Consider the following 72,089-nt stretch of genomic DNA (forward strand, 5'->3'; position numbering starts at 1 on the left):
GAAGGCTTTCAAAAGAGTTCACTGGCCCTTCTGGGAGCATGTCCTGATAAACTTCGTGCTGGGCAAGAAATTCAGGAAAAGATCTTAAATTGCTACAATAGTTCCATATGGAGCCTTTGGCACAGAGGGTCTGGGATGATCCCGAGATCACCAGAAAGACTTTTGGGGGAGAACGCCACACCATCAGTCTTCATGTCAATGACATATTGGCAACATTGGATAGGCCAGCCACAGCATTGCCGGTCTTTTTGAGAGAGCTTGAGGCCTTCTTAGCAGCATCAAGCTATAGGGTAAACGTGGAGAAATCGCAGGCACTCAACCTCTCCATGCCTCCCCGCCTAGTGACCCAACTGGCACAGCAATACCCCATTCAATGGGAGACAGAGGCCATCCCCTTCCTCTGGATTAAACTTTCACCCTCAACTGCCTCTATCAACTGCAGACTATGTCATGTAGTGATTTGGCCCCTGGAAACACCATCAGATTTCATGGTTAGGAAGAATAACCGCCATCAAGATGTCAGTCCTTCCCAAAATACTGTATAACTTTAAGACACTCTCACTCCTGCCACCAGGGAGCATGATCCCTAGACTACGAACAGCTACTACAGACATCAGGCAAGGAACGAGGCCCCATATGAGGAGAGAGCTGGGCTTCCTTCCCTATAGAGAGGGAGGCTTGTGCATCCCTGACCTTCAACCATATTACCAGCAGCTTGGCGGAATGGAATTGTACGGAGTCTGAGAAACATTGGCTGTTTCAAGACAAAGCTCTGTCAGGCACATCCCTCAGGAAAGTTCCCTTCCTAAAGAAATGCATAGACCACAAAAACTGTACCTGTCCCCTGTTATGCATACCACAATGGTAACATGGGACCAGACCAGTTTTTGGTGTGGACTGACATACTTTACCTAACCCATGACTGTGCTTTTAGATAACCCTCAATTTACCCCAGGTGTGGGACAAGGGACATTTGCAAGATGGTGGCAATTTGAGTGCCGCTCAATGGGTCACATGTTTGATGAATAGGGAGTGATCCCCTTTACTCAAACGCACATGGATTATGGACTCCCAGAGACTGAACGCCTTTGCTATATGCAACTGAAGCACTGCATGCTAGACAAGCACAACAAACCCAACGTACAACGATGCCTCACCCAATACAAAAAATGATCACCAAAACGTCCGATAGAAAACTCATCTCGGAAATGTATGTCCTCATGAATCAACACAATAAACAAATGCACAACACCACTCAGGCTTGGTGGGAACGAGAGCTGGGAAGATCACTGGGTTGGAAGGACTGGGAACAAATCTATCACAGAGCCAGAAATACAGCTACAAACATAGCGCTTATAAAATTCTACGCCGGCCTAATTTATTACCATACTCCTTAAAATCTAGACGAGGGAAACAGATTGGTCTAGCAATAGGGGCAGCCGTGCAGAATATTCTCTCACACTGGAGCACCACACAGAACCTTACCCACATAGGGTCATAAGGTGGCTTCATAAGTTATGGCACATTATAGGCATGGAAAAGATCTTGCTTACATTGGCTAACCAGGGCGCTTCCTTTGGGGAACAGAGGAGGCCATACCTATCACTGCTTTCACAAGACTTCCAAGAATTAACCAGCTCAAAATACCTTTGCCTTCTCTGTTTGCCGGCGACAGACGCACAACCATGGTTGAACCACCTAGTAATCAACGTTGTTGTATTCCCTACTGTTTGTTACCCGACCGGCAGTGAACGTGGGTAGGGGAGAGTGATAAGAGAGCAGTGGTTCCTTATGGTCGATCTGTCATCTATATGTAAGTGCCCTCACAAGTCCCATGAGGTCAGCACTGCTAATGTTGGCTTGTTGTTTTTTTTTCCTTTATAAAATATTAATAAAAGATTAAAACCATAAAAACATCTTCACAAAATAAAAATGACATTAGAAGATTTTACTTCTTTCATGAACTCTACCTCGTGCCACTTTGCATAGTACTACATCATCACCCCAGTAAATCTATCACTGGTACCTAAACAATCGAATGGACCATATATGGCATCCTTTTCCCTTACTCGTTCAGAGAATGCATTGGGACTTATGGGCATATCCTGCAACATGTGTGACTTGTCACTACATGTACATTGTGTACAATCATGGACACATCTTTATATCCATGCCTGGCCACCAGAAATCAACATAGGATTTTTGCTTCATAGCTGACATGCCACCATGACTCTCATGTAACAAAAGTATTAATCCCTGATGGAAATTGCTTGGTACAACTGACCTAACACTTCTCGTCACAATTCCATTCAGGCCTTCTAACCATTTTCATATGATAATGACCATCAACATTACCAACTCCACATCTTCCAACATTGCATGCCTCCATTCTTCCACAGAAAAGACACCTCTGCACACCTCAGCAATTTCTGCCACTGCTCACTCATCATTCTCGATACCAGAATCACAGTTCAAGGGGAACCCTGATAAACAATCGGCATAGATATTCTTTGTACCCAGCATGTACTTGATAAAAAGCAAATCCTTGAAGACCATACAACCACTTAGAAATATGTGGAGTGGGTCTACTAGCACGAGTTGTGCAAAACATCTCTACCAATGGTTTGTATTTGTTTAGCAATTCAAATTTCATTCCCCACCCACTGGTCCTAAAATGTTGTAAACCCCATCAGCAAGCTGGAGCGTCCTTTTGTACGGGCTCTAAACACCCTTAAGTGTGCGAGATGCAAATGCCACTACCCTCTCACGGTCTTCATGCATCTGCATGAACACTGACCTCACTCCATAATTACTAGCACCAGCTATAATGATGGTTTTGTCATTGGGATTGAATGGTTTTAAAGCCACAACTTTGACAATCAAGGTCCAGATGTAGTAATTCTGATTTACCTACTCTTAAATACCGAATCGGTATTTAAGAGTAGGTAAATTGGAAGGAGGCAGATGTAGGTAATTTTAATTTTACAATTACCGAATCTGTAAGAGTCGGTATTTACCGATTCTGTAAATACCGAATCAGTATTTCCCATTGATTCCTATGGGCCTTGAAGCCCATAGGAATCAATGGGAAATACCGATTCGGCATACACAAAATCCCGAATACCGAATCCTGGCAGGGGGAACGGGGTGTCACTTTGACACCCTGTAGCACCCCAAATGCAGGCTTGTCTGCCATGTGGCACACAGACATGCCCTAAGGGCTTGTCTGTGTGTGACATGGCATAGGTGTACATGCACAGATGTGCATGTATACTGGAATTCGGTATTTTACCACCCAATAGGATTGGGTGGTAAAATAAAAAATCCTAAGGGCCTGTGGCACTGCAAACTGTGCCACCTACATATGGATTTACAGAATCGGAAAAATACCGAAGTGGTAAATTTACCCAATCGGTAAATATACCGATTCTGTAAAATCCGACCCACCTACATGTCAAAAGCCAAATACCGGTCGGTAACGGCTGAAATCGGCCGTTACCGACCGGTATTTGGCTACCTACATCTGGCCCCTAGTCCTTTACAGTTTCAAAATGCCTTTTGACAAGATGACTTCCATTGAAACCTTACTCCCTTCTTCATCAAGACATGTAACACATGAATCTTTTCAGAAAAGCGATCAACAAACTTTGAGTATTTACTCTGGCAGACTCAAAAATTAACGCAATTGCTCCTTATCTTGATGAAAGGGTGCCTTCTATATAGCCTCTACTAAGCTAAACTTTGGTCTTGACACCTTGATACATCATAGTATGGCTCAAATAGTCTACCTCTTCATCCTAAATTGGCATTTGTCCAATCTGATCAGTATTTTGACTGACTGATGGTGAGACCTTCCCATTTCAATCTTCCCAACACTTCGATCAAAACACTATGGACCGAATTCACAAAGGTAAACTGAGACGAAAGACTAACTTTACGACTTTCGGAATACTTAAAGGGCATTTATGAGTAGTAAAGTTAGACTTTTGTCTCAGTTAAACTTAAGTTTTGGTTTTAAGTTTAACTAAGTCAAATGTCTAACTTTACTACTCGTAAATACCTTTTGTGAATACTGAAAGTTGTAAAGTTAGTCTGTTGTCTCAGTTTACCTTTGTGAATCATGGCCTATGACACTGTTCCTTATTTATTCCCCAAACCAAAACATAGTCCTGAAAAACAACACATTAGACAGCACTTTCAATATGCCTTTTATAACTCTCTGGAAGACTTCAGATGCAGAGGCAAATCCAAAAGGCATGCAAATAACTGGTTCGCCCCCTCAGGAGTTACAAAGGATGTAGGATATCTGGACTCTGGGTGTTACCGAACCTAATAACAGGCACTCAATAGATCCAGAGTAGTGAAACTTCATGCAGCTCTCACATACATCAACACCTCATTTAAGCGGGGAAGTGGATACTGATCTACCCATATGCTCTCATTTAGATCCCTGTGATCCACACACATGCATATTTTTCAATTAATTTTCATGGATAACACCATGGGGCTCAACCATTTGGAAGCTTCACCTGGCTCAATCACACCATTATCGTACAACCGTTTTAATTCTTGCCTTAACGGCTCACACTGTTGTATGGCGTTTTAGATTCCGAATGAATTTTCCCGGTTCATGCCTTATATAGGTACAATCCCCGTTGCGCTTATATAGGCATAGAAATCAAGCCCTTATTTAGGCATAGCCCATGCTACCCAGATACAGGCATGGCTACTTCTATCCGTTCATCTACGTCACAACGATTTCTTAGAAAATCAGACTCTTAACCTGAAGGGACGTTCCCTGGCCTGGATATTGATTTCTCCAAGAAACTCCTAATTATGCATGAACAACTATTCCTTAGGGGTTCATCCATGTCATTTATATGCCCGACTTTACGTCAAAGCTGGCATTCCTAAAAACCTTCAAGGTATAAATATACCTTCACTTGCTGTAGCAAAGCATGGTGTGGTTCGGTGCAGTTCGACTACCTACTTGCCCAACGCAGCTCGCTACAGCAAGTGCTGAAGGAAGCCGACTATCCAGCTGACGCACTGACAAGAAGCTGTCCTCCTCTGCAGAGAATCCACCTCCAGTGTTTCTGACTCCCCTTGTGGGGTGTTGGGAAATCGAGTTCCGAGACAGAGATAACAATCTCCTTCATTATAAGGTATGGAGTTGATTAGAACCTAGAGAAACCCTTGGCAGTTCTTGGCAGAACTCAGCTTATGCTAAAAGACCATACTTCCCCGGAACAAGACCTAGGTTAGGTACATTGGGGTAGGTGTATTTTAGAAGCACCAGTTGAGTATTTTAGTCTATGTTATTTATGATGTATTTTTTATGTCCGAACACTAGACAATTGTAGCAGTTCACCTCTCTTGCATGAGAAAGAAGACTGTTCAATAAACCATTTATTGAAACGCCCGTCTCACTATTTCTCTGCAACTCTGTAGAAACGAAGCATGCACAATTGACTGAGTGATCTAGTTATCTATTGTTTCCACGACTCTGAAGATATTTGTTCCCGTCCTAGGGAAACAAAGTTGTCATGTTTATGTGGCTGTCAGAAACTAATCCCTTCTTGTGTATTCGAGAACATTTCTAGTAACCTCTGAGCTAGCTGGCACTCACAATTAAGATTAGTAGAGATAGAGACATACTGACCTCAGTCCTATGTCACATCTATAGGATATATTATTCCAATGCGGAGAGCCTATTGGGAATATAGGAACTACACTACATGGCGCCCAACATTCGGTAAGGCACTAATTTAATGCTAGATACTAAAGTAACACTGTTGTGCTTTTTTTAGAGCCCCTTTTTCCCGTAAATACTCCAATAGACGTCTGGAGTGGGTAAAAGGGATAATACCGGCCATAGCTGAGTAGGACAAAAATCCTATGTATTAGCTTTTTTGGTTTGTTCAACGTTGAAGGATACATTGTTCCAAAATATTGTGCACCTTATCTTTGTTTCCTTGAAACTTGCTCTGCAAATTTTCATTAAACAATGTTGAATAACGGCAACAACACCGAGAACGGTGGAGCTGCCGCTGATCCAGCAGCTTTTAACACAACAGTCCTTAATGAAACCAACGAGGATGCTACATGCATTCCTATGACTTTAAGGTAAGCCATCACTATAAAACGTATAAAAAATGACCTGACATCGAGAAGTGGTAGGATAGTTTTTGTGATAGAGGCACATGAATATCACCAGACAGAGGTTTTTCTATTCATGGATAATGTTCCTCGAAGCAAATCCAGTAACACAGATTTTTCACTTCTGCAAAGAAGATGAACCACCGGATGAGTATATTCCTTTCGAGGATATAGAAATTCCACTCACATACCAGGAGCATGAGCTGTGGTTTAATGGCACCCTAAAACATTTAAATCACATTACCAGGCTTGATCCACTAGGTAGACAAGGAGCAACATAGTCGGCCATAGCCGGCTACACCCCTGACCCTGACATTGAAGCAATGTCAGATGATGAATTACTTAGTAATATACAAAGATTAATAGATTTATACAGTTAAAAGACAACTGTCTGAAAGTCCTGAAAAGGTCTTTACTAAAAACACTCCTACTCCTCTTAAAAAGAAGTGGGAAAACACTAAACAAACTCCTAAAGAGAAGCGTTCTCATTCCAGAGGTAGGCCTCCTCAAAAGGAGCCCTCTGAAAGTAGGTATAACCTCAGGAATAGGTATAATTTGAGAAAACCTGATAGATATCAAGACATGGATACACCTTCCTCTCGTACATTTCAAACTTCGTCACAGAAATCCGAAAGAAGAGGACGGTCAGAAAACAAGGAAGAACGCATGAAGTCCAAAGATGATCAACACGTTCAGAAAAACAAGAAAACTCAATGTACCAAAAAGAAGGTAGCAGGTCTAAAAATCAGACATGCCAAGGATCTTAAGGACATAACTCAAGAACGGAGAATGGGCTCAGACAATGTTGGACATCACAGCAGAAGTCACCATAGCTCGCAAGAACTCGTAGGATCATCTGGAGACAGTGGACTTGAATGAATTCATTCAAGTTGAAACTGCAGATACCAGGGTTAGTTCTCCACATAAGTTATATAAAATAACACTATGGATGGAGGGAGACATACCAAGAATGATAAGAGCACTCTTTTGGGAGCGACTCTCTAAGGGTTATGACATTCTTCCAGCTGAACAAGACTGGCCACCTACATTTGTCAGGGAGTGCCCACATGGCAAAAACATCATTATGCCAGCCTTCTCCAACCACATTCCAATTCATTTAAAATATACCTATGCCAGGAAATGGGCAGTAGCCCTGGCTCCAGCATTATATAAAAATCAAGTAGGATGGGATGAGGACTCTCCTCACCATAAAATCCAACACAAAAATCAACCAACTGCACAAAGGCAGTACCCAGTTAAGCAAGAAGCTAAAAAACAGCTCAGGGAGATCTTAGATCAACTTAAATACCAGGGGGTGTTGAAACATGCACCTCGTCAATGAACAATCCTTTGTTTCCTGTCTCTAAACCGGACAATACATATCGTCTAGTCTTGGATTACAGACATTTAAACTCTTGTTGCAAAACATTTGCAGTACAAAATGCACAGAGTGCAGCATTAATGAATAATATTGTGCGTAAAAAATATAAAACCACATTAGATATTTCTAATGGTTTCTTCTGTCAAAACATTGCACCAGAAAGTAGGTATTTGACCGCTTTCTCAATTATGGGGACACAACATCACTTCTGGCGTCTCCCACAGGGATTCAAGAAAAGTCCTGGGTTATTCTCAGCGAAGGTAACAGAGTTACTACAAACTTATGATGATGAAGCATTGTCATATGTCGATGACATCTATCGAACAGATGATGACTTGGATATGCACTTGAATAGGGTGAACACAATTATATTGGGATCCGCCTCTGAAGGGTCCAAATTCAATTTCCAAACATCTAGAATTGCCCATTTAAACGTCCTGTTCTTAGGATACAAATTATCAAGTGAAGGCAAAAACCTGGCAGTCAACATTCTAGAGAAATGTGCGCTGCTCCAACCTCCAAAAACATTGAAAAACTTACAGTCGATTCTAGGTTTCCTAAATTTCAGATGAACATACATTCTAAATTAAGCAGAAATGGTAAAACCTCTCTATAAATTAATTAAACCTGATTTCAAAACAGTTAATTGGACACAAAAACACACAGAAATGTTGCCTTCACTCCAAACAGACATGTTAGCAACTAAACATTTGCAAACATGCGTAAACGTACCCAACTTAGTGATCCGAATCATTCCAGGACAATGTGGATTCACGTACCTAACTTTTAACGAAGTTGAAAAAGTACCACTAGCTTAGAAATCACACTTTTACACACAAGCAGAAATGAAATTCACTTCAACAGAAACAATTCTGACAGCGGTTCAAACTACAGTAGCAAAAGAGAGAGCCCTCGCACAGGGTAAACGCATTATGGTAGTTACACCTGTACCTGCCTTAGAGGCAGTGGCGAAAGCGAGCATTCCGAATGCTAAAGCTTTACATCTGAAATGGATACAATGGGTTAATTCTCTTGCTGCAACAATACGTTTTTGATCCTTATTTTATATTATTTATATTTCTACAATACGAACAAGAATGTCCTCCGCCTACTGAGATTCTGCCTCTTGACCAGTATAAATTATACTGATGTATCAGTTCAACCCGCTACGGGGGGGGGGTAAACAAGCCTATAGTACAGCGTGCGCGATCGTTAAAGGTCACTGGCGCGATGGCAAATTCCGACCAATGGTCGCTAAAACTCAATCTCTAGCAGATTGTACAGCTCAGCGAGCTGAACTACAAGTATTCAAAATGACACTTGAAAATACGGATTGCGAATTCCCCACACACATAGTGTGCGATTCGTATTATTGTGTTCAATCTTGCAATGAATACTTGCAAAACTGGATTCAAAACGGTGACAAAGATGCAAAAGGTGGCACAATGAAGCATAAACTGCTTTAGGAACAAGTAGTTCAGTTACGACAAGGACTACAAAACACTCATGTGATACATACTCTGAGTCATCAACGTGATGGCGTTGACGTTGAAGGGAGTTCATTGGCTGATGAAGCCACGAAGATAGCTGTGCAAACAGCTTCCATAGCTGCAATCACTCGTTCAAAAACGGAAATAGACAGTGAAATAATACCAGCTGTCAATGCATCAAGCAAAGACAGTGCTAAAACATTACCGAAAGGGTTTCCACTCAAATACTCGTATATAATTGATGCGAACAATGTTCTGTTTGCTTGAATCCCTGGAGTGGGGGATAGGGTAATGCCAAACATGGAACATAAATTAGGACTAATCTTAGCAGCACATGAAGGCCTTGCCTCTGCACATGCAGGTGTTTCTGCCACAGTGTCATTATTATAACAGCGATACTTGTGGCCGCACATGAGGAAACGAGCCAGAAACTATGTTTTGGAATGTGAAATATGCCAAAAGATGAAAGTCTCTACAGTGAAACGTCCTGCGCAGACGTCCCTGTTAATTTCAGATAAACCATTAGCTTGCATTTTCCTGGATAACTGTGGTCCCTTACAGAGGGATGGTAATTATAAATATATCATGGTCGCAGTGGATTTGTGTACAAGGTTCATTTGGATGTGGCCTTAGCGCTCGGCTAACGCTCGAACTGTTATAAAAGATTTGCGAGTCTTTATCAGCACATACGCAGTCGGCACGCTACATTCTGACCAGGGTCCTGCATTTAGCTCTCGAGCTTACAAGGAGGCCGCGGCAAAATTGGGTGTTGCATTGCGGTACTCTAGTCCATTCCATCCTGAGGGAAATTCGGTTGAGGAGAGAAAAACCCGGGACATAATAACAGCTAGGGTATTAGGCTCAGGCGACGGGTGGGTCAAACATCTAATAAGTGTCCAACGTAATCTGCCAAGTTCTCTAGGGGGAATCACTCCATATGAAGTCCTTTTTGGGACCAGAATGTCGTAGCGGACCTTGATTGTCAGACTTCAGTGGTAGATCAAAAAACATTTGACATAAAAGTGGCTGTTTTACAAGACTTAAATGAAATAAGAAGGAAACAAAGTAACGTGTTCCTAAGGCCAACCACCACTAAAGAGAAACTGACTGTCCCAGAAAGGCCTGTCTGGATTCCTAAGCTTGGGGATCTACTCATAGACAAGATCGCGGACAAGAAGGAATTTGGGCCTTCTTACAGACAACCAGTACCTGTTCTAGCAATCCACGGATCAAGAACAGTATTACTGCCGCCCCTTGCTGGTAAAAAGGAGAACAGGTTTGTGTCAATCAACCTGATCAAACCACATCATGTAGCCGTGACTAAGCAGTAGGTCAAGTGGACTCCGACCAAGTAGCAGATGCCCTAATCTGGCTACTATCCAAGAGGTTCAAACTGAGGGACTCATCACCTTTGAGGAATCTGCTGTGCGAAATGAAGGACTATGCAACAAAGCCATGGAACTTGTACCTCTTGAAACCCAAATAACAGTTCGTCAAGAAACACCTGTCTACAACGAAGTAACAATTGATCAAGTGGTTCCAGCTATTTCAACGAATCTTGATGCAATCCCGACAATTGACAGAACTGCCTCTGGCTATTTCATTAACTTTGATACGTTTTCTGAGGATCCCAGCAAGCCTGAAACAACGCCAGCAAAAATAATTTTTAAAGAACAAGCAACAGTTCTTTTTCAACTCCTGGAAAAGACTTATCTGGTTTCACCATGGATTGAATTTTGGATTGTGTTGCATGTGCTTTTTCTTCTACTTTGGTTGACTCTGGTAGTAACTTTTGGGAAAGCTGATAAATGGAATAAATGTCAATATGCACACAGCAAGTAAAAACATCCACTTACTCCTCAAGCCACACAAATCGTCCCATCGTGAACAAAGAGACTTGTCAACAGTGAACATCACAGCCATTCCTATATCTGAGGGTATAGTTTGAAACAGAACTGAATATGACATGTTTGGCCCGTCTGAGCTTTTAAAGATTCCACAATTATTCAAGATTTCATTAAGTGACTTTGTTTCATCTAGTACCTTTTCTGATGATTAGGACTTCGAAACTATTAATAATATGATGTCAGACTTAGAAATGTCTGCAGTATTCACTAATCATGAATATTAAGAAGGTTCATCAGACTAAGAACAAATGTATTGTTATAATCACTATGGTCATCATTTCTTGCACAAATTTGGAAATCGTAGAAATGTATTAATGTATAACCAATGGGAACATTGGCCAATGCTGTCAAAGGGTAGCTCAAACACATTTGCAAGAAAATGTCCATACTTTTCAGGGTTTAATGTATCCAATGCTGAATAATTTTACTTTAGAAATGTAAACAAAACAGGCAGCAAAAAGTATGTTAACAAATAGCAAACAAATTTATTCTGCAGCCTTTTATGCTCAAATGTCTAAACTAGGTTTTGACTTTTGGAAAGGCAACGTAGAGATGAAAACTGTGTGGGGCACAAAGAATTGGCAGGTGCAGGGGATAGAAGCTATGTTTAGAGCCTGTATCATCCATGAGTAAATTATGTTTTTGAATGACAATGTCCAACAGATGTCTTGTCTTGGGTTAGCCAAGATAAAAGACCTGGACAATCCGTCCATACCTACACCTACACCTGATAGGAATAACAGTTCAGAGGGGGAGGTCGACGTACATACTATTATGGTGCATCACAACAGAACAGATCCAGATTGAAAAAATGGTTAATCTGGCCCACAGACACAAACAACAGTCAAGATAGATTCCTGAACAAAACACAGGGTTTCACATTCACTAGGCCAGACCCAAGATATGTTCAAACAGAGCATCCAGGAATAGTAACAACTTACAGTGTAGGGAAACTGTGCCTTGAATGGTTACATAGATCTTTACTCAAGGATGTAAAGCAACACTTATCTTTACTTAAAGATGGCGCTGAACTTTGGAAATTCTTGCTAATACCAAGAACACCACGCCATAAACTTTTTATATATGCCAGTATCTATGCTGCTTATAATGAAGCATGGAAGATTACACAAGCAGAGACTGCAGAAAGAATACGAGAAATCGATCGTATTCATTTAGTAAAAACTCTCTCTGTGGTTGACAATGGGTTAACGACTCTCTCATCCAGGATATATTCATTGGACAGCATAGTGTCTTCTGCCATAGACATCATGGAACAGGACTTGGTCATGTTGCAACATGCTCAGTCGCAATTACGTGCTATCATGCAATTAGGCTGGAAGTTACAAAACCTACCTTCAGGCTATGTGCCTAAGCGTTTAATCAATACTACTTCACTGTTTTCATACTTCAATCTCACTGATAAACAGATCAAATTGGCATAAAGGGGAGCAGACTATACGGTCAGAGCATTGAAAAACTGGAAAGATTGCCATTTACAGTCGCTGAAAAACCAGCCACTGAATGGATTATACATGGAACAATCACTCTGCATGTTACAATTTTCCATTTTCAGTATTGCCTAAAACATATACCGATTCAGAAAAGGGGGTGGTGATGAACAGAGTGTCTGAATTAAGCAGACCACTCTTACCCAGTCCAAAGATCAGGGCTTGATCCATCACCGTTATTTAGCTCACTGCCCCATCCCAGCTCAGAACCTGGCTATATGCAAATTAGTCTGTCCCTGGCCCAGTGCATCATGGGAACAGGGCAGACCAAACTACCAAGCCAATTCTTCACCAGAAAGGAGACAAGCTTCCGGGGACCGGTTTCTGCCATTTCAGGCGTCGTCGGCCCGGCTTGCTTGAATCCTGATGGAGCAGTGAGCAAGGGACTCATGTCTGAGTATACCCTTCCACGCTTATGGTGGACAAAATGATTCAGAAAAGGGGGTGGTGATGAACAGAGTGTCTGAATTAAGCAGACCACTCTTACCCAGTCCAAATATCAGGGCTTGATCCATCACCGTTATTTAGCTCACTGCCCCATCCCAGCTCAGAACCTGGCTATATGCAAATTAGTCTGTCCCTGGCCCAGTGCATCATGGGAACAGGGCAGACCAAACTACCAAGCCAATTCTTCACCAGAAAGGAGACAAGCTTCCGGGGACCGGTTTCTGCCATTTCAGGCGTCGTCGGCCCGGCTTGCTTGAATCCTGATGGAGCAGTGAGCAAGGGACTCATGTCTGAGTATACCCTTCCACGCTTATGGTGGACAAAATGATTCAGAAAAGGGGGTGGTGATGAACAGAGTGTCTGAATTAAGCAGACCACTCTTACCCAGTCCAAAGATCAGGGCTTGATCCATCACCGTTATTTAGCTCACTGCCCCATCCCAGCTCAGAACCTGGCTATATGCAAATTAGTCTGTCCCTGGCCCAGTGCATCATGGGAACAGGGCAGACCAAACTACCAAGCCAATTCTTCACCAGAAAGGAGACAAACTTCCGGGGACCGGTTTCTGCCATTTCAGGCATCGTCGGCCTGGCTTGCTTGAATCCTGATGGAGCAGTGAGCAAGGGACTCATGTCTGAGTATACCATTCCACGCTTATGGTGGACAAAATGATTCAGAAAAGGGGGTGGTGATGAACAGAGTGTCTGAATTAAGCAGACCACTCTTACCCAGTCCAAATATCAGGGCTTGATCCATCACCGTTATTTAGCTCACTGCCCCATCCCAGCTCAGAACCTGGCTATATGCAAATTAGTCTGTCCCTGGCCCAGTGCATCATGGGAACAGGGCAGACCAAACTACCAAGCCAATTCTTCACCAGAAAGGAGACAAGCTTCCGGGGACCGGTTTCTGCCATTTCAGGCATCGTCGGCCCGGCTTGCTTGAATCCTGATGGAGCAGTGAGCAAGGGACTCATGTCTGAGTATACCCTTCCACGCTTATGGTGGACAAAATGATTCAGAAAAGGGGGTGGTGATGAACAGAGTGTCTGAATTAAGCAGACCACTCTTACCCAGTCCAAAGATCAGGGCTTGATCCATCACCGTTATTTAGCTCACTGCCCCATCCCAGCTCAGAACCTGGCTATATGCAAATTAGTCTGTCCCTGGCCCAGTGCATCATGGGAACAGGGCAGACCAAACTACCAAGCCAATTCTTCACCAGAAAGGAGACAAGCTTCCGGGGACCGGTTTCTGCCATTTCAGGCGTCGTCGGCCCGGCTTGCTTGAATCCTGATGGAGCAGTGAGCAAGGGACTCACGTCTGAGTATACCCTTCCACGCTTATGGTGGACAAAATGATTCAGAAAAGGGGGTGGTGATGAACAGAGTGTCTGAATTAAGCAGACCACTCTTACCCAGTCCAAATATCAGGGCTTGATCCATCACCGTTATTTAGCTCACTGCCCCATCCCAGCTCAGAACCTGGCTATATGCAAATTAGTCTGTCCCTGGCCCAGTGCATCATGGGAACAGGGCAGACCAAACTACCAAGCCAATTCTTCACCAGAAAGGAGACAAGCTTCCGGGGACCGGTTTCTGCCATTTCAGGCGTCGTCGGCCCGGCTTGCTTGAATCCTGATGGAGCAGTGAGCAAGGGACTCATGTCTGAGTATACCCTTCCACGCTTATGGTGGACAAAATGATTCAGAAAAGGGGGTGGTGATGAACAGAGTGTCTGAATTAAGCAGACCACTCTTACCCAGTCCAAAGATCAGGGCTTGATCCATCACCGTTATTTAGCTCACTGCCCCATCCCAGCTCAGAACCTGGCTATATGCAAATTAGTCTGTCCCTGGCCCAGTGCATCATGGGAACAGGGCAGACCAAACTACCAAGCCAATTCTTCACCAGAAAGGAGACAAGCTTCCGGGGACCGGTTTCTGCCATTTCAGGTGTCGTCGGCCCGGCTTGCTTGAATCCTGATGGAGCAGTGAGCAAGGGACTCATGTCTGAGTATACCCTTCCACGCTTATGGTGGACAAAATGATTCAGAAAAGGGGGTGGTGATGAACAGAGTGTCTGAATTAAGCAGACCACTCTTACCCAGTCCAAATATCAGGGCTTGATCCATCACCGTTATTTAGCTCACTGCCCCATCCCAGCTCAGAACCTGGCTATATGCAAATTAGTCTGTCCCTGGCCCAGTGCATCATGGGAACAGGGCAGACCAAACTACCAAGCCGATTCTTCACCAGAAAGGAGACAAGCTTCCGGGGACCGGTTTCTGCCATTTCAGGCGTCGTCGGCCCGGCTTGCTTGAATCCTGATGGAGCAGTGAGCAAGGGACTCATGTCTGAGTATACCCTTCCACGCTTATGGTGGACAAAATGATTCAGAAAAGGGGGTGGTGATGAACAGAGTGTCTGAATTAAGCAGACCACTCTTACCCAGTCCAAAGATCAGGGCTTGATCCATCACCGTTATTTAGCTCACTGCCCCATCCCAGCTCAGAACCTGGCTATATGCAAATTAGTCTGTCCCTGGCCCAGTGCATCATGGGAACAGGGCAGACCAAACTACCAAGCCAATTCTTCACCAGAAAGGAGACAAGCTTCCGGGGACCGGTTTCTGCCATTTCAGGCGTCGTCGGCCCGGCTTGCTTGAATCCTGATGGAGCAGTGAGCAAGGGACTCATGTCTGAGTATACCCTTCCACGCTTATGGTGGACAAAATGATTCAGAAAAGGAGGTGGTGATGAACAGAGTGTCTGAATTAAGCAGACCACTCTTACCCAGTCCAAAGATCAGGGCTTGATCCATCACCGTTATTTAGCTCACTGCCCCATCCCAGCTCAGAACCTGGCTATATGCAAATTAGTCTGTCCCTGGCCCAGTGCATCATGGGAACAGGACAGACCAAACTACCAAGCCAATTCTTCACCAGAAAGGAGACAAGCTTCCGGGGACCGGTTTCTGCCATTTCAGGCGTCGTCGGCCCGGCTTGCTTGAATCCTGATGGAGCAGTGAGCAAGGGACTCATGTCTGAGTATACCCTTCCACGCTTATGGTGGACAAAATGATTCAGAAAAGGGGGTGGTGATGAACAGAGTGTCTGAATTAAGCAGACCACTCTTACCCAGTCCAAAGATCAGGGCTTGATCCATCACCGTTATTTAGCTCACTGCCCCATCCCAGCTCAGAACCTGGCTATATGCAAATTAGTCTGTCCCTGGCCCAGTGCATCATGGGAACAGGACAGACCAAACTACCAAGCCAATTCTTCACCAGAAAGGAGACAAGCTTCCGGGGACCGGTTTCTGCCATTTCAGGCGTCGTCGGCCCGGCTTGCTTGAATCCTGATGGAGCAGTGAGCAAGGGACTCATGTCTGAGTATACCCTTCCACGCTTATGGTGGACAAAATGATTCAGAAAAGGGGGTGGTGAACATATACCAGCAGGCAATATGACATATCCTGGGAATTACCGTACACACACAGATGTTGGGTTGGGGTAGAGAAGTGTTTCTTAGTGGTAAAAATTGTGAAAACGCACTAAGCGGTTCTCTCCTTTGTCAGGGTACTAATTTACACGGGGCCTGCGATGGTTCCTCTACCAACTTATCCTGCCACCTGCAAGGTTCACCAGCTGCAGTGATTGATCCAATTTTTTGACAACTTTCCAATAGAAGTTACCAAATGTTGAACGATCACAGCTGCTGTGGCATGTTGCCAGGTTTACCCTATCTAGTAACTGTGTCAGCCAGGGTCACTTGCTGTATGCAAGTATTGTTTCAGACACGTCAGACAGGGAGTCGCCGTTATGGCCTTCACTGAACATCTCTTCCATACGAATTTTAAGCAGAATGTAAGCCATTCTTTTGCAAAAAAAGGTGCCACTGACCTCGGCCAATGATCTGCAACCGCAAGGACTTCTGCCATGATACATGCCCAATTAACTACAAACTGTCCTGTACATTTCTCAGAAATGTTATTTCATATCTTAAACATGTCTGATACGAGTGGTATTGTATATGTATTTAAGACCATAATTTCTGGACTGTTAGCACCTTTTGAAGCAGTCCTAGGAATATTTCCAAACTTCATGCACGCAGTGTTTGGCGGACTGCCTCTCATTTTGGGACTCGCTGCAGGGATACTATTTTTGCTCCTACTGCTGCAATATGGCAAGCCAATTCACCAGCGACACCCAGTTCTCCATGGAGACAACTCTACTGGCGATGAAGTGTCGTGAGAGCATCGTCCATATTTTGGGACTACCTCGTCTACGAGAATTAAATACCACATGGTTTCTGTCATTCAGACCAATCTGGCAAGATTGCATCTAACCTGTTCTACGCTGCCTGCTACGCAGAGAAGAATGAGTGTTAGACTTATGTCTCACACTCCCATCAGTCATGCCAACAGATGTTGATATTTTGCTTGAACCAGTCACAGCCCATGCACTGTGTTGTCCCCAGCCGCTACCAATTCGGATGATAGCATTCATTGAGATTTCACAGATGCAAGTTGCTGACGGTGAGGTACGAGAGGAAACAGGCACATAGGTATCATCCATTATGAACATTGTTAATGTGACCAATGCTGACGGCGATGCTTCACATCTATGTATGGGTAATCTTCTAAACCCGGTAATCCAACTTTCACTTACAAGGGTAGACAAATTTTTTACAGACTTAGAAGATTTTATGTTTTCTCCAAACAATAACACTGACTTTTGATTTGGCACACAGAGTTCTGAGAGACTTTAAATGCGACCTTCATTTTTGAAAACAAAGTTATAACTTTGGGACTCTTTTTCCTATGATCAATTCTTTTTTCCAAATTTGTATTTTTCATTTTTTGGCACAAGTAATCTGCTTAAAGTAGAACTATTCATGGAGAACCAGAATTCTACGAAAAACTTCAAGAAGACAATATTTCACCTTGTCCACTCACAAAAACAAGTTTAATGTAATCTGACATGAAATGGTTTCAGCCTTTTTTCTTCTGTATTTATGAGCTATTTCATAAATGTATATTTTCATGATTCATTCATTTAGCATCCAAATGTCAACATATATGCTGAGAATAAAACATTGCTTCAAGCGTACATCACCAATGCATCTTTTATGTGTACATCCAGTTCAAATGCATTTTTATGTGTTTTGGGTGGGTTTTAACACTTCATGTTTAGATATGTTTAACGTGTTTAGAACTTAGTAATGTCATTCATAGGAAAGTGGAGTGGGTGTTGTATGGCGTTTTAGATTCAGATTCCGAATGAATTTTGCCGATTCATGCCCTTATATAGGTACAATCCACATTGCCCTTATAGAGGCATAGAAATCAAGCCCTTATTTAGGCATAACCCATGCTACGCAAATACAGGCAGGGCTACTTCCATCCGTTCATCTACGTCACAACGATTTCTTGGAAAACCAGACTCTTAAGCTGAAGGGACTTTCCCTAGCCTGGATATTGATTTCTCCAAGAAACTCATTATTATGCATGAACAACTATTCCTTTGGGGTTAATCCATGACGTTCATATGCCCGACTTTACATCAAATCTGTAATTCTTAAACACCTTCAACGTATAAATATACCTTCACTTGCTATAGCAAAGCACGGTGTGGTTCGGAGCAGTTCTACAACCTACTTGCCCGACGCAGCTCGCTACAGCAAGTGCCGAAGGAAGCCGACTCTCCAGCTGACACACTTTCAAGAAGCTGTCCTTCTCTGCCGAGAATCCAGCTCCAGTGTTTCTGACTCCCCTTGCGGGGTGTTGGGAAATTGTGTTCCGAGACAGACTTCATTCTAAGGTATGGAGCTGATTAGAACCTAGAGAAACCTTTGGCAAGAAGAAGAAGACGGTTCAATGAACCTTTTATTGAAAACGCGTCTCACTATTTCTCTGCAACTCTGTAGAAACGAAGCATGCACGATTGACTGAGTGAACTAGTTATCTATTGTTTTCACGACTCTGAAGATATTTGTTCCAGTCCTAGGGAAACAAAGTTGTCATGTTTATGTGGTTGTCAGAAACTAATCCCTTCTTGTGTATTCGAGAAAGTTTCTAGTGACCTCTGAGCTAGCTGGCACTCACAATTAAGTTTAGTATATTCGATAGAGACATACTGACCTCAGTCCTATGTCACATCTATAGGATATATTATTCCAATGCGCAGAGCCTATTGGGAGTATAGGAACTACACTACAACACAAAGCAAGCAGAATGTTTCAAACGTTATGTATCTTAGGCAACACATCACCTTTTAGTATTATTGTATGTTTGAAATTCTTTAATCAACCCAGTTTTCAGCAAACAAATATGAAGCACTACGTCTGCTCACATCATTCTGCAACGTAAGCAAAACCTGGTCAGGATGGGTGGAATTTAATTGCTGCTGGGATACTGCTTAGAAATACAACTATGCCTAAGAACCCAGAAGATCAGTATGTAGGAAATGAGTCACCATACCACATTGGTACCTACTGGCCCAAATCCAGACGAGCTCATGGTACCTTATTTGCTCTCTTAATCTGTCCAAGAAAAAAGTAAATTGCACCCCAGGTCACAAAACTAGACAATTTCACGGATTGCGATAGTAGGCCATTACCTTTCGTTCTCTCTCTCATATGTCGCCACAATAAACTGAAAAGAGACAAAGAATTATTACAATATTTATTGAAACTATTGTGCTCTATTTTGCAATAACTGAGCTTTCATTAAAAGACATATACAGGTCAAAATATATGATTATCATAATCAACAGACTGTGCAGCATAAAAAATCCTGTCATATTGAAAGACAGATCTGCCTAAGACTACCCTCACTATAAAAAAAACAGTTTTATATTACAGATCTCTGGGGTTAGTGGGGGCTCCATAACTGGCATACAGAGGTAGTTGCACAAACTATTTGAACAAAATTCTTTACCTGTATAATTCAAAGTGTGCTATACGTCGCAGATAAGCGAACACCCAAAAAGCTGGCCAATGGACAAAGGAATGCCACAGTCAAAGATTCAAAACATATCAAAATGTATTAATTATCAATTCATATTATAATGTTTTAAATAGGTGATAACAAAAGAGACAGAAGACATTTCACATCACACTCACTCAGCCATTCATATCAACAGACTCATAGCCATGCATACTCATACGTTCTAAAACTCAGGAATCCAGCCATACTAACAGCAACAAGGCAGTACAATAATTAGGTGGACCACAATATCCAGGTAATAGCATTAATAGTGATGTTTTTAGTAGAGATAATCCTTTTTAGGATGAAAGCTTATATACCATCAGCATTCACATTCAGTTTGAGCAATTGGCGAAGGCAAAAACATAGATCATAGGTTTAACATGGTTCACGAGAGTATTGTAACGCCAACTCGCGTTTCGGTGTACGACCTCTCGTGGGTCTCACCTTCCTCAGGGCTTGTATATCAGAGGTAGTGGCAGTGGGATGTGTCTTGACTTATGACCAGACGGGCTGGTCACAGCTGATAGGCCGACTTTCCACAAGGTGGAAAGAAAGGGTCCAGAGAAAGTCAAGGTTATCAGACAAAGATCAATACGCGTAAATAGAACCAGGCAAGGTTGGTTCAGAGCAACGAGACAAGGACCACAGATATGGTGCAGATAATTGTTCCTCCATGCATCTCCAAGGGGTACAATAGAGTCTATGAGATATGAAGGATAGGTCGCCTGCATAAAGGGCCGGTCGAATTCCGGGTAATAAAAATCACCGTGAGGCCGTAAAGAGATAACAGCGGAAGCTCAGAGGGGTCGAGCGGTGACTTCTCCATCTGTGGGAGTGGCAGGTTTGCCTGCCGCTGGTAAGTTAGCAGAGGTAGTTGGTCTATAGCTCAGACATCGGAGTTCTCCATTGTCTTGGGGCATTTGCTGCAAATATATGCCCTCCCTGTTTTCCAAATGACAAATCACAGCTTATTTGATTAGAATTGCATTCAAAACAGCAGCTGGATTTTTCTTTAATGTCTAGGTGTTAGTGTGCGGCCACAGAGAAAACAGAGCACAGAGTTTTTCAACCTTATATGAAATGTTCTGTCTGAATCCCAGCAGAAGAACAAACAACAAAACGTGTGCAGCCCATTTGAAAACAAAATGTGTAACACACAAAACAAGCATGTTCTTTTGTAACGTGTGCAAAGCAAAGTGCAGTCAGGCTAACATAAGGGAGAAAAAAGTTTCTGGATACTGCTTCCCTGTACTTTTTATTTACACCAGTCCCGAAGTGCTTTGCTACATGTTAAAAAGACTTAATCAATATCTTTAAGTAGATGTAAATAACACATTTATTGGGATTAGCTCATTTAAAATGTCAGGCAATTCTGTTCCTTCAAACACCTAAATAATGACAGTCTTTGGATTGGACAGAAACAAGTTTGTGCCTATAATTAATTCTTTTTTTTAAAGAGAAACATTCATTTCAGCTTAAAGAACATGCCAACTTAAAATGCCTCAACCTTGAACTACTGTACCTTATAAAGTTTGTTGATCTACACAAGAAACATTTGTTCAAAAGATTGATATTCTATAAAGTAGCAGCTCATATGACCTCAATAAGCGGTTAGCTCAATATTTTGAAATTGAGTTCAAAAATCTGTTTGCCTGTGTAAATCTGATTTACAGACAAAAATAACGGGATTATTTCAGAATGGATACATTGCACTTATAAAGCCTGTTAGTAGTTTGCAGTATAGCAATTGCTTAATATCGTGCATGAGTATATTTCACTCACAGCGTGTTGAGGTTGTGTTCGAGATCAGAGTTTCCCTGGTAAGTCTGGGAACATCATAAGTCACCATCAAACTCTTCTCTGACCCTTTCCCGTGATGAAATAGAGATGCAATTCTGTTTTTTTCACTGTGGGAAGACAATGAGAAAGAGAATAGGAAGGGAAAGCTCCCAAAAATGTTGAGTTCCAGAGTAAATGTTCTCTACATAGGTTAAAACATTTCAACAAAAGTGATGCAATATGACAGTGTTTAACTCCAGACCAACTTCAGGAAGGTTTTCGGATTGCAAAATGTCATCAACCTCGAACCATGTGAAGGGGAAGGCTGTGAGTGGAGATTGAAAACATATTTCAAGAAGTGGGCCTATGCCATGTTATGATACCTATCAATTCGGTAGTACTACATTTATGTTTATCTAGGGTTGATCAAACCCACAGAAAAAAATAGCTTCTGCTGTTCAAATATGTTTAATTTTCTGGTATTGATGTTTTAACATATTAATGCTTAATGAAACATAGCCTTATAGCCCGCAGCCGAGGGATATATTGGTTGTTAAAGGCCTCAACCCAAGCTATAGGCCTGAGCTGCAGTCGAGGGCCAATAACGAGGGAGAGGACTTTGAACAACTGCTGTGGCCTGAGGCTGAAGGGCTATAAGGCTATTCGTACATTTAACCCACTGAGGGTAGAAGGTTCAAAATCCCCCAGGCTGCATTCCGTCCTCTGGAGCTTTACATGCCGCACCCTGGTGAACAGCAGTGGGCTGCTGTTTCTCGACTCAACACTAACATTGAAAATTGTTTAAATAAACAGGCAAACATTTATTTACAGCTTAACTGAAGTTAAATAAAGGAAGTAACTAAGGAATCCTGTACCAGTTAACTTTAGAAATACATTCAGTTTTTAAGACATCTTGCAACAAACATGTCTAAATATGATAAAGTCTCTTCACAATTTAAAATGCTCGTTTCATTAACATGCAGAAGCATTTTACCTTTGTACATCTGATTGTCAGTGAATGCAGAAGTATTTGGTTTTAAAAGTGACAGTGTGCAAATTTGAATTTAGAAACATTCAAGCTTCCCCCCTACCCTGGCACCAATGCAAATAGTGAACTAAGAGGCATGTCAGTTGTTATGTTCACCCTCTGAATGGCCTGGGTTGCTATTATGCATGGGCAACATCATAGTTTATAAAAAAAAAAACGACAAGAGAAGGTTTTGTACAGTGCGCATGCCGGCGTCATGTATTTTTTGGTCCTCTGATATGTGATTATGAAGAAAAGAAGGCAAAGCAAAATGAATAAAATTGCCTAAGACCACACAATTTGATCAAGTGAAACAGGCGGGATCAATCCCAGGTTTTATTGCTTAACAATGTGCAATTCAGCCTTTTTATGTCCTTTTCTCTAATCCCCAAAGACCACCTTACATCAATCCCAGCACCTGCCAAGTTGCTGGCATCAATGTAACCCTCGATCACACGAGAGACCAAGCTTATTGCCTCCCTGGAAAATGTTTGCAGGTACCAGTGTTCTAAATTAAAATAATTATAAACATGAAGATAAACATTGGAATGTTTGGAGCTTCTGGCTTATACCAGCTGTTATAAGCCTGAAGGTACTCCATAAAAGACAATGGAGCTCACAACATTTCAATGATTATCTTCATATTTATCATTTTTTAATTTAAACTGCTGTAGCCGGCTACACAGGCCATTAAAAGCCCTGCTTCAGCATTAAAGGCCTGAGTAGAAAGCGAGGGCCTTTAACAACGGAGTGGGCCTTTAATATCTGGTATAGCCCAGCTATAGCAAGCAATAAAGCAATTGTTATAACATTTCGCCCCATCAGGGCAGAATGCTCTAATTAGAAAAGCAAAGGCCTCTTGGAGCCCGCGGGGGTTGAAATTCCACTTTGCTCCGAAGCCTCTGCTCACAGCTCTTGCTATGAATGTTCTAAAGTTAACAGCTGCACGCAGGACCATGTATGTTAGCTGTTCACAGCCCCTGGTTCTCCCTGACTTGGCTGAACTGCTTTTTGTAGTTCAGCCAAGCCTAGACTCAAGGGATGAGCAGCATTCAAACCTCCCTCCTTCCGAAGCCCTAGTGACACTGAAATACAGGAGGAGGGAATGATGAAGGCTGCGTTTTTTCCTCCTGCATGGCCTCTGCCTTTCGCTTTCCTCTGCCTAATTAATATATTTTCTAGAAGCAGGGGATAGAGAAAGGCAGAGACTGTGTATTAGGACAATGAAATGTTGAGAGCAGCGGGCCTATACCTGTTCATATTGGCCGCTGTTGCTCTATTATCTTCGATGGAGGTCTCAACATTCAGTGCTCTCCTCCTGCATGGCCTCTGCCTTTCGCTTTCCTCTGCCTAATTAATACATTTTCTAGAAGCAGGGGATAGAGAAAGGCAGAGACTGTGTATTAGGACATTGAAATGTTGAGAGCAGCGGGCCTATACCTGTTCATATTGGCCGCTGTTGCTCTATTATCTTCGATGGAGGTCTCAACATTCAGTGCTCTAATTCGTGCTAGTGAATGCCATAGTGTAATTTTCAGAATTGTTGTGAATTGAATTGGTTAACTCAGCCAAAAGAATGAAACAGAGCAGGCTGTAGATGTTCAAGTGTGACATATTTTCCAATCATGAATCTAGTGTGCATAAACTATGCATGTCCATGAATGTTCAATAACTGACTTATACACAGATAAAGTCAACATGATTTGCACTTTCCTCAGTGTGCATGCTACATGCAGTCCACGATTTGCGTTCCCCTCAGTGTAGATGTACATGATGCAAAGGAGCAAATCTTTCTGGGATATGATGTAGTGTCTGGCCACACCCTTTTCTCTGCCCAATCTGATTTTCATGATCTCCTCTACCATTTATCACACATTCCCAATGTTCCTTTTAATTAAAAATTGTATTGCGGCCCATTGATTACACTCAATCCGGCCCAGGTACGGGGAGTACGGCCCGACTGCATATGTAAAAATACAACTCTTAAATGACCTCTGTGAATACCAAAAGTCATAAAATTAACCTTTTGTCTCAGATTGCCTTTTTGATTCGGGACCAATATGAATGTTTGCTGCTAAATCTATTTAAATATTTTATTGTATATTTGGTTTTCCGGCAATAGTTTCTGAACATAAATGTATATTTTCTAAAATCTCGATAAATGTTATTGAGCAAATATGATACTGGTAGCTTCAGATGAGGTTTTAACATTGTTTTAGGACTTTTAATTTGTAAGTTTTGTCATATTTGTTGGAAATTGTGTTTTACTGCTATATATTCTCAGCCTTTTGGCATACTGTACTCTGGTTTCGTGTCTTTCATTTGCTATGAACAGTAATACATGAAATCTATAAACTGGAAATTTAAAATGCCCTTTTGCAATGTGTTTTACATATACATTTGTTTTTGGGGATATCTGTAAAAAACACCTATGACCTTAGTAACTGAGTAATCAAATGACTAAAGATCACAAAACAGTTCTTGCAATGCTGAATAACATCATAGCTGAAGATTGTTGAGACTTGGTACAGGTGTGGATGTGCGTGGATATCTCCACTGCTCTTTTATAATTTGAAAGGGCCAGCAGATTTACATTTTCAGTGCTTGCGCTGAAAGAAATGTACGCCTGTGTTCTTTTCAATGTTTGTACTGTCCCAGCAGATAGCTCAACAGAGCACTTTGTACAGAGTATATCCCATGCTATCAACATAGCATAGATATGTCATTAAAATGGATATTGTGATATCCACCATTACGTAAACTCAATCAGTACTTGGGGGCCGATTATGATGGCGGATTTCCCGCATCCACCGGGCCGGCGGAAGCCACCGCCGGCCCGGAGGATGCGGGAAATCCGCCGGGGAGCCCTGCAAGACCCACCGCCATATTAGGATGGCTGGTGGGTCTTCCTATCTGTCCGCCGCCTTTCCGCCGCGGGCGGATTGCGCCCGCGGCGGAAAAGCATTAACATGGCTGGCGGTGTCTATCAGACACCGCCAGCCATATTAGGATGACAGCGGAAAGATGCCTTTACACGGCGGCATTTCCGCCGTGTAAAGGCATACGGATTTGTGTTTGGGGGCCCGTTGCGGGCCCCCAGGGGTGAAGGGGGGTGGGGGGTGCACATGGGGGGTACCTATGGTACCCCCCTGCATTTGCCTGCACAAAGCGGCAGGCACCGCGAGGTGCCTGCCGCTTTGTGCATGCAAATGCACAACTTACTTTTTTAACATTGCGGCGGGTGCTGCTTCAAGCAGCACCCGTCGCAATGATAAAAATACAGGATGTGACCGCCAGGGTGGCGGTCACATCCTAATTAGCACGGAGGGACCGCCGCTGCCCCTGCGGAGGGTCCCTCCTCCTCTAGGGTGGCAGACGGACGCAAGTCCGTCCGCCATCCTAATGAGCCCCTTAGTTTTTCAAGTGCAGGTGCCAACAATGTTGCTTCCATGACTAATGCCACCCACTTTTTACACTGGCACTACCAACTTCGATCACTGGCACACCTGCTGCCTGCCTCCATGTGCAATGTCCAAATTCAAATTGTAGTGAGTCAGCCAATCGAGCAAGTCTACCTTCCTCAAGGGCCATTCAGAGAAGTTGTCCCAAAAGAAAATTATTTTTTTGCCAAATACTGCATTTTACATCCCAATGTTACCATAGGAATCTGAAAAAAGGCATAGGCTTTGAAAAGGTAGATATGAAACATTCCCCTACTTTCATAGTCTGGTTTCATGGGGAGAGCAGAGAGAGGGGTCTGTGAAGGGATGCTTTGTGCCACTAGTTCAAATAAAAGAAATGAAAAATTAAGTTTAACTATATATTATGATGCAAATAAACCAAAATGTTGTAATACACACTTTGACCAATTACATTAAACAAAATTAGGTAACACACTTTGAGTAAATACTCGCCAATGGAGAAGTAGCTTCACTAATGACAATCTGAGTAGCCCCGCTCAGCAATACATTTTAGAAAAACATTTAAAATGGATGTTGTAGAGGCAAGATGGCGGCTGTGTGAGCGGCCCATCGGATGTCGCTCCCTCACCTTGTCCGAACCCGCAGCTCGGATCAACGGTGGCGGATTTATGGCGTTCCGACGGAGCCAAGCTTCTCTAGCTCCTAATGCTATCCCAGCAAGTGTTTTGCGGTGATCAGTTTGCAGAGCCTGTCATCGGGTGTCATAGCGGGGAAAGCAAGATTGATGCTGCCCATGCGGCGTGGGTCCTCTGGCTGTGAGCAGTTTGTGGTGCAGTCAGCTTCAGAGTTCTTCAAAATGAAAACAACAACATCTATGATGGCCGACCACAAAGTCACCAGGAAGGACCCCCCTCCCGTAAGTACTGTACAACAACAACTCCAAGAGATACAACACTCAATTGCTGAGGAAACTTAGAATCCGGATTTACCTCGGGAAGGACAGTCAAAGGTGGGGGATCAGAGAGACGGTACCTCCTTACTCAACACTGGGAGAACTGTGAGTACTGAGGTTACCCCTCATATTGGCAAGAAGCAGTTAACTCGGGTGAGAAAATAGAGAAAGGTAAACTAGAGGGGCAATTTTAAATGTCTGCAACATAATCCCCCCTAGCCAATCTATGTCAATGCATGAAAGTAACTCTGGGGTTCGGGCTGATGCGGATATAGAGGAACACTTTTTTTCCCTCTCTGACCACTCTGATGGAAATGAGGAAGACTTGGAGTCACTTGGTGAGGGTTCTGGCAGAAGGGATTCTGAGGACTCTCAGGAGAGTGAGATTAGCAATGAAAGCTCACCACTAAATAAAAGCACACAACAGGGGGGACACACCAACGGTGAGAAACAAAGTACCTCACATGTTACAGTGGGACTAAACAGATACTCCAGGCTTAGGAGGAGGCAACTCACCTGAGAAGGACCCAGGGAGGCTAGGATATATAGAAGTTCCACAACTGCATGCAATTTACCAGAGCATTTTGGAGCGGGCCTGGAGAGCCGGAAAACTCAGGCATGAGGGGGATTCAATAAGAATTTAGCACTCAGATATTTAAAAGCACCAGCTATTGGTATTGTGAGCAGAGCTTTGGGCACGGGCACTCAATTATTTTTTTCTTTCTAAATTAAGACCTGCGTACAATGCATAGGCATTTTTTTGAAATTCAGCAACAGAAAAAAAGCATGGCATTGAAGCTGCATTTCCAAATGAATTTCTAAACCAAGAGGTAATGCCTTGCTCACAATGAAATCTTTTTAATTCAAAATCATAAATGCAAATAAAAAGAATGTCTTAAAAAAGTTTTACAACCCAGGCCAAAAACTGAGGTACTGGCTATACATGGTCCCATAGTACAATATAATACAAATAAAATTAATACAGCATAAACAAAGTGAAAAGTAAACATAGGAGAAACAATTAATATGCAATACAAAACAGACAAAACTATGTTGCAAAAAATAAAATAAATAGAAATTTCATTATATATATTCACTGAAAAATCAAAGTTTAAAATGACTTTATAGTAGATATAGAAAAAAGACATTTACTTACATTACCAAACCCTTATAAATTCACTTAAGAAATAAAGGGTAAGGGGACGCAATAGCTAGATGACAATGACAGTCATAGTGTTACATTTTAAACCAAACTAACCACTGAATTTCACCAGCTATAGTTCAGTGAGCTAACTATAACTTTAAAGCCACTATGCATTGCTTATAACCTCACAATCATTCATTGATGGCATATGTATAATTTTTAGAGGGGTCACTCTCCAAACCCACCTACTTTTTTCTAGTTTATGGGTGTATCCCCCAAACTCCTGCCTTTAATGTAATCCCTCCTTACCCCCTTTATGTCTACCCACCCCTTAACCCTACCTTTACCTCTACCTACCTATTGAACATAAACTCACCATTACCTTACTTTACCTCTAACCACCCCTAAATCATGATCACCCTTGCCTCCCTTTTTATCGTCCTCCCCATAACATCTCCCTTACATTCATTATCTCTACTCACTTCTTAACCCTATAATCTCCCTACCCCACCCCCTTATCTCCATGCATACATTTACCTTTTTCCTAAAACTCAGAAAAAGAGTAGTGGGGCTGTTGAAGAAAAAAGGCACCAAATAATAGTGAGCTCACCACAGCAGCATGTTATTCCTACCGAATGGAACACAGGTAACAGTCTGCTCTGAGAAAAGTAGGCTCATTGCTAGCAAGAGCCATTGAGCTCAAAGAAATGGAGGAAACAAAATGCACTAACATGCAGACTGGCAAATTTCCATTTGAACTAATGCACCACATGTTTAAAAGATGTATTCTTCCCAAATGTTGGACAAATATCAAGAATAGCATTTGCAACAAAACTGTCCACAGTTGAATTATAAAGACATAACATTGGTAGTGTTATCTCTCACAAAGTCACTTTCTTTAATGCTCATAAATTCAATGCAATAAAATTGTCCTGAGAAGAAGCTGAGTCAAGTGTAAAGTCATAAGATGTTAACAGATTGAGCTGGATGCTGAGACTGTCTTGTTGGCCATATTTGCTGTGAGGTCTAACAACTATATTCCTATCTCTTTTAGCTAGAAGAGCTGTCATCGGGGCTGGTCTACACCGACTTAACCTTCAGGGAGGGGGGTGTAGTCTTTAGTCTCTAATCTCTTGACAATTGGTTCTCTTTTGGTGGACTAGAGTACCATGATGTCATACCGTTAAGACATTTTCTTCTTTCCCTTCTTTTCTCCACCACCTTTTGTTTTGTTTATTTTGATCTTTCATTTCTTCCTCCTCCTCCTTGCACCTACATGTGTGTAGACTTTCTCTTTATCTGTGTACAATGGTTAATGTGTTTGCTGTGCTCTGTGAGGGAGAGGGGTTTGAATTGGGGTCCGGTCTTATCTATGAGCCGCAATAATTGATAAACACTAGGTGTGGGGATATCAGCCCTTCATTTTTAATGGCATAGTTCAGGTGGGGTTTGCCATCTTAGGAACCAGGGTTGTGGGGTTGAGGGGTGGGGGTTTTGGTGATCATAATGACAGTTTTATGTGCAGGTTACAGGGGGCAAAAAATAGAAAATGTATTCTTGAGAAAATTCTGTGGTATAATAATGCTGCTTTTCAGTGCTTGGCAATTTAAGTACAAGATGTGTTGGTAGCAAATTGTAGGGCTGAGTGGTGGGTCATCGTTTCAAATTTATGATGACAATGGCTAGCAATAGTGGATGTCATGGGTAGTGACTGCATATTGTGTCATGTAATATTAATGGGGTTAAGTCACCCAAGCGTAAATTGGTACAAGAGGAGTTGAGCACCCTCAAGCCTCTAATCAAGAGACGCATCATTGCAGGAACAGAGGTCTCTTTTAAAGCATCTTAGATTGTCCAATGCTTGTTTTACCTTGGCACAGAGGGGCATTGCATTTTTGGCTCAGGGTAGCAAATGGGGTTGTTCATCAGAGAGTGGACTTGGGGGGGTGGGGTCGCTGGCTTCTTGCGACGGTTCAGAAGAATATCATCTGTATTGTTATTTGTATAGCCTACAAACAAAAACACTGATGATTCTAGGATTCTGGATTTTCTGATGACTGAATTGCATCTATGGTCACCATCTTTTATGGTTTGTGTGGCAATTTCTATGCGACATTATGTCCCCAACAGAGAGTCTACGTCTTAAACTTGGGCCCCAGACCTCCTCCAAGTAAGTGTGGGTTTTGGGAGTAAGCGTGAACTCTGGGGGGGGCTTTGCAACAGCTTATCTCTTTATATGCCCCGTTTGACCGTTGGTATTTCAAGCGACCTAATGAACCATGCTTCATGTTTTATTCTGCACCCCACGAATCTATGCCATGTTTAGACATGTTTTTAGTCAGTCAGATGTTATTTTCATCTTCGAAGTTGGCTCATTATCCAAGGGTTATATCTGATAATAACTCTTTATCAGTGTTCATTGTACCAGTGGGCCTATTCAGACATCAGGGCCCTTGGTCTGGACTTTTGAATGCAAATTGCTGTATGATGAAGGTTTTTTCTGCTCAGTAAACTCTCATTTAATTGAGTTTCTGGAGTTTAATAGGGGCTTAGCATGACTTACTGTTGTTTAGGATGCAGGTAAGGCCTTGTGACACAGACAAATGCTTCAGTTTGTGGCCCACCAAATGATGGAGGTAATAGGGGAAGAGATCGAGGCCCTACAGAATCTCAGTATTCTAGAGTCCAACTTGGGATATAGTATCATCGCCATGGATAGACCGCGTACGGAGGCTTTTTTGGAACAGATAATCGCTGTTAGGGCATTGCTCCGATAACAAATCTGGGAGCAGGCAGTTAAAAATGGTTGAGCTAGGTAAATGTCCAGCTTTGAAAATAGTGAGGAAAAGGGCAGGATTATTTCCATTCGAATAGGGGATAAATCTTGCTCCAAAACTTTCCAGTATATTAGAGGTGAGAATGGTGAGTTGGTAGTCAATCCATCCAACATCCGAACCTTCTTCCAGCAATTCCACCAAAATATCTACCAAGTGGACTGCTCTTCCTCTGCTAAAGAAATTCATCACTTTTTAAGGCAATATCCTCAACATAAGCTGAGTAATAGCCAGCAATTCAAAGTAGTAGCGCCTAGAAGTCTTTCGGAGGTAGAAAGCACTATAGGTTCCTTGGGTAAAGGCAAGGCTTCTAGTCCAGACCAGATTCCGTTGGGATTTTATGTCACATATTTTGTCCCCAATTCTTATGGATCTGTTTAACTGTTTTGATTCCTCTGATCAGGTCCCTGAAACCTGGAATGAGACCAACATTGCTATTTTTCTGAACAAAGGGAATGATTCGACAAACTGATGGTCATACAGACCAATTTCTCTAATCAACATAGATTCAAAGATGTATACACTAATTCTCGCTACTCGATTGTCTGTAGTCATCTCGGGGCTGGTTGACCCAAACCAGCTTGGTTTTATTCCGGGGCATGTCAATACAGCAATACTGACTTTGGAGATGGCCTCTCTTGGCAGGGACCCGTTGGCATGATTCTCTTAGACGCCAAGAAGGCATTTGACCAGGTCTTCTGGCCCTTCATTTGGGAAGTCATGAAGACCACATATTTAGGGTCCCGCTTTGTATTCAAAATGTGTCATCTCTACACAGTCCTGTAAAACAAGGATTCACTGTTTGGGGTCCCTCTCAGATCCTATCACCATCTCTCATGGTACTAGACGGGGATGTCCCCTCTCCCCTCAGTTATTTGCATTATATATAGATCCTTTCATTCAATCCCACAAATCATCGGAGGCGATTCAGCCCCTGAGCGTACACCGGTTTGAGGTTAAGGTAACGTTCTGCATTGTAGCTGTAGCCTCTAACATTCGTATATTAAAACATTTTCAACATAACGTAATAGTAAATTATCTCTCCCTTCACCTCACTAAACCATTCATGTGCATATGATGAATTTATGTTCCGTCATAGTTTTCAAGCAGGAATACATTTGAGTAAGTCCAGTTATTAGTACTTATTGAGATTTTTTACTGACAGAATACCTCATTCTGACTTAATGATGTATATACCAGAATGAAAATTATCACCTCATAAATTAGGGAAATTCGTTCTAAATAACTTTGCATTCTTATATCCATTGGGGAATTATTTTACCCTGTGGATAAACTACTTTTTGCGCTTGTTTCCTCCTATTCCTTCTCTGGAAAGGGATTTACTCTTTCCCTTATCAGGACTACAGTTGTGTCCGTTTCTTAGGCCCAGGCCAGAACGGACCATGAAGAAGGGTGTTCACACTTTTTTAACCCTCACTAAGAAACTCCACACGAACATTTAATCGTTCAAGTTTTGGGCACTATAGCATGTTATCGTCTAAGAAGTTTGCAGAAATGCCCCACATCAACTCTTGCCCTATGACATGTACTTGTGACTCTTATATTCTATAAAATATATCCTTGGCACCGCCCCAGGACATAGGAAGCAGCATCCTCCGTTAGATTTCAGCAAAAAACTATTTATAATTGCTGGAAAGTACAGGAATGCAGGTCATGAATCACATCCAAGAGATGTTTAAGAGACATGGTAATATGTTCCATATTTCTAGGGTGGCAGTAATTCTGAAGTTTCAAGTAGACATGTGGCAAGCATTTTTCAAGCGAACAAAAAACATAATTTGTGGTTAGACTGAAAGATATTTATCCTCTTCTTTGAAAGATAGCAACACAAACAAATATATAGTTTGTGTACATAGGGCAGCAAATTGAACGTGTTAGAGATTACAGGTTTAAACGAGTATTTGAAGAAATACCATCTGTATTACTGCGATTGAAAATATTCCCTACAAATTAACTAAAACTTTTAAATGCGTGTTTCTGAGTAAACATCAAAGACGACTTGCCGAATTTTTGACTATAGAGATACCATTAACTATTCGTGTTAAATTGTTTGCACGTTTTTATGGTGTAATATGCTGTTCTTGTTATGCACAATAATTCATTTTTAACTGAACCCCGATGCACCTAAGTTATGCTTAGACCACAGACGGTACATTCACTAAAATGCCTGGGGGAGGGGAAGTGATATCACCTGCCTTTGAGGACACCCAATTACATCACAGAAAGTGAGATCATATGCCCCGATGTCTTCACAGGAACTTTTTAAGTCATCAGACCTGTCGACATGTCACAAATCACTTCAGTAAACTTTACAATAAAGGAAAAGTTACTGGAGAACCCACTCCTGCAGCTGCAGGGTCCTAAAAAAACAGTATTTTGTAATAGTCCTACACCTCACAAACCGAAATGTATCTATTTGCGAATAAAAAATAATAATTCTGTAGTGCTAGACATACTCATGGGTACTCACAAACTTTCTCTCGGGGGCCAAATTTACAGTGTGGTTTGTGTCCGAGGGCCGCACAGGTGGGGGCGGGGTCAGTTGAGTAGGGGGCGGGGCTAGAACAACAAAAGAAAATGTGACCATGAGGTTGAACACAGGTCCCTGCAGCGGACGCCTTCATCCACTGAGCCACCAGACCCGGCATACACACATCTCTCTCTCTCCCTCTATCTCCCTCTATCTCCCTCTCTCAACCTCTCTCTCAACCTCTCTCTCCCTCTCTACCTCTCTCTCTCTCTCTCTCCCTCTCTCTCTCCCTATTTCTCCCTCTGTCTCCCTCTCTCTCTCCCTGACTCCCTCTGTCTCACTCACTCTGACTGTCTCACTCCCTCTCTCCCTCTCTGTCTCCCTCTCTCTCCTTCCCTCTCCCTCTCTGTCTCCCTCTCTCTCCTTCCCGTTCTGTCTCCCTCTCTCTCTTTCCCTCTCCCTCTCTGTCTCCCTCTCTCTCCTTCCCTCTCCCACTCTGTCGCCCTCCTCACTCTGTCGCCCTCCTCACTCTGTCGCCCTCCTCACTCTGTCGCCCTCCTCCCTCCCTCTGTCTGTTACCCTCCCTCTCCCTCCTCCCTCCCTCTGTCACCCTCCTCCTTCCCTCTGTCTGTCGCCCTCCTTCCTCCCTCTATCTGTCACCCTCCTCCCTCCCTCTGTCACCCTCGTCCCTCCTTCCTCCCTCCCTCCTCCCTCCCTCTGTCTGTCACCCTCCTCCCTTCATCCTCCCTCCCTCTGTCTGTCACCCTCCTCCCTTCCTCCTCCCTCTGTCTGTCACCCTCCTCCCTTCCTCCTCCATCCTCCCTCTGTCACCCTCCTTCCTCCCTCCCTCCTCCCTCTGTCTGTCACCCTCCTTCCTCCCTCTCCCTCTCTCTGTCTCCCTCTGCCTCCCTCCTCCCTCTGTCTGTCGCCCTCTCTCTGTCTCCATCTGTCTGTCTCCATCTGTCTGTCTCCCTCCCTCTGTTTGTCTCCCTCTGTCTGTCACCCTCCTTCCTTCCTCCTCCCTCCTCCCTCTGTCACCCTCCTTCCTCCCTCCCTCCTCCCTCTGTCACCCTCCTTCCTCCCTCCCTCCTCCCTCTGTCTGTCACCCTCCTTCCTCCCTCTCCCTCTCTTTGTCTCCCTCTGCCTCCCTCCTCCCTCTGTCTGTCACCCTCTCTCTGTCTCCATCTGTCTGTCTCCCTCCCTCTGTTTGTCTCCCTCTGTCTGTCACCCTCCCTCTGTCTGTCTCCCTCCCTCTGTCTTTCTCCGTCTGTCTTTGTCTGTCTCCCTCCCTCTCCCTTTCTCTGTCTGCCTCCCTTTCTCTCCCTCCCTCGCTCTCCCTCTCTCTGCCTCCCTTTCCCTCCCTCCCTCGCTCTCCCTCTGTCTGTGTCCCTTTCCCTCCCTCCCTCGCTCTCCCTCTCTGTCTCCCTTTCCCTCCCTCCCTCTCTCTGCCTCCCTTTCCCTCCCTCGCTCTCCCTCGCTCTCCCTCCTTTTCCCTCCCTCCCTCGCTCTCCTCTGTCTGCCTCCCTTTCCCTCCCTCCCTCGCTCTCCCTCTCTCTGCCTCACTGTCCCTCCCTCCCTCGCTCTCCCTCTGTCTGTCTCCCTTTCCCTCCCTCCCTCCCTCCCTCCCTCTCCCTCTCTTTGCCTCCCTTTCCCTCCCTCCCTCACTCTCCCTCCCTCTCCCTCCTTTTCCCTCCCTCCCTCTCTCTCCCTCAAGCTGCCTCCCTATTTCTCCCTCTGCCTCCCTCCTCCCACTGTCTGTCGCCCTCTCTCTGTCTCCATCTGTCTGTCTCCCTCCCTCTGTTTGTCTCCCACTGTCTGTCACCCTCCCTCTGTCTGTCTCCCTCCGTCTGTCTCCCTCCCTCTGTCTGTCTCCCTCCCTCTGTCTGTCTCCGTCTGTCTCCATCTGTCTCCCTCCCTCTCCCGTTCTCTGTCTGCCTCCCTTTCTCTCCCTCCCTCGCTCTCCCTCTCTCTGCCTCCCTTTCCCTTCCTCCCTCGCTCTCCCTCTGTCTGCGTCCCTTTCCCTCCCTCCCTCGCTCTCCCTCTCTGTCTCCCTTTCCCTCCCTCCCTCGCTCTCCCTCTGTCTGCCTCCCTTTCCCTCCCTCCCTCGCTCTCCCTCTGTCTGCGTCGCTTTCCCTCCCTCCCTCGCTGTCCCTCTGTCTGTCTCACTTTCCCTCCCTCCCTCGCTCTCCCTCTCTCTGCCTCCCTTTCCCTCCCTCCCTCGCTGTCCCTCCCTCTCCCTCCTGTTCCCTCCCTCGCTCTGCCTCTCTCTGTCTCCCTTTCCCTCCCTCGCTCTCCCTCTCTGCCTCCCTTTTCCTCCCTCCTTTCCTTCCTTCCCTCGCTCTCCCTGTCTGCGTCCCTTTCCCTCCCTCCCTCGCTCTCCCTCTCTCTGCCTCCCTTTCCCTCCCTCCCTCGCTATCCCTCTGTCTGTCTCCCTTTCCCTCCCTTGCTCTCCCTCCCTCTCACTCCTTTTCCCTCCCTCCCTCGCTCTCCCTCTGTCTCCCTCCCTTTCTCTCACTCTCTCTGTCTTCCACGCTCTACCTCCCTCTGACACCCTCTTCATTCTCCCTGCCTGTCTGTGCCTGGGCTGAGACAGCTTCAGGGCAAACACACACACACATCCGCACCCCAACACTTCACAGGTCTTTAAAAGACCATTTGTATGTTAATGAAGCTTTTGACTTTCCCCTCTTAGCGCCCCTGCCCCTGCAGCTCCACTCTGACTATCACGGAATGCCCGGGCCCCTACAGAGCAGCAGAGTCTCGGCCCCCAGTGTTTGCAGACACTGTAATTTCTTTTTTTTTAACAAGGGTAAATTGTCTTCAAGGTCCGCGGGCCGCCAGGGAAGGCTTGCCGGGCCGCTGACGGCCCGCGCGCCGTACTATGAGTACCCATGCTCTAACCTAACGAAATGGATTCTTACCTATTTACTTCTGTGACCCCCAATTAATCCTTACTAGAACCCCGGGGAATCTTACTGAATCATTATTGGAATGTGGGGACTGTAACCGAGTCATTACTGGAAGCTGGGGATTAGGGATTAAGCATTTTTGGTGATTTGAACCACAAAACAAAACACAATAAATATAGAAACAAACATTCATCAAACAAATACACAAATGATGAAATATTTGTATAAAATTCACAAACAAATATAAAACAAAATCAACATCTTAATTTTAATGGGAAGGTTTGTTCTTTTCAATTCAGTTGATTTCACGCATTGTCCATACTATATTCTGTTTGACGCCAAGCACTGCTCTCATGAATCAATCTAAGGATACTAACTTTTTAGCCTCTGATTTCAAATTACTTCAAATTTTCAGAACACTTTAAAAATTTCAAATTTACATTTTGCTCTTTTATAGACACTTTAATAATATATTAATATTATTTCATTTTTTATGTAATACCAAACCCCCGGAGTAGGCTTTGGTGACCCCCCCCATGGGTCTTTGGACCGCAAGTTAAGAACCAGTGCTCTGACAAATTCAACTGCCCTAGAAAGTAAACATGGCTCCTCAGAGCCCCATTTTCCTTATGTTCCTGGCTCTGATTTTCTGATCCTTGGGACCTGGGGTTTCAACGGCATTGCCAGGGGTAGCAGCCTTTATCCATTACTAACAAACATTAAATGATGTCTAAGGTTTATAACCATTTTTATATACAACCACGCCTTTTGAACACTGCTCCATTGTGTTATAGCTTGGTTCCATATAGGTATGCATACATATACACATGTACCCTGCATAGAAGCATTCATATTTATTTCCTCTAATTTTCTGGAAAAAAATGTTAACCTCTCACTAGTGTTTCACTGAGAATCATATCTAACATTAAATGTAATAGGCAATGGCATAGGGTGCCACCCATTTTCAAAGTACATAGGTAATGTATGACACAATTCTTTCAGAGAGACAGCCTCACTCTCACTGCACTCTGCATGATCATTAGAATTGTTTTTTTCACTGACTTTGTTTGATATTGTCTACACAGACTGAGAGGACATTCTTTTCTGCTCAAGGTCACCTCATAACAACACTTCCAACGGCCAGTTCCTTGCTCTGAGTCACCCATGTAGAAAGATGACAATCACTAAATTGACCAATCATGTAATTCTTTCTCTGGGATAAACCCTGTGGGCCATATGTTTGCATCTTAAAGTTTCTGTTAACTTGATATTTCAATATTCAATCCCATTAAATGAGTAGTTTTTATATGTTAAATAACCCAGGTCATATGTATAAAATAGACATGATATGTCTGCCGCCTTTGATACGGTTAACCATGAGATCTTGCTGAGAAGACTGAGTGATGCTGGGGTGAAAGGTTGTGCCTTGCGTTGGTTTCGGTCGTCTTTGCAGGATAGACAGCAGGCGGTGTCCATCCCTCCCTTTCAGTCTGCGTTTTCCATGGTGCCGCACGGGGTGCCACAGGGCTCGGCAATTAGTCCCATTTTATTCAATTTATATTTAAAACCCCTGATCACGCTTATAAAATCTTACAACATAAATATCATAAATTATGCGGACGATACGCAGCTGATCCTCTCCTTTGAGGGAGAGGACTCGACACAGGTGGAGGTGTTTCACAAATCTTTACGGGACACAGCTTGCTGGCTAGAGAACAACTCCCTTCAATTCAATGCTGGAAAGACTGAAGTGCTTTTCTGTGTAGGGAATAAGACTCTCCTTCCTTTTCCTGTGAATCTCTGGCCTCCTGAGACATCGATTATAGTTCGGCCAGTGGAATCAGTTCGCAACCTAGGCATCATGCTTGATAACAAGCTTAGCATGGAAACCCAGGTTGCAAAAACGGCGTCCTGTTGCTTTGCAATTATGCGGTCTGTGCGAAAGATCTTGCCACTATTACCATCTCAGGCGCATGCCCAAGTGGCAAGATGTACGATTCTTAGCAGGCTGGACTATTGCAACGCCCTTTTGCTTGAATCTCCTGGCTTTCTGTTGGATAGGCTCCAACGAATTCAATCAGCTGCTGCTAAGCTGGTTCTGGAGTTGCCCAGAAAAGCGTCCGCATCTGCAGCTCTGGCAGAACTCCACTGGCTCCCGTTGAGACACAGAGTGTAATTTAAATCTCTTTGTCTCGTCTTTAAGGCTCTTCATGGGATAGGACCCTTATCTATGCAATCTAAATTTGACTGGTATACTCCAACCAGACTGCTGCGCTCCTCATCGGCAAGACTGGTGAGAGTTCCAAGGTTCCGGAAGGCAAGGTCAGGGGGTAGGTCCTGTGGAGTGGCTGCTGCAAAACTATGGAATAGACTCCTGTGGGAGATTAGGCAAATCAAGGAGCTTCTCCCTTTTAGGAAAAGTCTTAAAACCTGGCTGTTTCCCAAGTAATAGCTGTTCGGCCTGACCTGAAACTCCCTTCCACCCCTCTTGAGCTACTAGCGCCAGGATGCCTGCAAGGCGGCAGTGCGCTTTACAAGTTGAATAAATAAATAAATAAATAAATAAAATGTGCCTTATGGACATATGAAGGAATGGCTGCTTTAAATTTAAGATTTTTTATTGGATTCACGTAACTTCTATGGACGCCATTATAAAATGGTTGGTAAAGGGCATTGTGGTACTACCAGACCCAGAGTTACCAATTATGGTGGGTATATGGACCCCAGCTACGAGTCATCATAAATATTTAATCCACACTTGTAGGGCAACATGTGTGTCCCGGAATTACGGGGCCTCGTTCCTCATTCAGTTGCCCAATTCCAGGCTCATTTTTAGTCACATTCACCATCTACTTTGAACAGGTGGAACATTAATGCACCTAATAAAACTCTTCCACTGAATGTGCAATTCTCATGAACAATGTGCTGTTGGTGTGTGTCATTTCAGAACATCTGACTAATTTATCAGAGTGAACTGGTTGCTGGCATGAGGAAGTACAAGCTCATCTTTCAACTATGCAGACTAACATACATGTACTATGAAATACACGCAGTAGGACACAGGCCAGAACCAAAGTGCGGATTTCTAGAATCTTAGGCAACAAGTTCTTCACAAAGCAATGTGACAATATAGTATGTTTAGCAGAGCTATCCAGTACCCATTGGTGCTGCCAGTATCAGCACCCTATAAATGTCACGTTGCATACTTTCGCCTGTTTGATAACCCAATGTGGTCCTCCAATCTACCAAGCACACACCATTCAATCTCATCCATTGTGATTGTAACTGCTTATGTACAAACAAGCTGATGACCTCATCTCCCTCCTATAATCAATTACCTATATAATCTGTTCATAAGCAACACCTTGGTCATGTTGACATTGACCATCATCCTGGTCGAGATTGTACCTTCAGTACCCAACTGAAAATCTATGGCAATTTTACAATCATCCACAGCCCCTCTCTTTTTCTCTCCCTTTGCACCAACAATCAAATGTTTCCCGGACTACTGAATGTCCAATAAAAAAACTCTAAATACCATGCCATCATATACCCTCCCTGCTACAAAAACATTTCTGGAAGACTTTTCTAATTTATTATCTTTCAACCACAACCTAATTACTGACAACACCAAATTTGAGAACCTCAAACTCTCTGACTCCCGGGTCCATATAATGAAACACAGACTTCTCATCAAATCTTTCTTTCTCAATCAGCCTTAACTATAATATTGCTGCACTTAGTCATGTCCCAAGCAATAAGTTGTAACTTATGCTTTCCAGTACTCAATCTATGGCTGCCTCCTGAAAGCACTGTGTGGGTTTGACCATTATGTATTTTCTTCCACATATCACTGGGGAAACCTCAAAAAAGGTGCTGTCTACGCCCTCTTCCAACCACTCCAGATCCTATAAACTCTTCCCTTCTGCCCCCACCATGATGCCCTCTACCCCTTCCTCCTCCGACTTACAAACACTGACACCATATGTTCACAATCCCCCTCACCCTAGATGGTTACTAAACCAAAGCAATGACAGTTGCTCAGAACAAAAGCAAAGCACTAATGAGGACAGCCATATACCATCCAAGCACTATGCTGGGCAGATAACTAAACTGTAATCCAAGGTTAGCTTTGCTACTTGGCACTCCGCTACATCCCTACCACCAATGGCTTGGACAACATTTTCTAATGCCTCAAAGCCACATCATATGACAAAGTGTTGTTAATTGTCGCCTTTCCTTTCTCTTATGCACTTCTTCCCTACATCCTACTCAATCGGTAAATCTGTCCTTTTGACTCTTTCTCCGTCATCAAAGGCATCTTGCCGTTATCTCTGAATTCTGGGCAAATCCCCACCCATCTCTGTAAACATGCATTACTTTGAACAATCTTAAAAGCAACTGCCTATCATAGAAAGTTTGGGCATTATGTTGACAGACACCCTCAAGAAAATGGAGACCTACATGCATGTAATGTAAATCATGGGGCCGGAGTCGGGAGCCCACTACATATTTTAGAACTCTAGGTACGCTTCCGGACTGTAAGCTATCATATTTTACTAAGGCATGCCTCAACAATGATAATGGTATTCTATTTTCCTCACTAATATAGAGATGTGTTGATAAATATGGTTGAACAGGCTACTTTATATACACAACACTACAGCTAGAACTGTGTTGGGTTAAAATAAGTTGATCAATAATGGACTGCATATAAGACCACATGCTTGATATACCATGTTTTGTATCTTCTTCATCATGGCTTCCTGAGCAAAAAGGTCCAATGAGAACTTACCTCTTTTTATGTGTATCCACATATTTTGGACTGATACTGCAGTTTTTTTAACTCTACATACTGAGGCACTTCTGTCTAGTCCCAGAAGAAGTGTAAGTCTTCCTACACCTAATACATGGTAAGATTAGCTAGCTGTGAATTGACATAACTAACTTCCCTGTAAGACCATAGTAAAAGGGGCACAAAATACTCCAATTGCATGGAAAAGTTAATAGTCGCCTGAAGATTCCAGCACATGTTATACCTCCACTAGGCTGACAAAGAAACATATCTTCAGGCCTACCTCTGTAGCCTGACTCCAGCAGCTTTTAAACATGCAGGTGAACCTGTAAAAATAATGCTTTTGTCAGAAAAGAGTCTTGTTTTTAAATATTTAATAAGTCATCATTAAGTGGGACTTATATCCCACAATGTAGGGTGCCTAGTATTTAAAAGTGCTATATGCCATAATATCATGTTGGCATGTACTTACAATGACTACCCCCAAAAATCTATTCTAACTGTAAAGGGCTGTAACTGTCCTATGAGAAAAACTATATTAAAAAAATCATAACCGGGCTATCTCTGGTTTTGAACAACCTACTTAATTAATTTAAGCACTACTTTTATTTCTGATTATAAATCCAATGTACAGTTTTAGTCGAATTTGTAATACATATTTAAGAAAAGTGACTTTTACATTTTTTACACTTTGCCTGCCTGACCTTCCAGGAGACTAAGCACAATTAACAGTAGCCTGCTAGTAGAGTGCCTTGCCAGTGCTTTCCTAACGAGGTGTGAAAACTGGTCCCAGAGCAGAAACAGTGGCTTAGGAGATTTCACAGGATACCATGAGTGTGAGAGATGGGATTGATATCAACTCAATAATGACAGTTTGGGAGGATCCAGAAACTTCATTAAATTGAAAGGGACCAGAATAAGGTCTGTTCTTTCATAGTTATGGGTAACGCGAGACCTGGGATATACAAGCCGCCATACCGCGGCGGCCTCTAGATGAGCACTGCACTGGCGGTGTTCCACAGGCCATTATACGATGCATGCAGCCCGAACCCGTGTGATACGATTAATTATCTAAAAAACGTTAACAATGTTTAGGCACAAAAAAAGACTGTAATGGGACCCGTGTTTCGGCGTAAATGCCTTTATCACGGGCCGTCACTTTAGCCACGGGGTACTGGTTTTGTCCAATATCAGGCAGTAAAACATTGATTAGGATGATTTATATGGCCTTAATTCATGTTAAGAGTGCCGCTTTACAAGTAATGCTGGGTCTGTTTCTGACTCTCCAGGCGTGTAGAAACTGTATGGACAGATTGCTCTGTGCTGCACAGACGGTTCTTAAGTGATGACCACGTCTGGCGTCACGCCCATATGATCCAGACGGACGTGACGCCAGGCGCAGGATTATCACTTGTATTATCTTGTGGAGTACGTACGCACAGGCACGTTTGAAGAACACGCTTTCTCGCACCAGGACAGGACTGGCTACCGGGCAGTTGTGTGTGCTGCCGAGCAGGGGGATGCTTTCGTTGATGGGGACCTGTGTGTGCAAAACGAAATTAGTGTTGCTTTTTTTTTTTTTCAACGCGCAGGCAGGTCCCCATCAACGAAATACGCCCATACCACGGAAAAATCATCTCCCTGCTCGGAAGCACACACAACTGCCCGGTAGCCAGTCCGTCCCTGTCTCGTACGTGGACAAACACACACCTACACAATCGACAAACTTCATCATTTAAGTAAGATTTGTGCAGCACAGAGCATTCAAAGCTTCAATCTGTCTACAGAGTGTCTACACGTCAGGAGAGTCAGTAACGGACCCAGCAGTCTTTGTAATGCGGCACTCTTAACATGAATTAAGGCCATACAAATCATCCTAATGAATGTTTTACTGCTTGGACAAATCCAGTACTATTTCCTTTAGTGTTCAATTACAGTCATTTTTTTTGCCTAAACATTTCTAACTTTGGACTGAATAGCCATTGTATTGATTGCTATATAGGATACTAGCAGCCCGCCCCAGCGTTGCCTGGGGCAGAAAGAGGCTGGGGGCAGTACACCCGCTCCCGCCCCGACCCCCTCCCGCACCGACTCCCTCCCGCCCCGACTCACTCGCGCCCCCCTCCCGCCCGACTCACTCCCGCCCGACTCACTCGCGCCCCCCTCCCACCCCGACTCACTCGCGCCCCCCACCCGCCCGACTCACTCGCGCTCCGACATTTTCATTTACTGCTGCCTCCTTCTTGCCTCCCCCTGCATCACACAGTCTCACGTTCCCTTTCCTTACCTGTGCCGCTGCTCCTCACTGCACAGCCGCTCGTCACTGCACCGCCCTCCTCCTTTGTCATCATCACGCACGTCGCGTCGCGGCCAGCGCTAGGTCCCGGCCGGCGCTACTTTCAGGGGACTACTTTGTTTACAAACTTAATTTTTTTAATGTACTTTTTGTTTTTTAATTTATATAGCCTATGTCCATCCACACACCCTGACATTTTCATAGATGTATCGGGTGTGTAGATTGGCGCTGTGGTTCCCGAGTTTACCTGGCCAAAAGGTGCAAGTTCTCTCTTTATAATAGTAGTATAGATTATAATTGTGAGCCATGTTTTTATTGAAGTGAAGATTTCCATCAAAGTTTTATATATAACAAGATTAAAAATACTTTGTCAAAATAACATAGGCAGTATTACAAGTTATTCCATGCACAGTAATTTCATTATCTACTGTTTGTAAAAATACATATTGTATGTCTACATATATTTCTGTTCATTGTCTCTTGCCCAAGTATGTTTCTAAATTATTACTGACAGCAAATGTGCACAATTAGAGTAATATTCTGGGAAAAATTGACATTGTCCTATGACATCCTTTTAGCAGAGGTCAATTGGTCCCCGCAGTTAGTCCAAACATCCCCACAAAGTGAGGATATAATAATTCCTTCATTTTCTGTGCTTGTCCCTGATGAGGTCAAACAAGGTTATGCAGCAGATATGAGCTCTTGCAACAAGCCCCGGCTTTATTTCGCAATCATGTTAGCTGGAACAAGGACTCGCCTTATCATATAATACTCATAGGGTACAGCCACCAGTGTAACCACAATACCCCATAAAATGGGATGCGAAAGCACCTGTTAGAGAAATACTCCCCCAATTGGACTACCAGGGTGTCATTGAACCCAATGTCTCTCAAGTGAATAATCCCCTTTTTCCTGTCTTAAAAGCAGATCAGTAATATCAAATACTCTTAGACTACAGACATACACGCACTTGTACAATACAAAATACACACAGTTTAGCACTTATTAATAATATAGCCCTTAAAAAATACAAAACAATCTTGGATATTTTCAATGTTTTTTCTGCCAAAATTTAGTGCCTGATAGCAGAGATTGCACTACGTTCTCAGCACTCGACTTACAGTGTTGTTTTTCCTGTTTGCCCAAATAGTGACAAATCTAGAATGTTATTCACCCTAACGCATCCTTCTTCGTAGATGATATCTACCTCATGTATGATGAATTTAACACTCATTTAGCCAGAATGGATTGCAAAATCTTGGCTTTTACTCAAACTGGGTACAAGTTCAACTTTAAGCAATATAATGTAGCATTTCTATGTGTCCTTTTCTTGAGATATGAACTTACTAATGAGGGGAAAAGCCTTGCACCCACTTCTCGCACAAATGTGAGCAGCTCCAACCTACAGACACACACAAGAAACGTCAATCCTTTTTTGGATTCCTTAATTTTGGCAGAACATACGTACTTGATTATGCACAATGCATTAACTCGTTTTATGAATTAATTCATCCTGAATTTTCCAGTTCACATTTGACATCAGAACATACTGATACACTCCCTGGCTTTCCTCCTTTCTGGCCCAACGCTCCTTTCAGATTTGGGAAAATAACACCTACTCCTCCGAAACACCCCTCCAATGTGGGGTGCCCCAGGGCTCCTCCCTGAGCCCCACATTGTTTAACATTTACATGGCTCCATTGGAGGAGGTCGTCACCCCGTTCGGAGTGAGCATCGTCAGTTATGCGGACGACACACAACTAGTCGTCTCCCTATCCCACCCTAGTAAACAACCGGCGGACTTATTTAACTGCTTGACGCAGATACAAGGGTGGATGAATAATTCAGATTTAAAGCTGAATGGATCAAAGACGGACATCCTCCTTCTGGGTCAGAAAGGACTCACTCTCCGCCTTGGTCCTCCCCCAGACCCAAAACAGGAAGTAAAAAGCCTGGGAGTATGGATCGAAACTAATCTTTCATTCACCACGCAGGCCAAAAAAGTAACCGGTATCTGCTTCGGGCTACTGAAATCTATGAGAAAGATCCTGCCCCTACTTCCACCCATATCACAAAGACTTCTTATCCAAGGTCTCATACTTTCCAGGCTCGACTATAGTAATGCAATCTACCTGGGTGCACCTGAAGCAACCTTAAATTAACTTCAGAAAATCCAGAATGCGGCGGCCCGGATCCTCACCAACACCCCGGCCAGAGCTTCAGCCAAACCTGCTCTGAAGCTCCTCCACTGGCTCCCAGTGAGGGAACGTGTGATTTTCAAAGTCCTATGCCTAGCGCATAAGCTACTGCAGAATCAAGGCCCTCCTATTCTTAGGAAATTCATAAAACCTTATAAAGCCCCAAGATCCCTTCGCTCAGACAATGAGTCCCTTATCAACCTGCCCAGATTCAAGAAAGCCCGCTCGGGCGGAAGACGCTTCTCGGTCCACACCGCACGCCTCTGGAATGCTCTTCCCCGAGACTTGAGAAAAGAACCCAACTACTTACGCTTCAGGAAACGGCTCAAAGCTCACCTGTTTCCTTAATTTTAACTCTCTTGAAACTTGTCCTCTCCCCTCTCTCCTGCCGAACCCACAGAAGTAGGGACCTTTAGCGCTGGGATACCTCAGGGTGACTACGCGCTCTATAAATGTTTTTAATAATAATAATAACTTGCAACACATCACTTACACGTGTCATCCATGTCATTGTGGATGCAATTGGATTTACTGGTATCACCTTTAACGAAGGTGAGACTGTGCTTATAAATTTGCAAAGCGTTTTGCATCCACTGCAAAAAATACTGACTGCTGTGCAGATGGCTATTCTAAGGGAGAGCCCACTTGGACAAGGGAAATGCATTATTGTTGTTACTCCAGTGCCAGCCTTAGAGGCTCTCAACAAATCTAGCATTTCTAACGCTAAAGCGCTCCATCCTTCATAGATTGAGTGGGCAACATAGCAGCTGTTGATGCAGACTTTGTCTTTGACCCGTCTTTACAGACACAAACATTTCTATAATATTATCATGCTTATCTCATGCCATGTACTGTTTTACCTCTTGACCAGTATATATGTTGTTTCTACTGATGGTTCAGCCCAGCTTGCTCTAAGCACCAAACAACAATATTTGGCAGCGTGCACCACTGTTCTTGGTGTGGTCTTGAATGGAAGCTTCCAACCACAAAAAACTTGCACCCAGTTCTTGGAGGACTGCAATGCACAGTTGGCTGAAGTGAAAGCTCTGCTCCTTAAACTGGAACATATGGATCCTAAATCACCCACATGTATTGTGTGTGATTTGTATTACTGTGTCCAGTCCTTAAGATAATTTACATTATTGAGCCAGAATGTATTCAAAGATTCTAAAGGAAACACAATGGAGCACTTTGAGTTAAGGTGGCAGACCTTAAAGATAGGTTGCCGGAGGCGCATGTCATTCATATGTTGAGTCATCAGTGTGTGGGAACAGTTGTTGTAGGGACGTTTCTGGCTGATGGAGTGGACAAATATGCAGTTGTGACTGCAACGGTTGCTGTGATTACTTGTTCGCAAATGAGAATAGACAACACCATACTGGCTTCTTCGGTTAAGCCTAAAAAAGATGGCACCCATTTAACTAGGGGCTTTCCAGCTAAATACACATATCATCTAAGTGAACCTAAAGTTCCCAGTGTAATTTTTTCAGGGGTTGTTGATCATTTGATTCCCAACCAGGACTGCAAACTAGCTTAAGAGATAACTACACACAAAAGTGTTTCTTCTTCTGCACTTGCAGGTTAGGTGGCTACAATTTCATTGCTACAGCAACGTTATTGGTAGCATAGTTTATATCAAGAGGCCAAAAAAAGAGAATGTACTTCGTTGTGACATTTGTCAACAAAATAAAGCTTCCACCATGGCTCGTCCACCCCAGACACACCTGGTGATTTCTAACCAACATTTAGCCTGCATGCATTTGGACCATAGTGATTCTCTAAATTCAGATACTGCGTAAGTAAGTTTATCCTAGTTGCAGTTGATTCTTGTTCAAGGTTCCTCTGGGTTTGACCACAACATTCAGCTGAAGCTTGCACACTTATTAAAGATATGCAAGTCTTTACTGGAACACATGAATGCTCTACATTTCACTCTGAGCAAGGCCCTGCTTTTGCCTCTAAGGCTTACAGTGATACTATGACTTCCCTGGGTGTACAGGTAGATTTTTCTTCTCCGTATAGGTCCAATGGTAATTCTCTTGTAGTGATGACAAACCCTGCCTAAAGACAGTTCCCTAACAATTAGGGATGGGGCGTAGTTGAGTACATCACCTACATGGGATACAGCAAAGGCTTAACAATCTCCCTAAAATACCTCTGGCACCAAAATGTTCGTTCCAGACCTTGAAGGTCCAGACAATGTTGCGGCAGCCACACCCATTGATGTAAATGATCGTTGTGCTCTCTTACAGAATCTACAACATGTCTGTATCAACCAATACAATGAGCAAGCTGTTGAATTTAAAATTTTTAAATCCCTAAATTTAATTGACAGCAAAAACTCATTTTTGAATTTTAATTGGCATAAGGCCTTTGTTTGGGTCATTATTGATTTTCTAAAGCAACTTTTTGCACCTTACATTTTTCTTTTCAATATGGAGGTGGATCTTTACATCCAGTCTTACTGTGGTGCAGATGAACACCATGTGGAAATCAGGAAAGCTGAAGATGGGCCTAAATGCCAGGAAGGTGGACTGAGAAAGCCATAGTGTTCCCAGAGAAGATCATCACAGATGTTTTCAATTGGGTAGTCAATGCTGATAATGAGGTGAAGCTTCATCCCATGGCAATGGTCACCCTAAATGTGGGGTGGGATTACTGGCCCTAAGAAGGTATTTGTGAGCTCTGCCATTCGAGTTGAGTGTCTGTTGGACAATGATCTTGAACTCTTCTCCTGGGCAGAAGTAAAAAAGCCCCCATTCCGATGTGTTTGGTCTGCTGGCATAAGTGTGCATGACCACAGGGCCTGAATAGCCTATGAATAAGTCAAGAGAGCCTGGAACAATGGTCCAGAATCCTGCATTAAGGAGGAAGGACAAGAGGAGTGGGAAACCCACCTCAATATTTTCCATTCTCCAGAACAAGTTTGATGGCCAAGGAGTGAAACTAAAGTGTTAAGGAAAAGAGTATCCTTTCTTGAGAGATCTGCCAGAAATCTCTGTGCAGCATGAGACCGGAGGACTCTCCCGGGAGAAACTTTGTTGAAGACCTTTGACGCCAGACTGAGGCCCTGAAACAAGAGGATAACAATGGGACCCAGAACCAGGAGATTGGAATCTATGACATAATATCGACAGACAGAATATAGACATACAAAAATATCGACACAAAAATATCGACATAAAAAATATCGGATTTCCATCTACATAAAGGTAAGTACAAAAATATCGGAAAAAAATATCGTAGTACAAAAATATCGAAGTTAAAAATATCGTTTTTAAATGTATTCATAATAATGTAAAAATAATTTAAAAAATACATTTAATTTAACAAATTATAAATATAAACATTAAAACATATTTAAAAAATAATAACTAATACATATAAATTTAAAATAAATTTAAAACTCTACATATAAATTAATATATATACTTACTCCACATATTGCAACAGTAGGAAAAGCGTTGGATAGCGTAGGGGTAACAATTACTATTCCCACTCCAGAGGGTGCAACAGTAGGGAAAGCATTGGATAGCGTAGGGGTAAAAATTACTATTCCCACTCCAGAGAGTGCAACAGTAGGGAAAGCGTTGGATAGTGTAGGGGTAAAAATTACTATTCCCACTCCAGAGGGTGCAACAATAGGGAAAGCGCTGCATAGCGTAGGGGTACAAATTACTATTCCCACTACAAAGGGTGCAACAGTAGGGAAAGCGTTGGAAAGCGTAGGTGTAAAAATTACTATTCCCACTCCAGAGAGTGCAACAGTAGGGAAAGCGTTGGATAGCGTAGGGGTAAAAATTACTATTCCCACTGGAAAGGGTGCAACAGTAGGGAAAGCGTTGGATACCGTAGGGTTAAAAATTACTATTCCCACTCCAGAGGGTGCAACAGTAGGGAAAGCGTTGGATAGCGTAGGGGTAAAAATTACTATTCCCACTCCAAAGGGTGCAACAGTAGGGAAAGCGTTGGATAGCATAGGGGTAAAAATTACTAGTCCCACTCCAGAGGGTGCAACAGTAGGGAAAGCGTTGGATAGTGTAGGGGTAAAAATTACTATTCCCACTCCAGAGGGTGCAACAATAGGGAAAGCGCTGCATAGCGTAGGGGTACAAATTACTATTCCCACTACAAAGGGTGCAACAGTAGGGAAAGCGTTGGAAAGCGTAGGGGTAAAAATTACTATTCCCACTCCAGAGAGTGCAACAGTAGGGAAAGCGTTGGATAGCGTAGGGGTAAAAATTACTATTCCCACTCGAAAGGGTGCAACAGTAGGGAAAGCGTTGGATACCGTAGGGGTAAAAATTACTATTCCCACTCCAGAGGGTGCAACAGTAAGGAAAGCGTTGGATAGCGTAGGGTTAAAAATTACTATTCCCACTCCAGAGGGTGCAACAGTAGGGAAAGCGTTGGATAGCGTAGGGGTAAAAATTACTATTCCCACTCCAAAGGGTGCAACAGTAGGGAAAGTGTTGGATAGCATAGGGGTAAAAATTACTATTCCCACTCCAGAGGGTGCAACAGTAGGGAAAGCGCTGGATAGCGTAGGGGTAAAAATGACTATTCCCACTCCAGAGGGTGCAACAGTAGGGAAAGCGTTGGGTAGCGTAGGGGTAAAAATTACTATTCCCACTCCAGAGGGTGCAACAGTAGGGAAAGCGTTGGATACCGTAGGGTTAAAAATTACTATTCCCACTCCAGAGGGTGCAACAGTAGGGAAAGCGTTGGATAGCGTAGGGGTAAAAATTACTATTCCCACTCCAAAGGGTGCAACAGTAGGGAAAGCGTTGGATAGCATAGGGGTAAAAATTACTATTCCCACTCCAGAGGGTGCAACAGTAGGGAAAGCGCTGGATAGCGTAGGGGTAAAAATGACTATTCCCACTCCAGAGGGTGCAACAGTAGGGAAAGCGTTGGGTAGCGTAGGGGTAGAAATTACTATTCCCACTCCAGAGGGTGCAACAGTAGGGAAAGCGTTGGATAGCGTAGGGGTAAAAATTACTATTCCCACTCCAGAGGGTGCAACAGTAGGGAAAGCGTTGGACAGCATAGGGGTAAAAATTACTATTCCCACTCCAGAGGGTGCAACAGTAGGGAAAGCGTTGGATAGCATGGGGGTAAAAATGACTTCCCACACTACTCCCCCTTTAACACACAACACACTACACATACAAAAAACCACAATTAATATAAATATCAATTAATCAATTAATAACAATTAATATTATTACATTGATGTAATTATAAATTAACTAATTAACACATATTTATTACCAATTAATAATTAATTACCAATTAATAATTAACAAGATATTTACAAGAATAAACAATATTTATTAATACATTATTTATAATTAATATTATGAAATAAATAAAAAACTAATTACCAACTAATTAATTAACAATTAATTAACAATAAATACCAATAAATAAATACAATCTCTTCAATTAATTTAATTTAATTATGTCACACCTTATTCCCCTATAAACACACAACTCACTACACATCAATAAATCACATAAAAAATGTAATTGTCATTTAATCAATTAATAATAATTAATTAACAAAAAATAATAAATATTACTACATTAACTCTAATTAAATTAATTAACTAATTAATAATAATTAATTACCAATTAATTATTCAATAATAATTATTTATTAATCGAAAATATAAAAAAATATTAATTAATTCATTATAATTAAATTACTTCCCACCCTATTCCCCTATAAACCCACAACCCGCTCTGATACTACAACGCAAAATGTAAACAAAATGACTAATTTCTAAACATACATTAAAAAACATGTTTAACAAACATATGAACAACATAATAAAATACATAACACTAAACAAAATTTCGTTATTAGTAACATACATACCTTAATATCGATATTCTGTCTATCGATATTATTGCACATCGATATTCTATACCATCGCAATTAAAACATCGATATTATTGTATATCGATATTTTAATTTCGATATTTTGTCTCTCTACCAGGAGATTGATAGTCCCCCAGCAATGCCAGACATGGCTCTTTTGATGGTCCCAAAGCAATGTAAGGCATTTCTATTACACTTAGCCAATGATATTCCCTAGGTCATTTGGGGGAGACCAAAGCCTATGACAGGTTAGTCAACTACTTTTACTGGTCCCAGATATCTGAGAAAGTGAAGGAGTTCTGTTACTCCTGCACAACCCATCAAGCCAATGTAAAACTGGCGGGCAACCCAAGGCTCAACTCATCTCACTGCCAGTGGTGTGGATGTCTTAAAAGGGTAGGGATCAGCACTCTCAAGGTCCTAGACCCTAAGATGACCTGAGGGAGCTGGTTCATATTGGTGGTAGTGGTGGACCATCCCACAGGTAACTTGAGGTCATATCCCTAAAGAAAGTGACAGCTCATGTAGTGTCCAGGGCCCTACTTGGTATCTTTAACAGAGTAGAGTTACCAAAATAGTTAATTTCAGTTTATGAGCCTAACTTCATGTCTGCATATTTGTAGGCTAAGTTATGTGAGGGTGATGTGACTTACATATTGAACACTCCTTATCATCCTCCAAGCCAAAGGGCTTATGAAGAGATTTAGTAAGACCCTAAAATGCAGTATTAGGTTAACTGAGGAACTCCTTATTTTTTTTTAAAAACAATCAGGGCAAGTATAACAAAGAATTAAAAAATAAGAGAAACAATTGGGATAACCCCAATTACATGCATTTGGATACACACATAGAAGAAACAATAATCTCCACATCTGGGATGGAATAGAGCAATATCAAACACAAAGGAAAAAATACAAGAGGAGAAAAATCAAAAGCAGGCAGGGAAAAATAACCATAACACATAAAGACCCATCAAACCCACCAAATCCGCCACAAGCTAAATACAGTTAGGCTTACAGACTATTCCACGGATCTCAATGGGACCCCACCGAAACTCTATAAAATTTCTTAAGTGAGCTGATACACCCTGCGTTTGCCAAAGCCTGTTCAGACTCGAATATTTGCCAGATGGCAGCCTACCACACAATAGCCAATGAGGGGACTGATGACCCTCAAGATCTAGCAATACACAGTCTAGCTGAGACAATGATCATGGACAGCAGCCATCCTAGTCCAGAGTTGTATTCCATTCTGTATTCAATCATTATCTCCTTGGGGTGAGTTGTATTTCAAACCCACAACATGATGTTGTTAATTGAGTTATCAACTCTGCCCAAAACTCCTGAAGAGCTGTGTATGTAGCAAACATGTGTAGGATATCAACTGCAGAGCAGCCACACTTTGGACAGCTGGTTTTTATCAGCGCTGGGATTGCCACCCCACCTCAGCATTTTATCTGGTGTGTAATATAGCATACAGATGATCTTAAAATGCTGTAGCTTACGCTTTACAGAGTGTACCAACCCATTAATCATCTTCAAAGTACTATGCAGAGTGCTATACAAAGTACTTCTCTCCTTTCACAGTGCAGGGCAGAGACATCAGACGCACCACAGGAGGTGGAGTCAGCATTGTGGAGGGAAGGCACAACACTGTTCAGGTCCCAGGTGCAACCCTTCCCTCCCATCTATTTTTTGTTTATTCATTTATTTATAAAGTTTTATATATCGTGAACAAGAACCCTAAGGATAACAGATCGCTTTATAGTATAAATGGGAGAAAAAACATAATAACAGTAACAACAACCGAGCAGGTGAACGTGTCTTTCTGAGGGTAAGAATTTGTTTGTAAGGAATCATTTAGCTTCCAATTTCAAAGCCTGCGTTGAAGAGATTCTGCGTACTTACGGTGGAAGAAAGTTCCAAATCTTTGGTGCAGCGCGGGAGAAGGCACAGTGAGAAGTTTTTTTTGTTCAGTATAAGTGGTTTCAGAAGGAAGGTAGTGGCACTTCTTGAGGCTCTAGAACCACAGGATAGCTCACGTTTTTGCACAAGGTACCTGGGAGTATTGAAGTGAAGGGCTTTATGAGCCAGAACAGCAATCTTAAACTGAATTCAAGCTTCATAGTCTGGCGGAGCAGCTTCAGACGGTTGTAGACGTGGGCGTGAGCCAAGGACTTTGATTGGTTTACTGCAAATATAAATTCCAGGAGTTTCTAAATCTTCAATAGACTAACACAGTTATTACTGCGATATTGAGACAGCATCAGGCTTTGCTTTAAATTAGGTTGCAGACGGAGAGGCTACAACCCCACAATATGGATAAATAGCAATGTTCGAAGTTTCACTTAACCTGGTACCACAGACTCTTGTCTTATATAGAAGATTACATCTATTAATAATTCATCTTTGTACCTAAACATCACGTGGACTACTCTGTCTACTCTGTCTTATATAGATTACATCTATTAATGATTCATTCTTTCGCGTGGACTACATCATACCCTGGAGGATTTAAACACCCTCAGTACTCTGCAAGACATATAAAAACCCCCTGACCACCCCTAAGATGGAAATTGTTTCTTTTTGGTCCTGAAGAAGGTGATATTGATTTGTGTTTCACTGAAACGTACGTAGGCCAGTGACACACATCTGAGAGCCCTACTCAACAATCAAGCCAAAAGAAGAACTAGCCATAACTAAAGTGATGGACTTGTGTTTGTTTTCGAATTGTGGAATTTATTGACAAAAGACAAACAGAATAAATGAGTAGGATTTTTGCTCAGATGTATTTTTATTGTGAACTTGCTTGTGTGGTATGTTAATTGGTATGTATAAGTAGAATGAAAGGTGAGAATGGAAGAATGATGGAGTATATTCGGCGGTTGCTAAAATACAAATCACTGCATAGAAAAGTCAAAGAATGTCTTTTTCTAATTGAAACAATATTGTGATTTTGTTATCTTATAAAAATGTTTGCTAATAATAACAAAAAAGAGTGTGAAAATAAAAAACAAATACGCAAAAAAGATTTTGATAAATAAACAAAAGTCAAAAGAAAGTTAATTTTTGTGTTGAGATTCTATGCTCTAAGGTAAATGTTTTGATTAGAGTCACTACCATTTTAGAAATAAGAAAGACCGGATAAGAGGTTATTTTCGTTGGAGTCAAAGGAGTTGCTAAACACAGTATTTTTAAGAGTGGGGTAAAAATTGGCCATCTTTGCTAGATTGATATTAGAAGCTTAGATTAGGATGATACCATTATTGTAGAGGGTGATAGTGGTGGAGGCTTTGAGGGAGGATGAGGGAGATGTTAGTTTGAGGCCATGTGGGGATTTCTTAGATCCTCTTATTCAGAGCAAGGAATAGAACACTGATCGCCAGCATGCCTGTTTTCTGATATAGAAGATTAGGTCATTCACCAGAATACCTTTGTTGATGCAGAAGTAGGGGTCTGAGAATAGAATTTCCGGTCTATCTTTGAGTATTCGGTGTTAGCATTTTTTTGCCGCATTTTTAGAGAGGTCAGTTGGATAATTGATGATGAGGGCATTGGAACCATTGGGATCGGGACTTGTCTCCATTGTGAATTAGACTCCTAGAGAGGGAATGATCACAGAGAAGAGAATAAGGAATTGGAAGGAAAAAAGGCAACGATCCTGGTTCTTTTAACGGAAAGGTGAGTGGGCGGAAAGGCAGCACGAAGGGAGGAGTTGAGAGTCTTACTGTGAAAAGCTAGTAACTAATGCCCACTTAGGTAATGCCATCATGGGATCCAGTAAAATTGACTCAGCTCTATAAACTGGCATTGACCATTACACTGGACCATGGGAGGCCCCTCGAAGAGGGAATAAGCGGGGAATGTAGGGTTCAACGGTTTCTTGAGTCATTGAAGGCTTGAGAACGAGATGCAGATCTCTCTATTAACCACTGGGCTGACTCAATGTGTCTTCTGGAATCCCCCAGCCCTGTCACTCAAACATCAGACAAGGAATACACAACCTAGCAGAGGCAGGCTTGGATAGTTGGACAAGAAAATACCTATATTCTAAAAGTGGTATTTTCAAACACAGAATGTTAAAATCAACTTCACTAGAAGATGTATTTTATCATTTGGAGTTCATGCATACTAAATTCGAATTTCTACCATGTACCCTGAGTCAGTTAGGATTATAAAATGTAATACGACACTTTTTAATATTTATGTGTCCTCCCTCGCACCTCTTATTCAGTCTTTTGGGTTCAGCCTTACTAGCTATGCTGACGATACCCAAATAGTGGTGTCTCTCCTTCCTGCGGAGTCTAAAAGCAAAGCAATCCGATTCAACAATTGCATGAACGCAGTGGGGACTTGGATGGCCCAGAACTGCCTAAAGTTAAATTCTAACAAGACGGAGGTGGTATGCTTTGGGAATGATGCCAATTTCTGGACACCAGATTGGTGGCCTGATACTCTGGGTCCTCTTCCCGTACCTATCAAGGAGGTAAATAATTTAGGGGTATGGATAGATCAGAAACTTAATTTTAATGACCAGGTTAATTCGGTGGCATCTGCCACGTCTTATGCTCTGAGGTCATGTAGGAAGGTTCTGCCTTTGCTCCCGTCCGAGTGTTGTGAAACAGTGATTACAGCTCTCATCATGTCGAGGCTGGATTACTGTAATAGTCTGTATTTTACCATTCAGGAAGGTGCAATGCAGAAGTTACAACTTTTACAGAATGCAGCTGCTAGACTGCTGTTGGGCATTCCTAAATATGCGCCAATAGCGGATGAGATACGAAAATTACACTGGCTGCCACTTAGGAAGCGTACCATGTTTAAGGCGATGTGTCTAGTACACAAGGCCCTCTACGGAGTAGGGTCGGCCTACCTAAAAGAACATCTTTATTGGTATACGCCAAGCAGACTGTTCCGATCATCAGATGCCAACCTGGTGCATGTCCCATTTGTCAGAAAGGCCACCTGGGGTGGCAAAAGCTTTGTGGCAAATGCAGCCAAAGCATGGAACAAACTTCCCCTTCAGCTCAGAGCTATTTCAAAACTTTTCATCTTTCGAAAAAACTTAAAAACCTGGCTGTTTTCAGAATAGTGGACCAGGTATCTGCCTGGCTCGGTCCCTCTGTAGAGATTTCCCATAGCGCCAGGACACCCATGGGTAACAGAGCGCTCTATAAATGCCATTAATAAATAAATAAATAAATAAATATTAAGTATGGGCCAAAAATCCGTTCCGTTCGCAAAATTTTCAGATTTTCGGCAATTTCGCGATCCGCGAATCTCGCGAAATTGCCGCAAAATTCGCAAATTCGCTCGCGGGCGTATTTTTTAAAGTTTTTTATGGCCAGCTCACTCAAGGGACCAAAGTTACAGGCACACACCGTCACTGGAGGCAAATCTTCTGGCCCTTTAAGGAGCTGCAGTGTAGGAAAAGCACTATATATTTACCCAACGAGGTAGCACTTACTGATTAGCCAGTAGAAAGTACTCCAGTTGAGTGGAGGTATTGCACAAAACGGTGGCATCTTCATGGATAACTATGCAGGGCAGGATTCATTCTGGCACGAGGCTCCTGTCACAAAAATTAAACCTCAACAGAAAGCACTTACAGGTATAGCAGGTTGAAGCTCAAATTCAGTAACGTTTTAATCAGCCCAAAACATTAGTGAGCACGGTCGAGTCTGGGCAAGTGTGCTTTAACCCCATAACTGCCGTCGAAAATTAGCTGTAATATTCGAGGGAGGTCTTTGAATCCATGAGTTTCTCGAGCGCAATCCCCGTCTAGCTCCTGTGACCAAGAGGCTGCTTTCTCCTCACCTGCCGCTCCTCCTATACCCAACGAGGTAGCACTTACTGGATTAGCCAGTAGAAAGTACTTCAGTGCACATCGCAAAAAAATCAACGAGTTCGCGGGAAATGCGATTTCGTCAAATTTGCAAACCGCATGTTAGGAATTAGAAACCTTGACATGTGGTATTGGTTCAGAAACGCCGGTATTTAGACCATAGCCCTAACCACGGTAAATTCATAGCATTTATTGATGTTCCCTAGCGCAAGTAAAGAGGCGCGTCGGAACATAGCCGTTGCTTGGCTTACTGTTCCAGTACCACGCCCCCTTTCCACTTCCTGGTTGCTGATCGCGTCCTCTGTGGCGTGTTGCAGATCCCTCTGGGCGTTTGTGGAGAAATTCCTTCCTGCATCTTGCAGCCGTCCCTTGCTGCAGTGCCCCGCTTTCCTTGTGCGCAGTGAGAAAGTTCTATTATCGCGCTCGAGCCAGCTTTGGTTCTTTCCCTACCTTTACTCACGCATTGTGCGGGCGTCCTGCTCGACTCCTTTCCTGAACCGCCGGCTTTGTGGCACTAAGCAACCTTATTTCTCCCTTTACTTTTTGATTCCTTCTGAGAGAGAGCGCTCCGCCCTGGTTGTCCCTAAGGGCCGGGTGTCTCTCCTCCTGAGTGTGTTACCACTCCGCTGTTCACTCCCCTACACAGCCGGCTGGGACACCTCACTCCTTATCTTGTTTTCTTTTGTGTGTCTGGTGTGTGAGTCCTTTTGATAGTTCTGTCCTTCCTGGCCTGTTATTTTTGGGTCTCCTGAATCCCCTCTTCACAGAATTCATCTATACGGCGATCACGACCTTCATTTGGGGTAAGAATACCTGGTACAACCCTGCATGTCAATGTTTTATAAGTTACAGTGATATATAGATAAGAGTGTATATTATCTAGTGCTACCTGGTTTTGTTTCCTAGCCTGGACCACCACCTGAGACTCTTCCTACTACAAGCTGACCCCCTCGTATCAGGAGAGTGGTGGACACTCCTTGGGTTATTCCCTCATACTTTTAGGGGACAGTAGACAGGAGTGTGTTTCCTATCGCATTCTTGCTTCTGTGTCCTGGAGGTAGAGGGATTCTTCTTCGTTCCCGTGGAAGTTGGTCAATTTGCTAACAGAAAGCCAAGCCCACGAAATATCTTTCCCCTGAACGAAGATGAATCCCGACCCTTCTTTGGGTGCTACTGACCTTAACCTCCAGGTTCATACCATGGAAGACCTAACTGCTGCTTTAGTGGCCCTTCAGTCAGAGGTGGGTAGGTTGGGTGTCGAAAACCAAAGACTACAGGCAGAGGTTCATCAGTTAAGAACAGTTAATAGAGAAACCGGAACTATCCCTAAATCTCGCAAGAGCTACATACAACCAGCCAGATTCACTCTGGGTTCTACAGAAACAGTAAAAGGGGCTGATGGGGATTCCACCATGTCTCCTGTCCAAGTCACCGTGCATACTCCTAGCCCGGTTCCCTTAGCAATGCCCGAGAGATTCACAGGGGATAGTACCAAATATAATGTGTTTATGAACCAATGCCAGCTCCAGTTCTTATGCAAAGCTGCAGCGTTCCCAGATGACTGTGCTAAAGTGGCCTTCATCATTTCCTATCTTGCTGGGAATGCAGCTGAATGGGCTGTACCAATGGTACAGAATAATGATCCCATATTATACGATCTCTCCCTGTTTCAAGAGAAGATGAGAAGCCTCTTCGCTAAGCATACTTATATGCAAGCCAGCGATACAGCTCTACTAAATCTTAAACAGGGATCCAAAGATCTCCTTACTTACATCACTAATTTTAATCGTCTGGTTTCTGAAACACATTGGCCAGAAGATAAAAGGACCTCCTTGTTTTACCGTGGGTTATGTGATGAGTTAAAAGACTTACTCTCACAAATAGTTGACCCACCGGAAGACTGTGCCTCATTTATTGATCTAGTCGTCAAGTTGGATCATCGACTGCATGAGAGGAAAGGGGAAAAGAATCGAAGTAGTGTACCCAGATTTGTATTGACCAAACCCGAGAAACCCCTACTAAAAGACACCCCAGAACCCATGTAAATAGGGGGAATAAGAGGTCCTTTATCTACAGAAGAAAAGGATAAGAGAAGAAAGCTGAATCTATGCTTGTATTGTGGCAAAGGGGGCCATTATGCAAAAGAATGCCCAGTTCGCCCCAAAACACCAAGACTATCAGCCAGCAGCCTTTCTAGTTCAGAAAACTAGAATGCTTGAGGAACAGAGAGATCAATTCCTCGAGCTACAAACCCCAGCAGATCTCTACCAACAAACTATTAACACATCAAGTGGTAAAACACTTTACGTTACGTGTCACCCTCACTTACATGAATCAAAAACAGCACAACATGTCTATTCTTTTAGATTCCGGAGCTACTGGAAACTTTTTTGACCTAAAACTCGCTAAACAACTGGGTTTGTCTTTTGTTGCTAAACAACAACCTGAATCTATATGGGCTGTAGACGGGTCTGAGTTGTCTTCTGGGTTGATAAGTTATCAAACCTCGCCTATGGTCATAGTTTTTAACAATGGACATTCGGAGAGTATTGTTTTTGATTTAATAGATGCTCCAAATTTCGGTGCTATTTTGGGAGTTCCATGGTTACAGGTACACAACCCGTTAATAGACTGGGTAAAAAGAACTGTCACCTTGATATCCCCGTATTGTAAAGCCCACTGTTACCAAGAAGCCATAGAACAAGAACTCCCGTTATATTGTGCTGTTCAAACAGGGGCTGACCTGAGACTACCTGACCATTATCTGGATTATAAAGGCGTATTTAGTGAACAAGAAGCTACTAAGTTGCCTCCGCACAGGAGCTATGATTGTCGCATTGACTTAATACCCGGTGCAGACTTGCCCTGTAGTCGCATTTACGCCCTGACTCCCTCAGAAACAGATTATCTGAAGAATTATTTAGAAGACATGCAAAAAAAGGGGTTTATCAGGACCTCTACTTCACCTGTGTCCTCCCCTCTGTTTGTCATTGATAAAAAGGAAGGTGGGCTCAGGGCATGCCTGGATTACAGAGCACTGAATAAGATTACTATCAAAAACAAATACCCACTTCCTCTAATTCCTGTCCTCCTTGATCAAATTAAAGGAGCAAAAATCTTCACCAAAATCGATCTCAGGGGTGCCTACCATTTGATACGCGTCAAGCAAGGTGACGAATGGAAAACCGCCTTTCGCCCCAAATTCGGTCTTTATGAATATTGCGTCATGCCGTTTGGTTTGTGTAACGCGCCTGCGGCGTTTCAATATTTTATAAACGACATCTTAAGGGAATATATAGATATTTTCGTCATAGTCTATATTGACGATATCCTCATATTCTCACAAAAAGAAACTGATCATGTGGAGCATGTTCGGAAAATCTTGAACAAATTGCAAGAAAACTTCTTGTTCGCCAAATTGGATAAAAGTGTGTTTCACACTGCAGAAGTGGACTTTCTGGGCTTCATAATTAAGCGTGACGGCATACAGATGGACCCCAAGAAGGTGGAAGCTTTGGTTAAGTGGACGAGTCCTACCTCCATTAAAGAAATACAGTCTTTTTTAGGCTTCGCCAATTTTTATAGGCGATTTATCGACCGCTTTTCTGATTCTGTTTCCCCGATTACAAAACTTTTAAAAAAGGGGTGCCTTTTGTATGGTCGGCCGAAGCAGAGCAAGCCTTCTGTGACTTAAAAGACAAGTTCACCACTGCTCCTATCCTTCATCATGCAGATAACACACAACCATTTTTTGTGGAGGCGGATGCTTCTCAATATGCTGTAGGGGGAATCATTTCCCAGAGAGACACCGAGACAGGACAAATGCATCCTATAGCATATTTCTCAAAAACCTTATTACCTGCTGAGAGAAATTATACTATAGGAGAAAGAGAACTGTTGGCCATTAAGCTATCCTTTCAGGAGTGGAGACATCATTTGTTAGGATCCCCCATGTAGTCACCATTTATTCAGACCACAAAAACCTTCAGTTCTTTAAATCTATTGCTATTGCTATTGCTATTGCGGCCCCGATCACCGATTTGATGAATACATCCTTTGCCCAGGGCGTGGTACCACCGAGCTGGAAATCAGCAGTGGTAAAGGCGCTTTTAAAGAAGCCAAGCCTGGATCCTTCGGACCTGACTAATTTTAGACCTATTTCCTTATTGCCGGGTCTTGGTAAAATTGCCGAAAGGTTGGTGAATCGGCAGCTGTCTGGTTTTTTGGAAGAGAATTGCCTGTTGCGAGACTCACAAACTGGATTTCGGCCAGGTCAGGGCACTGACACCGCTCTTCTGGCAGTCGTGGAGGAAGCCAGAAGCATTTTGGACTCAGGAGGGTCAGTGGCAGTGATCCTCCTGGACCTTAGTGCGGCTTTCGACACCGTGAACCATCAGGTGTTGATTCAGCGGCTGTCCGAGGTTGGAGTGTCAGGGGCCGCTTTGAGGTGGCTTAAGTCCTTTCTCAGCGGCCGGACATATCAGGTCTGGGAAGGCAATGATCAGTCAACATCTATCCCCCTCCAGTGTGGTGTGCCACAGGGCTCTTCCCTCAGCCCGACATTGTTTAATGTTTATATGGCCCCCCTGGAGGATGTGGTGGCCCCATTTGACATTAAAATCGTCAGTTATGCGGATGATACGCAGTTGGTGGTCGCCCTATCCCAACTGATGGAGAACCCCGATCTATTGCACTCCTGTCTGTCCGTTGTCCACACCTGGATGTGTGAGTCATCTCTTAAGCTCAACGGCTCAAAAACAGAAATTATGCTATTAGGGAATAAGACCCCCTCTCTTCCATTGACCAGCTGGCCCTGCTGTATGGGTGACCTCCCGAGCCCAAAAAAGGAGATTAAGAGCCTAGGGATTTGGCTGGAGCAGGACCTGTCATTTAGGATACAGGCAAAGAAAACGGCAGGTGTTTGCTTCGGTCTACTCCGGTCAGCTCGCAAAGTCTTGCCTCTCCTTCCTCTGACATCTAGGAAGCTGCTCATTCAGGGGCTTATTACATCGAGACTCGACTATTGCAATGCAATTCTCTTGGGAGCCCCGGAAGCTACGTTTAACATACTCCAGCAGGTCCAAAATGCCGCCGCTAGGCTACTCACGGGCTTGCCTAGGATACAGTCAGCCAAACCTGCCTTAAAGGCGCTGCACTGGCTCCCGGTGCGGGAAAGGGTGAAATTCAAGGCCCTCTGCACAGCCCATAAAATCATTCAGGGTAAGGGCCCTCCTTTACTGAAGATCTTAGTGGCGCCCTATAAAGCGAACAGAACGCTACGCTCGGATCAGAAATTTCTCCTCTATACTCCTAGAGTAAAAAGAGCTCGTACTGGGGGGAGGAGATTCTCGGTCAACACAGCGATGCTGTGGAACGCGCTCCCTCTGAAGCTACGCTCTGAGACCTGCACTCTGCGGTTTCGCAAAAGCCTCAAAACTTTCCTGTTTCCTGCTTAATCGTATTTGAACTGGCCAGGGGTTAATTGGTGGGGTCTGGACAAGCGCTGGGATGCCCGAGGGTAACTACGCGCTATATAAAATTTTAAATAAATAAATAAAATAAAATAAATCAGCAAGAGCTCTCACACAAAGGCAAATGAGGTGGCTGTTATTCTTTAGTGAATACGATTTTCTGATCACCTATCGACCTGGGTCACAGCAGGGAAAGGCTGATGCCTTGTCACGTTTAGGACATGAAAAAAGCACAGACAAGAAACAACCCCTTCCTATTATTCCTGCGAATAAGATACTAGGGGTGGGAGAAAAAGACTACAAACTCCTTGATGATATCAAGGAACATCTCCTAGCCATGCCATCTGAAGACTGGTTGCAAAATCCCCTACATACCATCAGAGAAGGGTTGTATTACCATGAAGACAAACTGTATGTCCCTACTTCCGCTCTTCAACAAAAGATCATAGAGTGGAGTCATAGCAGCACCTTGGCCGGACATCCTTGCAGTCGTAAAACAAATGAGCTGTGCCACAGATGGTTTTGGTGGGAATCCATGTCCAAAGATGTGTTAGCCTATGTGCAATCCTGCGCCACCTGCGCACATCAAAAGGCTTCGCATTGCACGCCTACAGGGCTCCTAAGACACCTAGCCATTCCTCCATCACCCTGGCACACCATAAGCATGGATTTTATGACTGATTTGCCCTCCTGTCAAGGTTACACCACTATTTATGTAGTAGTGGATTTGTTGTCAAAAATGGGACATTTCATACCTCTGAAAAAACTACCTTCCTCTAAAGAACTAGCGTCTGTCTTCTTGGACAATATCCTAAAACTGCATGGACTACCCACAGTCATCCTCTCTGATAGAGATCCCCAGTTTGTCTCAAAGTTCTGGAGGGGGTTGTGTTCCGTTCTGGGTATTGATCACAGACTTTCCACCTCCTATCACCCCCAAACTGATGGGCAAACAGAAAGGACAAATCAGACCCTAGAACAGTTCCTGCGTTGTTTATTAATATCCATTCCATCTACTTGGGTTCAAGCTCTTCCATTGGCGGAATTCGCTTACAACAATTCTAGTCACTCCGCCACAGACGTCTCCCCTTTTTTCTTTTTGCATGCGCAACACCCTAGAATGATTCCTATTGTGTTACAGCAAGATGAAACATCTGTACCAGCACTAGACGAACATCATGCACACATTCAGGATGTATGGGAATCAGCAAAGACAGAGCTAGGTAAAGCCAAAGAAGCCATGAAAAGACAAGCGGATAAACACAGAAGGGAAGAACCTATGTACACAGTAGGAGAGAAAGTGTGGTTGTCCACAAGAAACCTTAGGATAGAAGGTTCAAAAAAATTCAAACCTAGATTCTTAGGTCCCTTTCCTAAAGAGAAAATCATATCCCCTGTCACCCTGAAACTGCAATTGCCCCCATGTATGAAAACACATCCCGTCTTCCACAGTTCCTTGATCAAAAAATACCTACCCTCCGTTGTCCCTGAGATTCCTCCTCCCCCTGTACAAATCAATGGTGAAGCTGAATATGAAGTACATAAAATTCTGGATTCCAGGAAATCTAGAGGCAGACTCCAATACCTCATAGATTGGGTAGGGTACCCCCCAGAAGACAGATCTTGGGAGCCTGCTGAAAACATCCATGCAGCCAGATTAATCAGACAATTTCACAGACTCCATCCCTCCAAGCCTGGTCCTGGGAATAGGCCTTTGAGGAGGGGTACTGTTAGGAATTAGAAACCTTGACATATGGGATTGGTGCAGAAACGCCGGTGTTTAGACCATAGCCATAACCACGGTAAATTGATAGCATTTATTGATGTTCCCTAGCGCAAGTAAAGAGGCGTAGCCGCTGCTTGGCTTACTGTTCCAGTACCACGCCCCCTTTCCACTTCCTGGTTCCTGATTGCGTCCTCCGTGGCGTGTTGCAGATCCCTCTGGAGTTTGTGGAGAAATTCCACCCTGCATCTTGCCGCCGTCCCTTGCTGCAGTGCCCCGCTTTCCTTGTGCGCAGTGAGAAAGTTCTTGCCGGTGTTTGGCATTTCTCTATTATCGCGCACGAGCCAGCTTTGGTTCTTTCCCTACCTTTCCTCATGCATTGTGCGGGCGTCCTGCTCGACTCCTTTCCTGAACCGCCGGCTTTGTGGCACTAAGCAACCTTATTTCTCCCTTTACTTTTTGATTCCTTCTGAGAGAGAGCGCTCCGCCCTGGTTGTCCCTAAGGGCCGGTTGTCTCTCCTCCTGAGTGTGTTACCACTCCGCTGTTCACTCCCCTACATAGCCGGCTGGGACACCTCACTCCTTATCTTATCACGACCTTCATTTGGGGTAAGAATACCTGGTACAACCCTGCATGTCAATGTTTTATAAGTTACAGTGATATATAGATAAGAGTGCATATTATCTAGTGCTACCTGGTTTTGTTTCCTAGGCTGGCCACCACCTGAGACTCTTCCTACTACAAGCTGACCCCCTCATATGAGGAGAGTGGTGGACACTCCTTGGGTTATTCCCTCATACTTTTAGGGGACAGTAGACAGGAGTGTGTTTCCTATCGTATTCTTGCTTCGGTGTCTGGGAGGTAGAGGGATTCTTCTTCGTTCCCGTGGAAGTTGGTCAATTTGCTAACACTGCAGATCCGCAAAATTCGCCCATACTTATAATCTAACTGCCCATTCTGGCCTATGGAGAACAGGTAGCCTTGCAATAGTGAAAAACGAAAATGGCTGTAATTCACTATTAGGACATGCTACACACACCAGGGCTTGTCCTACCTTCTACTAACAATGCACCATGCCCTTGGGCCTACTGTAGGGGTGTCTGATATGAAGAAAAGAGAAGGTTTGGGGACTGGCAAATGGGTGCACGTGCTCAGTCAAAATGGCAGTACCAGACTGCACACAGGCTCTGCAATGGCAGACCTTAGACACTCTTTTACAGGCTACTTCTGTGATTGGCACAACCAGTGCTGCAAGCCCACCAGCAGCATTTGGTTTACAAGCTCTGGGCACTCCTGGTGCACTGTACTAGGGTCTGACAGGTAAACCAAACCAGTCAATCATGGAATCACAAATTCATACTTAATTTATAATGGAGAGCATATGCACTTTAGCACTGATCAGCAGTGGTAAAGTGCCCAGAGTCATAAAATAGCCAACAACAGGTCTGAAAAAATCCAGGAGGAAGGCAAAAAGTTCAGGGATGACCCTGCAAAAAAGGCCAAGTCCAACACAATCCCCTTCCAGCCAAAACGCAGGGTAGACCAATCACTACCTTGATGGGCTTCCCTGCTTTGGGCTATAGAACATAGACCTGGCCCGCAACAGCTGGGGCATATTCCCACCATGCTAACCCATGGGGATCCCTTCTCCTCATCTGTAGACACCATCTGTGCAGCACCTAACCGTAGCTTGATCAAAGGTGTGGCCCAACAGATAGACAGCAAGCCACAGTGGCGACTGACAGTAGTCGGTGATGAAACCCAGGCCTTATGCCTCTCAGGGCTCTTAAACCTCTGTGGCATCCGAGAGCGGGGGCAACAACCCCGGGTGCTTGGCACCCTTTGTCCACTCTCCCTCCTGTCAGGTCAGCTATGACATCCTGATACTGACTCACCAGCCCCAGGCCTGTACCTAGCGGCTAGACCAGAGACTGGGGTGGCCTCTCCCATACCTGGTCCTCCTCCTTGGGGCTCTTTACCCTCCCACCTGGAGTGGTACCCCCTTCCAGAATTGTCAGGGTTCCCACAGCAGGTGTCCTGCACATTTCGCCCACTAGTTCAGGGCTTCTATCCTGCAACTGGGCTTCCAGGTCAGGGGGGAAACCCTGAACCTGGCCCTCCAACCTAGGGTCTAAAGCCTCGGGCTGCACCGGGTTCAGAGGCAAGGACTCCCTCCCTCTGCACTTCCTTCCAGAGCACTGCACCCCCCTACCTGGAGTAGTACCCCTAGAAGCGACATGGGTCAGGATACTGATTACAGTTGTCCCACCGTCCAGGTCACACAACACCTGAACCTGTCTCTCCAACCCAGGGACCAACCCCTGCGGCTGAACACTTGCCTGGTGCACCAGGACTTCCTTGGGAGCACGCATGTCCCCCCTGAGGGTAACACATAATTCATGTGTTGTGTGATCGTCTGCCTGACGCAGATCCCCCAACCCCTGTCCATCTGAAAGTGCATGAAGATTCCCCCAGGCCAGAAGTGGTGTCACCATGGTCATTCGCTGGTGATGCAGCCCTTCTGGCTGGCCCCTGACCCACTGGTTCTTCCACTGGGGACTCTTTCCCCTCTCACCCCTCAATCTGCACTTCTGCACCCTCCACTTAGGAGCGGCACTGCCAGACACCAGAACTAATGGAGACCAGCTTACAGACACTCCCAGTTCACCAGACACTAAGGGATCCACCTCAATGGGCGGCCCATTAGGACTGACTAGGCTCCCCAGCTGATGCTCCCTTAACCCCTTGCGTGCTGATGACGGCCCCCGTCCATCATGCATCACAGTGCTCATGTGCTGATGACGGCTGGGGGCCGTCATGAACCCGCCCACTCTTCAAAGCGGCCGCACAGGCGCAGAATCGCGGCCGCGCCCAAAGGGTTAAACCTTGGAACATGCAGCCCCACACTCACTCCTTTTCCACTGAGACAGATCGTGAGTCCCTACAGCCCTCCCACTAAAACGGGACCTAGCTGGGCTGCTCTGAACCATTTCCACCACTCTGGGTTTGAAGATACCTGAGCCACTCCTCTCAGGGTCACTCCCCAATGCCTCTCCAGGCTATCTGGAATCCGCCAAAAGGTCTGCCTCCAATGTGAGCTCCCTGGGGTCAGAGAACTCACTCTCCAACAGTTGTTGGCATAGCTCTGGAAAACAGGTACTTACAATATGCTCTCCCACAATTGGATCACACAGCCCCCGACAGGGGTTACCCAAACTATCCTTCACCTCACCATCCAGTGCCTTGCATACATACTCCACACCACTCTCCTGAGATTGGCAAGACAGTATCTGACTGTCTCTGTCGCTCAACCTTGGGGCAACCCCTCTCCCTGCACCTCTCATCTAGAGTCAGTAGAGTGTTCCTCCCACCATTAGGACCATGAACCCGTGCGCGAGTTACCCTATTCTCCTCAGGGACGCTGCGCACTACTAGAACTGCCTCGCATCCTTTACCCTCCTGGTGTATGTTAACCCCCTCCTTCATGTCAGGCGCCACATCTCTAGGTGTATGTACTGCTCCCTCAGCACTAGATAACTCAATTTTGCTGCCACCATCTGATCTGGACTCCCCCTCCAACTCAGCAAAGCTCACTTTCTGGGGGGCCAAAGATCTTCTCCTTGGATGAAGGCTCTCTGGATCTCATCAATCTCTCTCAGCTCTTCATCAATTTCTCTCATCCTCGGCTCATAATCCAGAAGCCAGCTATCTTTTTCTGTTTCTCCCTCACTTTCAGGGAATTCCTCCTTCTCAGACTCCACTGGTAGTGTTGCCTTCTAGCTGGGTAACTCATACTGAAATAGGGATGCCTCTAGATCCTCCCTGGATCTTCTCTTCACAGGCAGCCCCCTTTCCTTGCAAAACACACATAGCTCCTTCACTGTGTAGACAAACATGTGCCAGAAGTCGAGTTCCATTTTGAAACAACTAACCAAAGCCATAGTATGTATCGAAAATACGTTCAGGAGGACACCATTAAACAGAAAAAACAGTATGTGGTTGTGTTTGGTCTGCACTCGGTAGTAGTGTTTACCAATCAATGTACATGAATCACAAATGCAAGTCAAGAATTCTCACCGCTGATCACCAATGTTAGATTGGGGGGTCTCTAGTTGGCACAGGTAGGTACTTGTAACAAATAGGAACCCTTGCCTCTAGTCAGGGTAAGGGGGTACACTCCTAAAATAACCCCTGCTCACCCCTTGGTAGCTTGGCACAAGCAGACAGGCTTATCTCAGAGGCAATGTGTAAAGCATGTGTGAACACACACAGTAATCCAGTGACAACACTACAGATGGACACCACACAGTTGTATATTAAAAATAAGTATTCTTTATATAGATTTAACACAAGACCATAAATGACAAAAATCCACAATACTGTATTTAAAATGGTAGGTTTAGCTTAGTTCTCTTTAGATCTTAAAATGTGACACTTTGAGTCAATGTACCTTTAGATGCGACACGCAGAGCAACGAAAGTGTTGCAAAGATGGTGATGCATTGAAATTTTGGTGCAAATAAATAAAGATGTCGTCTTGTTGTTGCGCATGCTTTTCCGATGATGTGAGAAGTCTCGACTCGATTCGTCAGCTGCAGCGGCGACACCCTTGTTTCGTGATGCGCCGACAACAGCTTTGGCGGCGATACTCCTCTCCAACGTTGCAAGACGCTTCCGCGCAATGCGACAACTGCAGCGGTGACACCATTGTTCCGTGATGCGACGACAGCAGCACCGAGGGCGGCACGCTTCTCCGTAGGGATTGCAGTGAGTAGGCGGCTGCCTGACCTCACGCATGATCGTTTTGTACATCTGCTGTTTTAAATTGTACTGAACTGAAATTGTATTTACTCGTTGTTCCTTAATTTTTTTTAAAACAAAAAATCACTTTTACCTTCACCGGTCTTTGTTTGTGTGCTCTTCCCGCAGTTACCCGCCTCAGTCCCCGCAGCTCCGGCTGTTTGAGTGGAGGGCGTGGTTGTCGGTTAGTAGACCATTGAAAGAGCATTACTCGTTAGAGGGGGCAGAGTAGCTTTCCACTCCACATCCTACTTAACAGGATGTCTCAGTGTGCGTGCAGCGGACGCCCCGCTGGCGCGCCGAAGGTGCGCCAAAGGGAAGCCCGTCTGCACCCGTCCGCGCACGACCGGGCCTAGGGGCGAGGAACCCTGGCCAACGGAGGGTGTATTCAGCGGAAGCACTCCTAGCCTTAAAGTCAGACAACCTCAATATAAATCATAACACCTTAACTAAACTTAGGAGGTTAAAAATCCTAATAGATAAAGGAGAAAGCCCTCATGTCCAATGGCTAGGAAAGTCAGTGCCCCATATGAAAGCTACTGCCAAAAAACAATTGGAACTCAAGGTAGCCACTCTCAACACTCGGTCTCTGCAAAAACATCATCTCGAGGTTTTCACCCTTCTTCAGGATGGAGACCTTGACATTCTGGCACTCACGGAGACTTGGTTGGGTGATACCTCCGTTCCTCACATCATCTCTGCCCTACCTGAAGACTACGATGTCTTATGGCATAATCGTAGTGGAAACACAAGAGAGGGGAGTCGCCATTTTCTTTAAAAAAACAACTAGCAGTCACTACAATACTGGCAGAAAATTGTGACAATGTTGACCTCCTTGGGGTAAAGATCTCCTTTGCTAACTACTGTCTCGCTCTCCTAACGGTATATCGTCCCCGAGGCCAACCCCGCACTTCAATGTCCTCTTTCCCGAAATATTCTCCGACCTTAGCACACGGTACAAGAATGTACTGGTAGTCGGGATTTTAATTACCACTGGGATACACTGCCCAAAGATCCTGTGACTCAACAACTGGAGTCATTCATGAACATGCTAGGTCTTCACCAGATGTTTGAAGGTCCTACTCATACTAAAGGACACCCTCTGGACCTTGTCTGGACTACACAACCCCGGCCTAATCTTATAGACGTTAGCCCCTGTGTATGGTCCGATCATCATCTTATTAGCTGCCGGACTTTGATAGACACCCATCTACCTAAACCCCCTCACAACTGGAAAAAGATACGTAAATGGAACTCAATTGAACCCACAGTATTAGTGGAAACCCTACTCAGGTCCCCTCCCCCGAAAGCAGTAAAGGGAGACTTAGATTTGGAATGTGAAACCCTCATGAACAGCCTACGTACATCTATTCATCACGTAGCTCCTGAGAAAAGGGAAAGGGTCACAGATAAGGGAAAAGGGGCACCCTGGTTCAATCATTCATTAAGGGAAGCAAAGGCTAAACTCCGTCATACAGAAAAGCAATGGCGGAAAACGAATGACCCAGCGGCGCGAGAAACCTATAGATCCCAGCTCAAGCTCTACAAAAAATGCATTATTGCCACCTAAGCCAAATTCTACGAGACTAGAATCGCAACAGCGGCTAACAAACAGAAAGAGACCTTTAGGATCTTGAAGGAACTTAGTCAAAAGGCAGAGCAGAAATCTGAGGTTGACTACAGGGACTGCAATACAGTCCAAGCCTTTTTTCTACAAAAAGTAAGAGACATCCTCTCTGACATTTATAATAACGCGTCTCATTTTAGTCTTCCACCCCCTTCTCAAGCGCCCCTTTTAGATCTTAGGCTTACTAGCTTTCCTGAATTAGACCCCGCTTCCCTATTTCGACTGATGACGCAGATTAAAACAGGCTCTCCTGCAGACCCCTGTCCTCCTAGATTTTTTATAATGGTATTTCCGGGCTTGGAAAGCAACATCACCGCCATGCTTAACCATTCTTTGGAGTCTGGGTATATGCCATCTAACCTGAAAGAAGCTAGAGTCATACCTCTTCTGAAGAAAGCGGGGGCAGACGCGGCCAATCTTAAAAACTATAGGCCCATATCCAAGCTACCCTTCCTCGCTAAAGTTCTGGAGTGACATGTCCTCAAATCACTTTCATCCTTCCTGGAGGACAATCAACTCCTCCATGCTCGCCAAGCAGGTTTCAGAGCTCATCACAGCACTGAACTAGTCATGTTATCTGTGCTGGATGAGCTCAGAACCATGGCTGATAGTAAAAAGCCCAGTGCCCTGATTTTACCAAATTTATCAGCGGCGTTTGATACTGTCAGCCATGAGATACTATTGACCAGACTAACAAATCTGGGCATCAGTGGCCGAGCACACCAATGGCTCAAATCCTTTCTGTCTGGCCGCTCCCAAATCAATCAATCAATCAAAAAATTTGTATTGCGCGCTACTCACCCAGAGGGTCTCAAGGCGCTTGGGGGGGGTCCGCTACTGCTCGAACAGCCAGGTCTTGAGTTGCTTTCTGAAGGAGAGGTGGTCTTGGGTAAGACGGAGGTGGATGGGGAGGGAATTCCAGGTCTTGGCTTCCAGGTAGGAGAAGGATCTTCCTCCCATGGTGGCTCTTCCGATGCGCGGAACGGCGGCGAGGGCGTGGCTGGTTGAA

Source organism: Lissotriton helveticus, chromosome 2_1, assembly GCF_964261635.1.
Source record: "Lissotriton helveticus chromosome 2_1, aLisHel1.1, whole genome shotgun sequence".
In the NCBI taxonomy this organism is placed as follows: domain Eukaryota; kingdom Metazoa; phylum Chordata; class Amphibia; order Caudata; family Salamandridae; genus Lissotriton; species Lissotriton helveticus.